We start from the raw sequence: 65,171 nt of genomic DNA on the forward strand, positions 1-65,171 counted from the left end.
TCATACGGAGTCCCTGCTATGAAGTCTTTGTATGGGGAGAGTGCTGCCTTCCCCTCTCTTCTTCGGGCAGAGCCAGAACCTCACTTTCTGACAATATGTGTGAGTTAAGCAGCTCAGGTTTATAAACCAGAGCAGTAGGGATGCATAAATCTGAGGGGGAGAAAAATCCAAACAAGTATTAGGCAACAAGGTGCCTTTTGGTGGTTGTTTGGATTAGGAGAGAATTATTAGCTCTGATCATAAGTATGTTAACTGGGCTGAGCATCGTGTTGCTGTTTGGAAGCCTGGGGAAACCTTGCACAGCAAACATGGTCCAGGCCTGAAACACAAGCACTTGCAGGATTTTTAGATCCTGCTGTGCCATCTATCTAATCTGTGTAGTTACTGCCTGTTGTCTGTACTGGACCAATTTGTTGGACCAGACCTGGAGTAATAGTCATGTCCCTGATGACTGAGTCTGACTGACTGCCACACAGCAAGTTCCCCCTCTGCCGGCAGGGTTCAGGCCAGATTCTCACTGCGTTGTAGACTAACCCGTTACCTAATAAACTGTTAGGCTTACCCGTGGAGCTTCTAGTGAAGGTGGTACGAGGAACTGGTAAATGTTTTGCAGGCGTTCCTGATGCTCGTGTGCAGGCAGCATCCCCGGGTGCAGCGGGCTGAACGAGCAGCTCTGCGGTCTGCTGGACCTCAGCCCTGGAGCAGGTAGAGCAGTAAAGCACTGAGAGAGACCTTAAAGCTCCCTCTAGCGGGCAGCAAGTGTAAGGGCTGTAGACCTGCAGACGGGAGCCTCGAAGAGAGACTGATGTTTAACCCCGCTAGATTCAAAGGGTGTCCAGTTACCTGCATCCCTCTGAAGCTCGGGGCTGGGCTCTGCGGGTAGCTCTGCGTAAAGATACTGGTTTTGGGAAGAGCTGTTTCCTCCACGCCTCCTCATCTGGCTTTTCCCTCTGAAACCCTTGGTGAATGCTTGGACAATCCTGGAAGAAATGAATGTAGTCCCTTGTTACAGGGACTGTTATCTTGCCACTTCATCTTATAGCTGCACCCCTTCAGAACCATGGGAGATGTGAGGTAGTACAGGGCTGGATGGACTTGCTGCTTGGTTTGGTCGTGGTGGTGGTGCAAACAGGGTGATGGGGAAAAAATAGGTTGAGGAAGGAAAAGAAATATAGAGAAAAAGCAGGTTATAAATTTAGGAACTGGATTAAAAGAGCAACCACCAGAGAAAGAAAAGCACTATGACACTGACATGAGGAAAGATTGGGAAAAAGGGAAAAGCTGAAAGCAAAGTGAATTTAACCACAAGTATTTTAAAAATGTCAAGCTGGACCCGTTTGTCCTGGGTCCGTTTCATTTGGTGTCTAGGAAGAAGCTGGGAAACCCAGTAAGATAGGTAAAATTCCTCATTTTGGGCTGGTAAGGGGGAGATAATTGCTGTCTGCTGCTCACATCTGGAAGTCTGGAGAAGCATTATTCAACCTTCATTGCTGCAGGCATATGGCATGGTCTGCAATGGCTCATCAGATGATAGGATCCCCACCACTGTGTCAGGGAGGTTTGTCCTCACCTCTTCTTGTACCTCATCTCTTTGGATACAGTCCTGTCTGGGATGCTCTGAGCATAAATAGCTTTGGATTTTCACATAAGCTCATGTGTGTTGGTTATATCTAGACAAACCACTGTTCAAATATTTATGTATTTGCTAGACCTGGGATCAAAACCTACATCCCTGCTCCCAGAGGTGGGCCCTGACCAATTGGAGTATCCTTTCCACCAGCCCCAGGCCTGTCCTGACAAGCAGGAGCTTTGGATCAGGGCTAGACTTGAAGGTATGAGCACCACCACTGCCGTTGTCACAGCGTTAGCACTGGGGAGGGATTTTGCTGTTGATTAACCAACCATGTGGACGATATTCACATGTACTGGACACTAAGACAACAGCCAGCAGCCTAACAACTTAAAGGGTGAAGGCTTGCAGCATCTTCTAGTTTAAAAGACATAAAGAAACTAGCTAATATACTTCCTGTGACTACACATCCTTCCTCGGTCCATATCCCTCTGTTAATTACTCTAGGGGGAATACCCTTTTCTTTGTGGCCTTATTGAGACCCCAGGCCAGGCTGGGCAGTGAGGTGGCTCCTTGGACTCTAGAGTGGTGGCAATAACTGTATTTAATAGCAGTGTGGTTTGTGTACGGGACAGCACAGCCAGCCCCATGGATCAAGCCGTAGGAGCAGTGTTAGAGCCCACGGCCACCTTCTCCTGCTTAGGAAGTCACAGCCCCACGGAGATCCCTGTTTCCCGCTCTTCTGTGACATACGGCTCCGTGGCTCTTCTATTACAGATAATACGGCTGCCGCCGGCCTGCCCCGCCCCGCGCCGGAGATGGCGTCAGCGCGACGCCGTGCTGCGCCGCTACACGGGGCATCTCGGCACGGCGGGCGGCGCCGCTACACGCAACGTTACGGCGGCCGGCGGGCTTTCCCTGCGCCGTCAGCTGATGGGCGCCGGGTCGGGCCGGCGGCAACATGGCGGCGGAGATCCATTCGAGGCCTCAGAGCAGCCGGCCTGTTCTCCTCAGTAAGGTCGAGGGGCATCAGGACGTGGTGAGCGCCGCGCTCCTCATCCCCAAGGAGGACGGGGTTATCACGGCTAGCGAGGACAGGTGAGTGGGGGCCGCGGTCCGGCCCGCCGGGGCGCCTCACGGGGCGGTGACGGCCCTAACCCCCGCGGGGGTCTGAGGGAGCTAGGCCGGGGCGCTGGTGGCGGGCCGGGCCGGCAGGGCGGGTGCGGCCCCTCCGCGGAGGGTCGGGTCCCGTCCGGTCCTCTTCTCTCACTCGGCGGTACCCACTTCGTGCGGGGCTGGGACCCAGATCCCGCAGCTCCGGAGCCGGGGCTCAGCGGCGGAGCGGTCTCAGCGGGAGGTGGCAGCCGACGGGAGCCGGCTGAGCTAGGAAAACGCAGCATTGGGTATGGGGTGAAATTCACTTTGTAGGCTCTAACTTTGCCAGGAGGCATGCAGCCATGACTCTGCCTGGAGCTGTAAGGAAATGACTGAGGCGGCAGTTCGAGGGAGGAAAATATCTTCACCCGGCTGGGAGCGTTCCCCTGCGGATGGGAAAAAGCTGTTGTACTTCTCTTCCAACCCTGCGAAGTAGATGTAAAAGTGCAACTCGGTTTGTGTGTGTGAAAAGGGTCTGCAGTGGTAATGAGTAGAACCAAAAGTGTGGGGGTATGTTTTTCTCTGCCTTCAGCTGTGTTGGCTCAATCACTTGCAGGCGGGTTTGGAGCTCCCCAAGTTGCTTCAAAACAAGCCCATTCTGGTGGCTCAGCCTGAAGGTCTCAAGCCTGGCTGAAGACGTTGAGAGTGAGTTGGCAGATCTGAGGGGAGAGGTAGTGATGAGCTTCTGAGGACAGTGGTTTCTAGAAAGGAAAGGAAAAGATGTTCAGGTTGTAATCCCCATCTTTGATACTGGCTCATACGGTATGTGAAACATCTGTCACGAAAGCTGGTAATGTCATTAAGTAGTTATTCAGATGAAATAGAAATGGAAATGAGGACGCTTGTAGCACAAGATTGTTGGCTAGGAGAGAGATGAGAGGTCTGCAGTGTAGTGGTGAGAGCTGGAATTTCCGCCATGCTATGTGGAAAGTGACTTTTTAAATATGAAGAGGGGTAGGAAATTCTTCTTTAGAGCTCCTCGCCTGTAACTGTGGCAGGGTTTGAAAGGAGTATGCAGTGACTGGTGCTGATTATCAAGACTTTTGATAAATCAGAATGCTCTAGTCTAGCCTCGCTTTCTGTGGAGAGGTAGTAAGAATGTGCTTTTCACTAGCATGCTAAGAATTGTTTTCAGGTGCCAGCTGAGCTTTTTTAGGAAGCAGGCAGTAAAAGTGGTTGAATTTGGAAGAGGAAGACTTAATAATTAGTTCTTTAAAGTGGCTAACTGGATCCCACTCCCTTTTTTTATTTCCCATGAAGATTAGCACACTTAATGCTTAGATGAGCTATTGGTTATCAGGACGGGAGTAAAAGCGCATTACTAAAAGTCTGAAATACAAATGCTGTAAGTTTGGAGTAGCTGAAGGCAAAGATTTCCTTCTGTTTAAAAGTTATTTGAAAATATTTTTCTGAGGCACTTGGAGTCAGGTGCCTATTCCTAAAAAATACTTTTTTTCAGCTATCACATTGGGTGCTTATCTTAATAGGCTGTTAAAGAAGTGCTCCTAAGTGTGTTTAGTGTTATGGTTGTATCATCAAATTCTAGCATGTGACAGATATCATGGTCTTCTTTCCCAGGCTTCCAGAATGATGGAGCTCTGGGTTCTGGAAGCATTCAGCATCTTGACCCTTTGAGCAGTAATACATACTGCTCCTTGTTGAACCATGACAGTAATTGTACCTTGCTTACAGCAAGCATTTATGCTTGGATGTGTTAGCTGTGTTTTCTGGCTTTGACTGAAGAGTCTTGGGTTAGTCTCTTCCCTTCCTGTGGAAATGACTTTCTGTAGTACATGTTAGATAGCAGGTTTTGGATGGGACTGAGCAACTTCCTTTTCATTCTGCTCTTGCATGAGATTATTCTGGTATCTTAGTCATGTGCAGGATGAAGTTGGCCTTTTGGGTGCAACTGTGGGTTGAATCTTAACCTTGTTTTGATGTGCTTCCTGTTGGGGAGAAGAGTAATTAGCAATTTTTAGGAGTGGGTATCTGAGTTAAGCAGAATTTCATGGTGCAGGTTTGCAGAGGCTTGCCTGTAGCAGACAATGTCAGCCTTCAGACTTAAAGGTCTAATGCTGAAGGTTAGCTGATGCTTAGACTGTGTTGATAAGAGCCAGGGATGCAGCTGCATCATTATCTGGGCAAGTCAGATACAGACTTGTGCAAGGAGAGCTGAGGCTGTTACCCATGTTTCATGTGTATAAATTTCTAAGAGAAGATTTGGACTCGGGGTTAAATTCATGTAGGCTGCCTTACTATGGGAGTTTACTTAGATCTTTAAGCTTTCAGAAACCATTGTACTGTAGTACCTCTAATATGGGATACCTCTAATATGGGATGCCTCCTACAGTACATCAAAGCTTACTCACATGTACTTCACCTACAGTTTAGCATGTTATCAAACTTACTGCTCTTCTGTTTGTTTACTATAAACAGTGTAGGTGTTAATACTGCGTAAGTGATGATGCTGCTAGCAGCAAGCATAGTACAGAGTTGAAGATGTGAAAGTACTGCTGTGTATGCTGAGAGAGTAGTGCAAAAGCATGTTTGATTAAATCTTAATACAGCTAAGGCTGTCAAGTATTTCATAATAGCCAGTCAGAGGAATGTGTTTACAAGTTAAGTAGTGAGGAAAATACTGGTGCACAAACACTTCCCAGCAGTGTTATAGATTATCCTCTCATTATAGGAGTTGTAGTTCTTTCTAGTTTAAATTGTATTTTCTAGAATGAGAAGTAACATTTTTTTTTTGGTGGTGGTGGTGGTTTTGCTTGTTTGTTTTCTGTTTGGTTGGTTGGGGTTTTTTTGAGGGTACAAAAGATGCCATTGTACATTTGCGAATACAAGTAAAAACCTAGCTCTTCTTCTTAAAGTTTTGAAGCTGGAAATGGTAGCAAGAATATAGCTGCAGAAGTTAAATCACTAGTTTTCCAAATCTGATTTTAGGCAGAATACTTGCCATCAGTGAAGTTTTCTCACAATTTACCCAGAAAGGGTAATTCACTCTGTGTCCCTCTGAGTATCTTGTCTGACCCTGGCTCCCAGACAATGTTTGGAATTGTTGCAGTGTGTATCTCAGCCTGGGCAGAGGCTCAGGTACCAGCTGTGAGTTGGATCAGTCTGCTCAAAGCTGGCTTGTGTTTTCTCAGAGCTGATACAAGCCAGTATGGGCTGCACAGATCTGTAATACTGCCAAATCTCTAGACTTGACCTTATCATCCGTGTTCTCAGCAAACAAATACCTAAGGCAAGATTGGTGTTTCCCAGCTGTAGCTGGGGATACTGAGGGATTATAAACTAGTGTATAAGACCCTAAATGCAAGGTGAAGGTATTGTACATGCTGCAGGTTAGTGGGATCTCTAGAATCACTAGTACATCTGCATGCTGGTGTTTTGCTGCTAATACAGCAGCTATTGCATTGGAAGTACTGCTTAAGTTGTGATATTAAGTTTGGTTGTGGTTTTTTTTTCTGTTATGGAACTTAAATATTGGTCAAAACTAATGTTTTTATGAGCAGAAATTAAATAAAACCATCAACTGTGAGTCCTTGAGATTGCATTGCATTGTGATTAAACCAGATTCCTAGTGCTGTTTTGAGAACATGGTCAGTAGCAATGTAAATACTTCTGTTTTATTTTGACTACCAGAAAAATGCAGTCTTCTGTTTTCTTGCTAGGAAAACAATTGTGATTGCTTTCAGGTAGGAAAGCAATGGTTAGTGAAGGTGTTGGGAAGATGCAGTTCTTGGATCAGGGCTAGTGTATCTGTGTAGTACTTGGAACAGTGCTGGATTGTAACAAGTCTGGATTTGCCTGCTAACCTTTCATCGCTTCTTTCTCCCGGGCATACATGCATTTGGATTTTAGAGGGCAGCCTGTGTGGCACAGGCACAAATACTGTTAGAACACTAGAGGGTTTTCTCAGTTTTCAAACATGAAATTTTATCACCAGCACTGTTGGGTGCTTCCTCTGTACAAGAAACAGCTATTGAGGACAATGGAAATCTTTAGGAATTGCTAAGGCCACACTTATTATTGCTTAAAGATGTCTTTTTGTGCCTTTCTTTATATTACTGAAAAAAAAAACCAAACAACTAAAAAAACCCCTTTGAATTACTCTTTTATAAACACATATGCTTTCCAGCTGTTTCAATACTCAGATGCTAGGGAAATTTGTTTTTTTTTTTTTTAAATCTTGTTTTACTTCCTCCTGCCACTCTCCGATATCTGAGCCTGCTGTAATTTTAAAAGTATGTATCTATCTGTCTCTGGGTGCTCCTTAAGGAGTTTCAGCATTTTCACATCCTTACTGAGACTGCTGTCAAACCAACCTGTTTTTCCAGGCCCTTAATAGGGAAAGCTTAAGGAAAAGTAAGTGTGGTAGCCAGCTCTTCTCAGGTACTGAGCGCAAGCCTCTTTGTTAAATACAGATAAAGTTTTGAGAGGAGTGCTGGAGTTTCTAGGATTGATTTATTAGTTCTCATAATTAAAAACAAAACAAAACAAACAAAAAACCAAACCAAACAAACAAAAAAAAAAAAACCCAAAAATAATGGTAGAAGGAGACTGTGGAAGCAGTATTACTGGAGGACTTTTCTAGTCGTTGGACCTAGAACTGGTACAAATTAATTTGTCCTAACAAAAGGAGATGCATCACAACTGGTGTCTGGGAGAGAATTGAGAAGTGGTATTTAGGCACAGGTTATTTGCTGACTACTGTAGAAACGATCTCTTGCAATTTTGCTCAGCCAGAGCTTTGTATAATTATATATAAAGCTGTCTTGACAGCTTATATTTGCAAACATGAGGCTAGTGAAGTCTAAATGTTGCTTAAATCAAAATAAGAAGCTTTCCGAAGTCAATTTTGCTAACTCTTGCAGCTATTTGCTTAGCTCTCAACTTCAGTGAGGGGCTGTGCTACTGATGATCAATGCACAAATTATACTCCCAGGAAATAATTTGCTTAGGAAAACCAAATCCTTCCTTCCTTTATGTTAATTCCTAGTTTAGTATAATCGATCAGAATGCTGAGGGGAGACAAAGTCTACCTCATGAAAGTCAGCAATGCATGGTCTCAATCACTATAACACCTAGTCTTTTTATATAAAAAATAATTGCATGATTTTAGCTAGAAGTGAAAGAGTTGAGTTAGTAAGTTTGGAAACTACTACCTGAGATGTTCTGAAGAGTTTGAATATGATGGAGCTGATTTAAAAAGCAGATTAAAAATCCATTAAAGTGCATAGGTGCTAAACCATGTCACTGTCATTTGCATCATAAAAATGTCTTGGAAGCATTGTTTTTCCTCGTGTTCTCATGTTACCAAAATAATAGCAACTGCTCTCCTGAAGTGTTAACTTTCTTACGATGGGGCAGGGTGCAGATTGTTGTAAAAAGAAAGTGGTAGCTTTTTCTTAATGTAAAATATCTTATGAACTGGAGTGATATGTGTTTGCCACTGACCTGGTGGAACAGTGACTTGATTCAAAAGCTGAAAATCATTGTTTTGAGGCAGTTTGTACTCAGCTGGATAGATTTCAACTTTTAGAAAAGGAAAGTAGTACATTAAGGGTGGCTGTTTGCTTTATTTTTGAGTGGTGTTTTAAAGAAAAGCCATTAAATGGATTATAAAATTAGAATGCTACCTTTGTGTATTCAACCTCAAAAGTGCTAGTCCTGGTGCAGGATACCAGTTCCTTCCTGTGCTCTTTTTGTTAAACTTAGTGGCAGTCCTATATGATGTTTGGCAAATCTGTCCCCTGGTTGGGTTACTTCCTTTTTTTAGCCAAAAGTAAATAGAACAAGTAATCTCAATCAACTCTCTTGGCAGTGTTTCCAGGTACACATATTTACAGATCATTTAGGTTTCTATTTAGGAATGAGGAAGTTGGATTTAAACAGTATTAAGAAGGCAAACAATAATCTGGAGAGGAAATTTCAAGTAGACTTAAAATAACCTTAATACTGTGTACACATGAGCTCTTCTTGATGTAGATTCCCTTCAGATGTGCCTATTGTAGGAATATTTTTAATTGACAGTAACCTTCCACTTCCTTGCTGACTCTCTTATATCCCTCTTCCCAGGATTAGACAGTCATGAGAGTGGTATAATGCTGAATGTTCTCAAGGCCATTTTTCCTTTCCTTCCAAGTCTGATTCTAGAAAACTACAAACCTAAACCAATATTATAAAGAACACTGGCATGCTGTCATATCATCTTGCCAATTTATTTCAATTCTCTTGTGACAGGCTAATCAATCCTGTTCATATTTAGGCCAGAGAAGCAGTGCAGCATAACAGTGCTGCTAATGTTGCTTGTCCTTTGCATTCGTACATGAGAGAGTAGAGGCATGGCTAAGAGGAAATAACACTGAACTAGATATGGTGTCTCCTGTGGATCCATAAGTCAATATTTGGGGCTGGAGATGTCAGTAATGTGCTTGTTTGGAGGATGAGGAGCTTCTCTAATAATAGTCAGTGTCTGGCTTGCTGAAGGATGAGTTGCCCAGAGAAGCTGTAAAAATTTGAAAGTTCAGACTTCCATAATAGAATTATTTCCCCCTTTTTTTTTTTTAATGTAAACATACCAAACACTTCATCTGCTTTAAAACAAGTTGTGGTTTGTTCTGCCAAAGCTGAAAAGTTCCTTCAACTTGAATGTGACTTAAGTCAGCCAGAGCCAAGGAGAAGGAATTAACGGGATACAATACGTAGCAGTTTCTGTAGTGAGATGAAATAGTATTTCCATTCCATACTTACTAAAAGTCCATATATAAATAGTTTTGGAGAAGACTCTTCAGAATCCAAAAGTGGCTATTCTTAGTACTATTATTCTTATGTTAAAGTACTATTGGAGTACTGTTATTCTGTTATCTTTTTCCTCCAACTATTATGTTTGAGTTGCACAAAAGCTGGGAGGATTTGAACTGATATTTAAGTAAACTGGTTAACTGTTTCAGATGCAAGGGATGATGCACTTAGTTAAAACTGTCTTTTCACTGCTCTTTCCCAACAGAACAATACGAGTATGGCTGAAGAGAGACAGTGGACAATACTGGCCCAGTATCTATCACACCATGTCATGTAAGTACAATGCTGGAGATGGTAAGTGGTGACTAAGCATGGCATAGGTTTTGTACCTGTGCTGTATGTGGGAATACCTCCTTCCCATTTCTCCAAGTGTTGGATTTGCTTAATGATCTTGAAATTGGGAACTTTGCAGCAATTCTGGCTCAGACTTTAGTTTGAAACTAGCTGCATAGTGGGTGAGAGCTAAAGCAGCATTCTGTCAGAACCAGATCCTTTACCACATTAATCACTGTGTGGATCTCCAGCTGTAGATGTCTCAAATGATGGCAAATAATTCTTCTGCTGAATGAGTGACCTTTTCAAATGACTAGCTTTAAAGTTCAGGCATAAGAATATTCTGTTCTTTCCAAGGTTGAAAGAACTAATCTTCTTTCTTTGCCCCCCTCTCCCCCTCAACATTTAGATTATTAGGAAAACAATACTGAGCAGCAGCTTCAGTGTTGAGTAAATCTTGAATGTCAGTGTGTTTTTTCGGGTTTGGAACATCAGTCAGCCTGGGTGCTTTGCTGTAACTTCTTTAATGTCTAGTTGCTACCTGGACACATACCACATATGAAAAGAAGGAATACAATGGCAAAACAAAATATCCTAACACAAAAGATAGTCTTTGGAATGACAATTCCTGGAGTAATTTCCATACAAATGTTCAATGAAAACCTAAGAATTGGACTTCATGGTGTTCTATGCTGCCTTAGCTGCAGGCTTAGTAGCCTACCATCTAAGTTAAAAATATGGAGTGTAATCTTTCCTTTTTTTTTTTTTTTCCTAATAGTTGATCTCAATTATAGCAGTTCCTCCATTTATTAGTTTTCTAAAACTATTCAGATTGTATATGTAAACCTACAAAGCTTTATGCAAAACAGTGTGTGCCTGTAGGTAGTTCCAAGGGATGGGCTTGTCCTTATGCAGTATGACCACGGTAATATTCCAGACTGTGCTGTCTTTAGAATTCTACAAACACCTTCAGAGCCTCATTTTCTGAGGGTCGGGGGGGAAGAAAGTATAGGATTAGAACACTGTATCTTTCTAATCCTTGTAATTTGCAAGTTAAATGAAGACATTCTTCAGTGAAATTTTTGTGCAAAATTTCATTAGGAGCCTTTGTTGTCATTACTTTTCACATCTATTTTAGCTCTTAATTTCAAAAAGAGAAGTAGGTCTTTAGAGGCTTTCTGCTAAAAAAGATTGTGTGTAATCTCAAAAACATAAGTCTCCTTGAAGTTGCAGATGTTGAGACATGATTCCATATGAAGTCGACATGCAATTACCTATTTGTTCCTAGCACTTTATCTCTCTCTAGTGATACAGTCCTCAAATGTAAAGAACAGATTATTGTTGTATACAACTTAGGGATCCTCTTGAGATAATTTTAGTGAGCTCAAGTTCTTAAGTGTAACCAGCTGCACATACTGTGGTTGCTAACTGAGCTTTCAAACTGTGCAAAATTTCTCTTGCTCGGTTGCATCCCAGGTCAGGAAATCATGTTTGCATATGCTTCCTAGTGATATATCTGAGCTACTGTAATAGTGTTCCTTCCCTCAGCTTCACTATCTTACCAAGGGACACTATCTATGTAGACTAATTTCCATCATGCTACTTAATTTTAATCAGCTTTTGTCTTGAGTGAAAAAAAAGTCATAAGTCATCTGTATCCTAACACGTCTGTTTCAGTAACTGTTATGTCTTTACTTTTTTGACAGCACCATGTTCAGCCATGACTTACCATCATGACAGCAGAAGAATATTTGTAGGCCAGGATAATGGAGCTATCATGGTAAGTTGCTGTGACTTTTGTTTAGTATGTAGATTAGAATTGCTTAGATTGTGAGCACCAAGTGTTGCTGGCAGCTGATAGTTCATTTCCTTTTCTTTGTTTTTGGAATGTAACTACTACTAAATGGCGGAACTTCTCTACAGTTCACCTGAGATGTACATGGGAGGACTACAGATTAGCAGGGTTCTTCTGGCTAGATATGAGCCAGCTACCCTCAGGAAGTCATTGGACCATATAGTGTAGCAGTGGGCCCAAACAGTTGTACTTCGTCGAGGAATTATTTTGAGGGGTACATTAAGCTGGGCAGAGTGCCATGGTGGTGAACTGGCAGTAGTTGTGAACTGTAGCTACCTTGCATCTGGCCAGAAGTATGGATCTGCTTGTACCTTGCCATGCACATTTCTCTGGATTCTCTTGCTGCAGATCTTTTCTTGATATGGAAATTTCAACACTACCTCTAAAATGACAAGAGGCAGGGCTGGTTTCTTTCTGGGAATTCTTCTGCTTTTTTTATACCATCATTATAATTGCTTTCACTCTCCTGGAGAGCAGATACATATGGCAGAATAGAATGTGGGTCTGTATTCGCCTCTTTCCTTGGCAAAGGAGAGGGATCTTGTGACTCTCAGATGCTTTAATGGTGAAAATAAGATCAAAATCATAATTGTCTTATAAGGAAGTACTCAGGGTACTGCATGAGTGTCATAAATAGTGATTCTGCTGATAAGTAGGTGTGAATTGCCTACACAGAACTACAGAGAATAGCGATTCTAGTGACAACTACTTGAAATTGTAAGCTGAGACTTGTAAAATTTCAGTAATGGATCAAATAAAAAATACTCTCACTTAAGTCTGTCCATTATGAAGTCTCAGATACTTAAATCAGAAATACTACTATGTACAGTTTTGTTTTTTCCTGCTGGGGCCAAATGAGATCTTATGTATTCCTGTATTCTTCCTTCAGCAAACTTGATATTGAAATATGCTTGATGCTGAAAGGATGCTCCCTATTGAAAATCAAGTTCACTAATTACTTCAATTTACAGTTGGTGTGTCAGTGTGCTATGCTTCAGTCTCAGAAACTGCTAGTTTTTACTGAGATATGTATGATATTTGCTATGCAAATTCTGGCCTTTGAGGTTACTGTTCTTTTTTGGGGTATCAGTATTGCTTATGTTACTATGGTATCTTTTCTAATGGTTCCACTTTGCTTTTAGGAATTTCATATTTCAGAAGACTTTAATAAGATGAACTTTGTGAAGACTTATCCAGGTAAACTCTTAACCACTGTTTACACTCAGATTTGCATGAAGAGAAGTAATCTAAAATGCTTTGGAAATAGGACACCATCACAGATTAATCAAGTCCAAATATGCTTTAAGTCTGACTGACCTTCTAGATGTCACTTAGTTGGGATAACTGTCATAAGAAAAATGTTGTGTTATTGAGTAATCCTCTGTCAGGTGAGTCTGAGTTGCAGTCAGTAAGTTCAGTACATCATTAGTCTGTGAGTGTAATGAGCCAGAACCTAGTGAGTTCATCTTTGGCTCTTCAACTGTAGCTCTGTTGCATGAATGTTAGGGTAAGAGCTTTCTAAAGGTGCATATTGGTATTTTCAATTTTCATCCTCACTTTTCATATTCACTGAGCGTCGTTGCTTGCAGGTGAAGAGTCCTTGCCTTCTCTGTCATTTTAGGAGAGCAATAGGGATAAAAAACTAATTTTTCCGGTACATGGGGAATAGGGATTGTTCTTCTAGTATTTATGGAGATGCCAATTTCAGCATTTGTCTGCACATCATTTAAAGAAATACAAAACTCAGTTGCTGGTTAAAATTGGGATATTTATGTGAAAGGCTTGATGGAGACTCTTAAAGACTGCAGATTATGTAACAAAACAAAGCACAGTTTGTGTTATGACTCCCTGACACTGATAGAAGCAATGTCCTTGGTTAGGAGAAAAAGACCTTGTTCTTAAAGCAACAAACCCCCCCCTTTATCCTAAGCAAGATGACTTGACAGCTCAGTCAAGGAAACTGCTTGCATCTTGGGGGCTGGGGGGCTTCTTTTTAATGCTTATAGCTTCTTGCTTAGTGGCAGCTTTCTAAACAGAGTTGGGTGGTATTTGCTTGCTATCACAAGTAGCAGTTTGAATGACATGGACTAGATACACTTTCAGGTGCTTCAAAGCATGAATCTGAGCATAGCTCCCCTGGGGTCAGGAGAAAGAGGCACTTAAAAAAGCAATTAAGGTTTTTAGGTGTGTTACATTACTCCCCAGAAGTCCTGGCCTAACTAGAGGAAGCTGAAGATTTGCCTGCTCCTTAACCAGAGCATCTTGGGTATCTGGGCTGAACTCAGTTTCTGTCTTTGTGGGAGAAAGACTTAAATTAGCTGACTGACATGTTTGGTTCACTTAAGCTATTCAGAAGGCATCTACCAAACAGAACAATGCTAACCTTTTAATCTGGCTTTGAAGCAAGTATAACATAACTGTAAAAGCATCTCCCTGGGGCATTGCTTAGATATCATCTTCAACCTATGTCTCTCTGAATTAGAACATAAGAACACATCACTTTGAGTTTTAGGAAAAATTACCCAGAATCCTTTTTTTTTTCCCACAGCTCATCAGAATCGAGTGTCTGCTATTACTTTTTGCTTGGCATCAGAGTGGGTTATCAGCACCGGTCATGACAAGTGTATCAGCTGGATGTGTACCAGGAGTGGGAGTATGTTGGGAAGGCATTATTTCACCTCTTGGGCTTCATGTCTACAATATCCTTTGAAAAATTATTGTGACCCTGAAACTAGAGAATATTTTGTTCCTTTAGCTCAATTTGTTCCCTCCTTTTCATATAAAAAGCTAGAGTGATGTATCTTACATGTCTGCAAACCTGATCAGATGTTTAATACCTTTATTTCTGTTAGCTGTTGTTAGTTAATAGGAAGGGAATGTTGTAACCTTGAGTTACAGAAATGACAGTATGTACTAGTTCCTAATTTTGAAATGTTTGTCTGTAGCATCTTGTGACAGTGACTTTTAACTATCTGTAGTCTGGCCTGTATACTTCCTAGGCAAGTCGCTTTGCTAGTTTGCATTTGAGTCATTCAAGAGCATAAAATGTCATGAAAATCCTTTGCCTTATTTTTTTGTGTGTTTGCTCATATTAATCTTTTCCATCTTTAAGCTACGGGGTACTTTGAAACTTTATTCATTACTAGTAGCAATTTGTCTGTATGCAGTTTCCTTTCCTGCAGATTGCTTTTAACTGCAACATTTGTAGTTTAAGAACTCCAGTTGTCTATTCAGTTGCAAGTACTTCAAGCCATTCTTTATCCTGCATGAAAGACTTAGAACCCAAGTAGCTTAAAATATAGTTTATATGTCATGAGCATGAGTTTAAAACTCATAAGCAAAACCCATAAGCATGAGTTAAATAAATTCTAAAACTATTTTTAGCATTTGTTAATGGTGGCAGTTTAGATGTGGCTGGGTAGTAACTGGAGGGACTGGTTGGTATATGTAGATTAATGGCAGCAGTGCAGAAGTGGTACGATTCAAAAGCTGAACTACGTCTCTTGAAAAAATAAAGACCTCTCTAGAATTGTTATATACCTGTGTAGTGTGCAGAAACGTAAAGGAAAACTAACTGCTTGGTTGCCAGCAGCAGGTCTAGCCTTTTGAGGTTTCACATCTGTGCAGACCCTGCCATACTGACTGAAGAGCTGACTGACGGGTTTGTGTTGTTGCATTGTTCCTCTTTTTTGCTATCCTTAGAGGTTGTGTCCCACATATTTCATGTACACCTCACCTCAACTGCATGTGGCACAGAGCGGCGTTAATATTGGTGTGTGTGTGTGTGTGTCTGTGTGTGTGTGAAGAGAATAGCTCACAGAACAGTCTGGTGCCTCTGAGTCTCACTATTTAAATTCAGTGGGTTCTGTAGCTAATACTATTGCAAATAATGGAACAGTGTATTATGAAAATGGAGGAAAGAATATGACCTTTTCTATTAAGATAAAAATAAATTTCCACTGAAGACTGTGACATTTGAAAATGCAGTGTAATTTATCCTGCCTTTGGACTTATGTTTGAAGGAACTAGGTTTCTGGTGTGTGTACTAGCTGTTGGCCTCCCTATTAGGGGTTTCCTTAGGAGTTATTAATAATCCTATGTGTAAACTTCTGAAAACCGCAGCAGAGTGCTTATTCTTTACTGGATTAGTGGGGATAATGCTTGCCTGAACTTCCAAGATGAAGAAAGGATCACATGGTCACAGACTTAGTGGATTTGTTGAAAGTGAATTGTTATCTCAAGATTCTGAAGGCTTAAGAGATTTCAGAATCTCATCAGATGGCAAAACTTCTGTTTTTTCACTTATGGTGATGGGCTTTTTTTGGTACATTGACTTTTTAAAGTTTAGTCTTTTCTGTTGTGTAGAGTAGGTTACTTTGCTAGCTGCTGCTTTTGTTTTTGTATGGCTCCAGAAGGACAGGTGAGATTATACACAACTCTTGGGTTATGTGGTATCAGGTGTTTGGGTTTTTCATAGCTCCTGCATATATCCTGAATACCAAAAGTCTTACAAAGATGGCAAATTATCTAGTTCCATATAGCTTGCTGTGCTTTAGTTTCTGGAGACAGTAGTTATATAGTTGCAAAACCTGAATATCAGAAAACTGTTATGATGTATAAGGTAGCCCAGTATGCCACCTTTCTAATAGATCACATGTTAGGGTGTGGTGTTGCTTTTATGTCACTGTTAAGTAACAGAACTCTTTCTGAAATTCATTTCAGTCTTTGATACTGTGCTCAAGGACCTGCATTAGTAAACTTGGAAATGCAGAAAACAGAACAAGAAATTAAATTACATGATCTTACCTTCTCAGTAGCTAGAATATTTGAAGTATACTTCTACTGTAAGGTAAACTAGCTGTAGAGGGTCAATGTCATTGTAACTTGGTTTTCTTATCCTGAGGGCATCAACTAGTATAATGTGCCAGAAAACTTAAGAGTCTATAGGAGCAGATAGTAGCATTGGGTAAGACTGAATGCTACACAGTGTCCAGTGAGGTGCTCAGTGAGTAGCTCTGCACTACAAGAAGTAGCCTGGGGAATTCTGGCATTGCTCGTAGACCATGAGTGCGTTCTGTAAATAGCTCCTAGAAGCGGTCTAAATCTTCTTGTCCTGCCTTAAACAAGGGGATTAATTACGTCACAGCTCTCCAGTGGCTTTCTAAAACTTTTATTCACTTATTTTCCATGCTGTTTTACTTGCACATGTAGGGAAGTATGAGAAGAGAGGAATGAAAAAGTTTTAACTATTATGGTCTCTGTCCTGTTTAGAAGTAGTGTCCCTCCTCACTGGCAGACCATGAGACTGAAAAGTCCTTGATCAGGGTAAGCATTACTTAGCAACAATTAAAACATTGGTGTGTTCTCAGACTGAAGTTGAAAACACAGCACTGCACCAGCTACTAAGAAGAAGAAAAATAACTGTTATAGCTGAACCCAGGACAGGTAGGTATGTAAATATTTATGTGGCACGTTAAAATGTTTGGGTTTTTTTCCAGTTTGTTTAAACTCTGTAGCAGACAACTGTGCTATTTGTTTCAGTTCTGTAAAAATACTCATAAGCTCAAATGTGGCTTCTCCTTGACTGGTGTTCAGATATGATCATGAAACTCGACATGCATTCGTTGGTGATTATTCTGGACAGATCACTCTCCTGAAGCTTGAGCAGAATACATGCTCAGTTATCACAACACTCAAAGGACATGAAGGTAGAGTAACTCTTCCACTTAATTCCACTTGACCCAGATTATAGTACCCCTTTGTAAATTGGGATTATGAAGTTTGATGTCTGCCTTGTAAGGATAAACATTGGGTAAACAAGTAGTGCAGGGTAGTAGTTATCAGAAGCTGTTTAGAGCTGTACATATGACTTTAAGAACAGACACGTTCTTGTGAGGGGAAATCTTAGCCTTGTAAATAATGTAAATACTGATGTATTTACATATTTGCAAGTATGTAAATAGTGATTGGTATTTTTATTATAGATGAAAAATAAACATGCATTCAATTAAACACAACTTATCCACTAGATGGCCACCTTTAAAAACTTTAGTCTCCCTACGATTGAAAAGAAAGGATAAGAATGTAGGGTTTTCTTGGTTGTTTTTTTTTTCCTGGAGACCTTCTAGTACTATAATAATACCTAGCAACTCCCAGTCCATCTTCTAAAAAGCCACTTAATTCTGCTCAATACAGACTTTGCTGTTCTGAACACTCTTTATGAGGCTCTAGTTTAGTTTCCTATGTTTAGCTGGAACTAAGCTATATGCAAGAAATCTAGAGAGCCTTTTACAATCAGAACTGTCTAGTGAAAGGCAGATATCTCATCCCATGTAGCATAGCTAAAGTCCTTATATCAGATGAAGAGCTAAATGGTCTGTAACATGATATGGAGCCACTGTCTGATGCAAATCACAGACAAATGTGCAATTTAATACTATACCGAGAGAAATAAACAAGACTTAATGCCTCTTCCCATGTGGTACTGGCAACTTTCAAATCAGCTGACTAGTTTGCATTTGGGTAGGGGTGAATTATTCAGAATCATGAGTCTGATCCACTGGAAAAGGCTGCTTTGTTTAATAACTCTTAAGTATAGAGTAGACTTTGTTAAAGCCGAGTAGGCTCCTGACTTACAGATGACTGTAAAATTATCATGCTGGGTTTTAATGCAGGAGACAAGTCAAGATTTTCAAATGATAAATACATCTTCTGCTTTCAGACAGAATTTCAGATTACTTCAGTTAAGACCAAAATTTTCTTGATCCTTTACCTCTGTATGCTTTTGCACTAGTCTGTTCAGGTGCAACTCCTCAAGTCTGAAAGCAGTATGTCTTGACATGGCACTGTGTATAGTGTGTATTCTGTCTACTGCTTCCAAGCACCAGCTCCAGCAGTGCTGTCCATGTAGCAAACAACTTTGGCTTATATGTAAGTTTCTAGCTGTATGGAGATCGTGATCCTCAAACCACGAATTGATTTAGTATAAAAGATGATTAAATCTGAGGGGCAGAAACAGGTTTTTCTTTAATAGAAGTAGGTTTAAGAGTAGCTACTTTTTTTCCTCCACAGTATTTGGGTAATACTCCCAAGGCCTGGTAACTCTAAACTTAAATGGCATCTATTTCTTCTTTGCATGCAGCTTCATTTGCCAGACCTCAAGTCTGACTTCATTTTATTTCCTTTCTAGCTCTTGCCTTACTGTGATTTCATAATCAAGCAGTGTCTGCTTTGCAGTTTAAATGTTTTTCGAGCTTGTCCTTCAGTGGGCAGCTACCTTCTATGCTGCAGATGCCCACTGTGCTCTAATACAGCTATTCCAAGATGGATCACTCTGAAAAAGTCTAGTCCTAAAGGGGGCAAGAATAATCTTTTGCTCCAGAGACCTGGAAGGGACTGGTTTGGCCTGTAAACTACCATTCATCATGCTTTCAGACTAACAAGGGTTTTTTTATGGAAAAACAAACAAACAAGCAAAAAACCCAACCAAAAAAACCCCCCACCAACCAAACCAAAAAAACAAACCTGAGCAATGGAAGGATGCTTTAAAAGGAAGGATGTCTGGAAGGGAATAACATGTTCTTGCAACTTCAAAACTATAAGTGGCATGAGTAACAAAATTACTTCTTTAGTCTCCTGCCTACATTACAATATCCATGGGTTTAGTATAAGACTGCTACTGTAAGATGACTGTCTGAATAATGAGCTGCACAGCCAGGTTGGGCCTTCTGAAATCTAGTTTTGTAATATAGTACGTCCTGGCCAGATTTGCTAACAGCAGTGAAACTGTCACTTAGTTTCTTATTCCAACTATTACAACTTTTAAGGTTGTAAATAGTTATGTAATGGAGTTGGTTTAGCTGTGAACACTGCACGCTGTTGCAAAACTGCTGACCAAGCACCTTATTGTGTAGTAGATACTAGTTTCTACTTGGGAAGTCTTAATACTCTTCACCTTCCAAAGATTACGTTAGCCTCCCATCTCTTAAAACCAACTACCTGAATACAAAGGGCAGAAAGACAGTAACTCAAACTTTCTGACTTATTATTTGAATCAAACCTTCTTAGGAATGTTTTGTTTTGTAGTTAAATGCTCTTTGTCTCTCTAGGAAGATTGTATCTTGCTGTTGCATGACATTGTTTGCCTTATGGCTTTCAATCTCTGTTGCTGTAGTAAGGGACTATTTCAGGTTTCACTTTAATGACCCAGAAGAGCATCACTGTGTTGGGGAGTGACTCCCTTAGATCTAACTGCAGAATGTTCTTTCCTAGGAAGTATTACTTCCCTGTGGTGGGATCCAGCTCAACGACTGCTCTTCTCAGGTGCCTCTGATCACAGCATTATCATGTGGGATATTGGTGGAAGGAAGGGTCGAACACTGCTGCTTCAGGGCCATCAGTATGTAATGGGGTCTTATTTTTCCTACATGTTCCATAATGAACACAGAGTCCCAGGAAGAGCAAATAGCACAGCAAAATATATGAATCTTTGTGAATAAGAGAGAAAATAACTTCTTGCAGAACTCTGAGGGGGAAGAAAGATAGTCAGTACAAGGATAGTGTTACTGATAAATCTTTATTTTTACTCATGTGAGATACTTTTAAACCATGGTTTATAAGAATGTAACATAAAAGTAGGTTATAGTAAAAAGGTGAATAAAACTCCTAAATCATCTTGTTTGGACTTTATGTAAAAGTTGCATGCTTCTGTATTGTAAATACTTCACTGAGTTGCCTGTGAAGTTGGAGCTAGAAACTATGTATATGTGTGTTGATGCACCTATGTGGAATAAACCAGTATTTTCCTGTTCCCAGTTATCTTCTCTCAGTGAGGTGATACAGTGATTGGCTAAATCATAGGGGTGGTCTCGACTTCAGAAAAGTATGTTACATCTCCACTATTCTATGGATAAAGTAGTTAGTTGTCTATTTAATCAAGTCTTTATTTTACAGAGACACAACACTAGCTGCCATTTTTTTAATCTAGGGCCTTAATTCCATCTGACTGACAGTTCACCACCGAAGATATATTTTACTTTAGAAATGCAGTGGTAGTAGAGATCTTGTTTATGTTTAAAGATGTATTTGTATAGTGCATTCTCCTCTTGTCTAATTCCATAGATGTCTCCATCCACCTTTGATCAAGACTGATAGCCTTAGCCCTAGAACTCTTGTTTAATCTTGAGGATTTAGTTTTATGGCTAAAGAACTAATTAATAGAGTACTGGTTACAAAAAAGTAACCGACGTCAGTGACTGGAGGACTTTATACTGCTGTTACTGCTGCATCATGTGTCCTGGTGAAGACTTGTAACACTGTTAGTTTCTCTTCAAACATCCCACTTAGCATCAAACTTCATACTGAATGGGAAAGTAAGTTCTTCTGAGTAGCAGAATGGCTTTTTTTAATTCAACTTGGATGTTGCAAAGCAGTCTAATACTGCTGAGATCCTTTGTTTAGCATCTTAGGTTAGACTGTTATTTTGCCATGCCTTTATTTAGGATTAAATTGTCTTATTGGTGAATGCATGCTTTGCTTTGCAGCTACAGACTTACTGTGATTTGTGAGCAAAAGTGGAAGCTCCATCTGCTTCCTAGCTGTATCTTATAACAAATATTTATTATTTTTCCAGTTGTCTCTGTTTTGATAACTGGCTTTCCTTGCCAACACAGAAGAGTATTTGCACGCATGCTCTGAGGCAGTTGACACTCAGCTCACTGTCAATGCTTACTGCCAGCAAATGTTAGTGTGGAACTGTACCTCTGGTATTCTGGTCAAGCCTGTAAAAACACAGTTTTAGGCAATGTCCTAATGCTAGGGCAATGCTCAGGTGGCAGCATCTGTTCACTCATCTTCATAGCTCTACTTAGTAGACTTACGAAAGTGTTTGAAAATAATTTTTGGCTTCCTAGGTAGCTTTAAAAGGATAAATCAGGGTTTGCTGGGAAACTAAGCTTTGTTTAAATTCCTATGGGTAAATAGCGTCTACTTTGTTTGCAGTGACAAGGTGCAGGCTATCTGTTACATACAGCTGACACGACAGCTGGTATCTTGTTCAGCTGATGGGGGAATTGCTGTTTGGAACATGGATATCAGCCGAGAAGAGGTAAGATCATAACCAAGATCAAAGATTTCTTTCTACTTTCTTTTTATTTAATTTTCTTTTTAGCCTCCCCCTCTTTTTCAGAGACTGATGTGGCTTTCCTTAGTCAGTCCTGCAGGCTGGTTTTCTTACATTACCTGAAACTTTAAGGCTGAATCATATCACTAAAAACTTCTGTTCTAGTGTCTGTCTGTGCACTTCAGAATGTAGATATTCAGTCTCCACACAGCATTTTTTTAAAGACCTTAGTACACAGCAACTGAGCCTGGCATGCAGATTCTTTTTGCATCAGTTCATATGCATCATAGAAGCTGAAAATATATATATTACTACTATTTTTGGTTAAACTGTAATTATAGGAGTTAGTTTTGGTTGCTCCCATAAAGCTGTATTTAAGGCTCAGCTCTATTGCTATTCCTTAAATGCAAGTGTCATGGTTAAGAACTATTTTCTTCTTCACCTGAAACACACTGGATGCTGCATGTGAAGCTCCTAACATTTTCAGCATGATCTCTCTTCAAAGCTTCTGTCATACTATGAAACTTTGTAATGGTAAAGAATTGACTTACAATACAACTGGGAAAACAAGATGTGCCTATGTCTCTGCACACAATAATTAAGGGATCTTGTAAATAATAGACAGTTTTAATACAAGTAAAATAATACAGTTAGCTTAAAATAGCCATGATATCTCAGAACTCATTGGAAAAACATAATCAAGCCCAATCCAAAAGCAAAGAAACTAAATGTTTGAAGAATGGTGAACATACTTCCTCTGAAGCACTAACTAGTGAGGACATCTTCAAATATGCGCATGAGACTGGAAGACAGACTTGTTTTTATTAGAAGGAATGATAACTCTGCTGAGTGTTACTATGATTTCAGTCAGTTCCAACTGTATGTGGGTAATAATGTTGGCAGGTTTTTACCTCCTATTTTATGCTGAAATTAAGATGAAAAGATCAAGAAGATATCCTGTTTTTCTGTTAGAGGGAGCCAGAAAGCGTGTTGCCTTCTCAGAAATGCTATTAAGTAAAAACTCCTATTGTAAGTAACTGAAAGAAGCAATATGGAACATCTCACTTGGGGGAAAGGTGACTCATTTCCTCTACTCTGCTCCCCACCCCCCATGCTAGACTTGTTACTACCCCTTACAGTATTTTCCACTAGTGTGGAGGAAGGAAGGGGATGCAATCAAGGTTGAAGATGTAGGAAATGGACATCTGGTATTAATAAATATTCATGGTGAAATGGTGGTGAGTCTGACAATACAATTGTTTTATTACTATCAACAGTGGATTTAAGTGAATTCAGGAGAAAAGCTTTGTTGTTCCAGCTTTCCCCCTGTCGGGGAGTCTCCCTGTAACCCATCAGATGTATAAAGGTGTGTAGAATATACATGTTCTAATTCAAGTCTGTGTACTAAAAGTCTTGTGCCTCTCTTCCTATTCCTTACAAGGGTGCTCAGTTAAAGTATCTGAGTGTTAAAATGCGTGAAAGCCCTTATGGATTTTTATTTGGCCTAGTCCGTTTATGGCAGGAATAATATGTTGGTTGGAGAAGGGATGCTTAATGAAGGTGTGAGCAGGATGGAAAATGCATACGAGTTCTTAATTATTTCAAACTGCCATCCTAGGAAAACAAAATATGTTTACTTCCAGAATTTACTTCTGGACCCTGCCTCTTCGAGAGGATGACTGCATCATATCTTCTACAGTTTGTATTACACTAGCCTTTAAAGATCATCTAGTCAACCAAAGCAGCAGTCTTTGAATGCCTGCAGCAAATTTAGTAACTTAGATGTTTAAATTAGGTTTCTTATTAAGGCACTAACATAACACACTGCTGTAGGCTTAAAAAGTGTGGGAGGTATGTAGGTAACAAATAACTGTAGTCTTGGATTTGAAGTCTTGGCTTTTGTACTAAGCTGCCTATGTACTATACTTTAGGCAATCTGTTGTTGTAATGTCCAGAGCTGAGACAGGGCATCTTTCCAAATAAAACTTTGTGTTCTTAAAACAGACTTCTTTGGCTGTTGTATGAGGAAAAATAATTCTGATTCCTTTTACCTCTTGCTCTTTTGTAGGCTCCTCAATGGCTAGAAAGTGATTCCTGCCAGAAATGTGAACAACCTTTCTTCTGGAATATAAAGCAAATGTGGGACACAAAGACATTAGGGTTGAGACAGGTGAGATTGCTGTTTTGAGTGCTCAGCTGTATTTCAGCACTTAAGCAAAATGCAAACAGAAAACTACTAAAGCTGTTAGATCTTTTAAACTATTGGTATTTTTTGCTGCTTTGAAGTGGGGGTTTATTGAGAGGTCACAGCTTATAGGCAGTGCTAAGAAATTTCCAGATTCTGTGGACAGTATTACATCAAACTTCCATCATGGAGCAAAGCAGGCTGTGTTGACAGCACTTTGTTGGATTTCTGTGAATATCTGTATGCACTGGAACTGTGGACAGCTAATCCTCAAGTGTTGTGTAAAGCAGTGCACAATGCCCCATAACTGAGCAAATTGCATCCTAACATTGTAAGGTACTAAGTTCAGTGAAGCAGTAATGGCCCTGTTCTTACAGTCTAGAACTATAGTCTTACAGTCTATGTAAAAGTTTTGCAGATAGCTTTCTTTTTGGAAGTACTGGACAGGCACCAAGGGACTTACCTGTTTCACACTTCCTTAGACTATTATTTTCTTGATTGCTTGTTCAACCCTTTTGTTTTTCCACTGCTCCAAGAAGGAGCTTGCAAAAAGAGGAGAGGATGGTCAGGGACAGTATGGAGGTAAACCCATTAGTGGCCAAGAAGATTGTACAGAACTCCAGAGTCCTTGGTCTTTGACCTAATAGGAGACTTCCAAACAGGTTGTAAACCAGAAGCTGTGTTGGTTTTGTTCAGTGAGTGCTTGGTAAGCGACACAATAATAGTGATTTGTTTGTTTTCTTCTTCCTCCATGAAGCATCATTGCAGAAAATGTGGGCAAGCAGTGTGTGGGAAGTGCAGTAGCAAACGATCAAGTTACCCAATCATGGGATTTGAGTTCCAGGTCCGTGTCTGTGATTCCTGTTTTGAGTCAATCAAGGATGAAGAGTGAGTATTAAAGAATAATAAACTAAAGTAATACTGCTGAGGTATAGAAATGCTTGTGCTTGCTCCCTATCCACACACAATGCTACACTGTGTGACTGTTGACTCTCTGCTGCTAGGCCACCTTTTTCTTGGGCACTCAAAGCACTACAATAGCCGAGATCCCTCAGCTGGCACTGCAGACTAATTTGGATTAAATGTGGTATTACAACTTTCCTATCTACTCTATTTCTTATTTTCCATGAGCCCAGATCTAGAGCTGAAACATTTGTCTCAAGATTTGTTTAGCTAAACGCTATTGATGGCACATGGATTAGTTCATGTATACTTACTGAAAACTGCTTCTATGGGGATATTCTTCACAGCCCAACATTATTTTTCCCATGCAAGCAAATTCAGTTAAACATTGTTTGCTGTCTCATGAAATCGTTTTTAGTGATGGAGAAACCCTGTTTTTATCTTGATAAGAACAGCACTTCACTGTCTTGTCTCCTTGAACACATGGTGTGCTAAAGGACCAACATAACCAGATGCCAATTTTGGGGGTGTTTGACTTTTTTTGTTATGGTGGTGGTTGTTGGGCTGGGAGCTGGTTTTGTGGTTGACTTACTATAGCCAGAGGAAAAATGTAGCTGAGCTTGACTTAATAACCAAGAGTAGAATTATTTACTAATGTGTAGTACCACTCCTGCCCTGGTATTGTTAAGAGGTTGCAGAAGACTAGGAAATGTCACACCTGTGTAACTACACGAGCAATGCCATAGCATGACTTACTAATTTAATTCTGTCCCTTTTAACATGGCACTGCAGTTCTCAGGACTGATTTGTTAGTCCTTGAGCAACTTTATTTTCTTCTAAGTTTATTTTGCACTGCTATAACAATGCCATCAAGCTTCATCTGACAGCTTGCTTTCATTTGAATTGTTCTCATGCAGCCGTACTTCCTTGGCAACCTTTCATGAAGGAAAACACAACATTTCACACATGTCTATGGACATCTCCAGAGGGCTAATGGTGACTTGTGGAAGTGACCGGATTGTGAAGGTATTTGTGTACCTCTTTCTTGCATTTATTAGAGATACTTAATAGAGGGCTAATGTTTGTATATGCTTTTTTCTTTCTGACAACTGTTGCTACATAGTTAAAACAAGAGCAGCAAGAATCCTATTTGTTGCAGGCTGTTCTTCCTGCAGCTGAGTGACAAAGTCACCTAAAGTGACTCCACTTCAGGGAGTTTAGCTGTCAGAGCTGAAGTGTCCTCTGCACAAACAAAGCAGCAGGAGAATGGGCCAGCAGCCTTAAAGGCACAGATGGGATGAAGCAGGCTTCCTTAACTGAGCTCCCTGGCTTCTTGGACCATTGCAACTAAAAGCCCTGGTTATGAGACAAGGACATGGAAATCAGGCTGAATGTAGAATCTTGATGTGCTTCAGGTATACATCCACCATGCATGTCAGAACTGAGACTGTTCTAGTCTACGCTGGTTTTGTGTAAGCCTGTTTGTAACAAGCTGCATAGCACTTTTTAAAACACACCTACAGAGAACTGCTGCAAAGCTCTCTGGAGCCCAAAGTTTGACTTTAGGTTTGTAAGGCTGGTGTAACTCTGGCATTTTTCTCAAGTGTTTGTTACTTTGTCTCCAGGGAGGTATCTGTTTGCTTTTGTGCCTCTTACAGAAGTACCTCTTGGGTCTTACAATAATGCTATGTAATTCTCTACAATATTTTCTTCCAGATCTGGGACATGACGCCAGTAGTTGGTTGCAGCCTTGCAACTGGCTTCTCTTCACGCTGATCTCATACATGACAGGTTTATGCACCTTATATACAGCAATATGCACCGAACGGATGGAATTCTTCTTACAATTATTACCGCAAACACTGGCCGCTTGATTCTTCTCCTGCTGCTGTTCCAGGATGGACAGTGACCTTTGTAGAGCACAGCTTTTCTGTTGGGCTCACCAGGAATCTCCTTGGTGCGGAAGTGCAGTTTTGCAACCTCTTGGACTAACTTAAAATGGCTACTGGCAATATGACCCCTTGATGAAAGGACCTGTTGTTTCTCAGTTTACATATATAATGTTAACAGTGTGCTATCTCTGCTGATAAATCTTGTACAGATACCTTATAGCTAAACCATTATCTGAGTAAAACCAGTGTAGTAAATGCAATTTGTGCAAATAGTAAAATAACTTATTCTCTCTTCCAAAAAGTAGCTCTGTAGAAATACGTTTGAGCAGTCACTGTCCAAACTGCCTCAAAAAGGTATGATGGTTATTCCTATGGAAGGAGAAAAAACTTCAAAGTGGCACATAACTTCTTTCAGATGAGATAGTTGGAGAACCTTTGATCACACAAGATTTCCTTTATTGGCTTTCTTGTAGTGTTTGTCTTCAAGTTCATTTACTAGTGAAATCACTTTTGTGGGTCAGCTGTTTTATTTAGGTAGCTGGTGAGGCTTTGAACAATTCTAGGCTCTTTAGGTAGTGTTTTAGCATAGCTAATAAACTTCTCTCATTCTTATGAAAACATGCAGCCCAGCTACTCTACTCTAAAGACAGGCTGTAGCTATGAGCCATATAATTTGACAACTCTATAATGGTGTTAGAATGGGAAGTCAAGCAAATCTGCCTTGTCAGATACAGTGGCTAAGAAAATATGGCCAGCTAAATTTAGAGACTTTTTTCCCATGGAAAGGCTGATGTTTCTTTAATGGTAGGGAACCTGTCTCTGCTGAAGTGTGGCATAAATTCAGATGCTACCTTGATGTTGCTCAAAATGGATAAATACAGAGCAATAATTACTGAGGTACAGAACAACTGTTTTTTTTCCCCTGCACTTAAGTGTGTTGATCCCAAAATACTGTTGAGTGTTTCCTGTTTGAAAGCAGAGAAGTATAAAGAAGAACTGGGAGGGTTTTGTGACTGCAGTTGGCACATACAGGAAATAAGTATTGAGATATTGTCAATAAATTGATGTGTCAGCCATGTGAATTTCCTACATTTGAACACTGCAAGAATTTACTTTGAAGCTTCTGAAACTGAGTCACAGTGTTAAGCTTGGAGCTGTTTAGATTTCTCTGAAGACAGAAGCATATGTGTGAGGACAAAAATTGTGGGTAGGTCAGCTGGCCTGGAATATGTGGTGTTGCACAGCTGTCAAAGGTAATAGGCTCTTTCTGGCAGAGGGCTTAAAGGTTAGATTGTCGTTATTTACAGTAACAATCAAGTGGTGCTATGAGTGTTGGTGAATTCAAGTCCTAGGTGTGTAACTTGACACTAATAACCTGCACCGGACCATGCTGTAGGCTGAAATTGATGAAGATCATGGTATTGTTAATATGTCATGATTCACTTACATTTTAAGCCAAAAAGCTGATAGTCTTCAAAGGGCATTAAAATCTAGAATGTGTTACCATTATTTTGAATCTGGCTTTGTCTGCTTTTCGATGGGCCTTCACTGGAAGTTTGGCAAAGAGTCTTTTTAATTTGCTAGGCTTATTGGGCCACCAAAGAATAAATAAATCCCTCTTTTGTGGGCATCCCAAAACTTTCCCTCAGTTTGGGATTGGAAACTTGTCATGCTGATTTGACTCATGCCTTGCTACATGCTTAGTGGTTTTTGTGAAGGCTTATTTCTAAGCTATTGAAAGAAAATCAGCTTATACTGGAAAAAAAGTCACAGCTTTCTGCACTGAAGGCCTTCACCCTTGTAAATTAGCAAGGAGGCTGGGTGAATAAGGTTTGATAATGCTCTGCATTCACTTTCAGACTTTTTCATATCTGACTCTGGAAGAAAATAGAAGCCTTCCTCACAGTGTGTAAGACAGAACATGAATTACATTGCTAGAACTGTTTAAGAACTGTTCTTAAGATTTAAGGTAAGGAAGATCTAGGATCAAGAGTTGAGCTGGGAGTTTGTAGATGTGGGAGGAATAGCATATTTTTCAAACTAGATGTTCTGAAACTTACACCAATGATACTGAGGTGTAACTCCTTTGCAGCTAGCACTCCTGAGCTTCGGCATTTTTAGTTACTATTAGTCAACGTGCCCCCTGCTTAGCCTGCAGCTCCCCTCTTCCCTGTGAATACTTCCTCTACTTCTTTGCATTACAGTTTTGCCTCTAGATAATATATTCTCTACTACATATTGTTAAACCTAAGGAATCTATTTTCTATAATTGATATACTTAAAGATAGCATCAGTTTAGATATAACAAGACAATTATGGCTGCTAAATCATTAGTCATTTAAGTATACTCTTGGTGTTGAATGAGTAATGCTTACAAACCACTAAAGAGATAGTGTTTTGTTTATAAGCAACTATTTTGAAGGGACACATATGCTCTCATGAATCTGAACATCAGCCGTAGTGTGCAATTACTGAGAAGGCTTGATCTGAAGCATTTCTAATCTTGCTTGTATAACCTCCTTCACTGTGGCAGGGAAGGGGAGCAAAGGGTACTAATATGTGCTAATTCTTTACTAGTTGTATTTCTGTACCCTGCATAGTTAAGACATGCTAGATAAACCTGTCCCTTGCTCCTTCTTGTCTGTTTTTTAAACTTTGATTACATGTATAATAAAATATTTCTTGATATTCATTTAGTCTATTTGGATGATCCATCTTTTCTTCCATTCTGTGAATGCACAATCCCCATTGTATGCTCTGACTCCTCCTTTACATAGCCTATGTCCGAGTTCTAGGTTGGAGGGAAAGCTTGTCATGTGTGTTGTATTTGGAGCTGAATGAGCTGCAGCAGTGGGGTTAAAGGCCCAGGATGAACCAGTGAGCTGACAGACAAACAGCTGCTGTGTGGTCCCAGATAGGGATATATAACCCTATCTTGTATCCTACTTGCCAACCCATATAGACCCCTTCTCTTGTTCATCTGGTTCCTCTTCAGAGGTCTGCAAAGGTTCTTATAACATCGAGTATCAGAGGATCAGCCCCTTCCCTGAGATCCTTTGGACCTGAGGTATTACAGAAATACTAATTTATACTGGATGGGATAATCAGACTCCATAATATAATATATACAGATGATATGAACTGCAGCCACAGGAGATACTTACACTTGTCTCATGATCCTTTCTCACAGAGCAAGAATGGGAACAAGCTGGAAAGCATCCTTATCCCTCAGTTACACACCGCCTTAACAGGTTCAAATACAGCACTGTCTGGCTTTGTAACACTTGGAATGTCTGCATGTTGGCCAGTTAATGTAGTGTAGCTCACTGCTTCCTTGGGAATTCAGGAGCAATAGAAGGAATCTGAAAGGATTTCACAAACTTCTTCCATGTCTGAAGGCTGGCTGAGTAGCCTGCATGCTATATAATACTGTAATTTTACCATTTTTAACAAGACACATTTCATTTTGATCAGCTTACACTCCTCAGCTTTTCTAAGGCTGACTGAAGTCAGTGAAGCTGTTACTGATGTGTAGTCAGAAAAGCCTATTTAGATGTCTGTGTACACCATCTTCCAGAATGTTTCAAATAAGGTATATGAACTCTAGATTTAGTTAAATTTGAAGATGTTTCGGAACTCCAGTGTCCTTGTAGTGAAAGTACTAAAATATGTGTGTTGGGTTTCTAAATGAGAATGCATAGTTGATCACTTCTCGCATTCCTTATGTTGCAGACTTAGGTTTCAGATAGCTGTGTGGCAGGTCTTAGCAATGAAGGGTTTTTGGTGTGGTGTTGACTTTTTGTCATGACCAGGCATCTTTCAGTGAGTTGTAACATCACATTTGAAGTCTTTCTGTGCTTCTCTAGTGGGTATAAAGCAAGCATTCTCAGCAATCTCTTCAGGGACTGCTACCAAACAATCCCACAGTTTTTTGCCCCTTTGGAGGAAGTAAGGGCATGGTCTCTAGGCAGCTATGTGTGGTCTACTAAATTCTTTTAATATGTACAAGCTAATAGTTGAACAGATTCAAAGATAGCGTTACTGGTTTTATCACTTTGCAGTGGAAGAAAGTATCAAAATGTCAGTAATAAAATCTATACAATTTATTTTCCATAAAATTAAATATTTTACCAAATCGTAAACTGAAATATATGGAGTAATTAGAAACTTTGCTTTCTGTTGTATAGCTTAAGCCTTTTTCACCCCAACATACAGGCAGCTCAGACTTGCTGTTACTAATGGCCCTTCAACTCACTTGTATTACCCAAAGTCACTTACCGGTTTTACTATGTAATCTGTTCTCACACAGGGAAGTTTAACCATATTCTTTGACTTACTCTCAATGTGTTACACTAACTTAGGTGGGATTGTCTTCAGAATATTTGGTATCTTCATTTGCAGATTGTCTTTTGTCACAAAGATATGAATTGCCTTATATCTAACTGTTCTAACTAAATTCTTAAGTCCTGTCAATTTTGTTTACAAAGACCCTGGTACACTATGAATCATGCTTTCTGTGAGGCACCCAGAGGTTTAGTTATCTCTTAGCATTTATCCAGTTCAACCTAAGATAAATTTATGTGGAAATACAGGTTGACTGTAGGAATCCCCATCTGTATTTCTAAGTGGTGGACACCAGAGTTCTTAATCTTGGTGATTGGTAGGGAAGGACTGGGGATCAAAAGGACTGTTGATAGTACTTAGAGGTTTTGGAGAATGTCAGGATCATCTTTGTAGGGGTAAAGAAACATTGCACGTGTCTAAATGGTGTCTGTGGGGCACTCACTTTAAAACTTCATCTCATAGGCATCTAAAGGAGGGAAACAAGACTATAAATTGTGTTCATGACAGTCCATTTATGGAGAAGAAATGCTAGGAGTATAAGCATGGTCACAAGCAATGAGGGATGTTTCAGTCCTCGTACTCCAAAACAGCAGTTCTCTTGTTTTATGGTGTGAATATACCAACTGAGCACTCTGCTGTTTCACAAGCATAGTCTGAATATACTTAGATTTTACAGCTGGGATGGAAAGAGGAAAAGCATGAAAGAAACTAAGGGAAGGTGTAGAGGGCAACTAACTGAATGGCAGTGTGGTTAAAGTATGCTGAGCCTTTATTTAAAGGGGTTCTAAGGAAGGATGCTGGATTGAATAGTTGATAATCCAATTGAACACAAGAGGGCTACAGTAACACATTTTCTCTTGACAGAGAATTCTGGATGGGGCTTTATTAATGTCTGTCTACCTTTTGGTCTGCTCTTAGTTTTATGCAGCTGGGAAATTAAATAAAATGCTACCCTTTACTTTTATACACTTATCAGTTCAGTACAGGCTATAGGGGCTTGTGACTGCTATTTTTAACACTTTTCTAGTACTTTAAACCTCTGGGATTACTTCCTGAGCATGCTGTTGCTGCTGATAAGGTACCAAAATCTGTGGCACAGATAGATAATTAGCTATGTTCTCCAGTGATATGAATGCTTTTTCTGCACTTAAATTACGGAGAATCCAGATTGTGTGAGCAAATAAGGAAAAGGGAACATTTGTAAAGCAAGGGAAAATTGTCTGGAAAAGTACAAACTCCTGCCTGGTAACCAAGAACAAGTGTTAGATTGCTTCTCTATTGATCTGAACTGCAATTAAAAGCTACCTCCTGCAGCTGAATTTAGATTGGGCTTTTAAAGTTTTCTCTTTCCCCTACAGATCTAATATCAAGTGGAAAAAAACCTGCACAGCAGGTCTCCTGTAGAGTCACCAAGTGGAGTATGCATCAACCTGAACTCCTGGTTCCACACAGGGCTGCTTAACTACAGTAGTCTATGGCCCTAGGTGCCTGGCAACAGTTCAGTCTAGGTGCTGAGAAAAGACACTGAGACATGTGTTGCTAGAATCAGTGTAAATGGCCAGTGAACTGCTTCCTTTACTGTGGTAGTCAGTAAAAAGGCTTCTTTCTGCAGTAAAAAGGTCTTTTTCAGAAGGGATTTTTGGCAGTTTTTTTAAGGAGGTGAGAAGTTCTCTCCCTGCTGTTCTTTAGACAGTGGCTTGTGTCTCTTAATTGGAGCTGTCAGGGTTTGTTTGTTTTCCTGGAAACATACATGAATATAACTTCTCAGTCAATTGCAGATCATTAGTAAATGTACAGCTTTACTTACATGCTCCAGTATTAGCTTCTGCAGTCCATAAAGCTTTCAGAGATTAGGAGGGCCTAAGACAAAAGGCTGTTGCAGTTTTAGGCATCTGGCATTTTAACAATTACTTCCTTTCAAGTAAATCATGTCCAGACTCAGTGAAACCTACACCTTGGAGACAGAGAAGATCTTACAGCAGCTTTAGGCACACAAGACTCGCTGTAACTCTTGGGAACATTTTATACTTCTGAATGCAACAGGCTGCTAGAAGAATGGAGTATAAGCAAAGAGGATGCAGTGCATAGTAGCACAAAAAAGCTGCTTGCCTCATTTGAAAACCTTTTCACAGGGCCCTCATGAAAGGAGTATGAGCATTTTCCTCCAGGCAGGGACAGAAGCCATATGAGAAGGGTCTTAAAGCCTTTTTGCACCCCTTTTGACTTTAGATATATAAATTTGCCTTTCTTAGCAAGCTTTTGTGTTCAGATTAACTGGGTCTAAGGGAAGGACCCAACATTTTTCTGGCATAAAATCACTCCACCAGTTCACCTGGTACACCAACTGTGTGCCATAGCTACCTTCCCCTGCTCCCATTGCTGTATGACACTGATAACCATCAGTAGTTCCTACCTGGGGAGTTTGAACTATCTTCTTTATCATAACATTATGCAGGCACTCAGCGCTAGTGATGGAGAGACAGGGAGGGGAGGATTCCATCTCCTTACTGCTTCTAGTTGGCCAGTGATTAAGTATAGCCTGGCTTTCCATGCTGGAAAGCATCTAATTTAGGCATGCTCCTGTATCTGCAGCCTTGTTCCTGTAGGGCAGCAAACTTCTGTCTGCTAACCTGCAAGATTTGCCATAGTGAGTTGACATCGGCCACTGTTGCTAATGTGCACAGTATGCATGATGTGTTTGCTGCTGCTGCTTTTTTTTTCTGATGTACTTGCTAAAAAAAAGAAGCAGCAGGCTATTTTTCTTAGGTTCATGGGCCTAATTACTTAGCATAGAAAAGTAAAGTTACAGGTTGTTAAGCAAAAAGAAGTTACTGGCCATCACCAAGGTAAATTACATAAGTAAGACATAGGCTGAACAGAGCTGTTTTCATGGAACTTAGGGTTTGGGTTTTTTTTTGGGGGGGGAAGGGGTGATGAGGATATTCATCCCTTAATTTTGGAGATGAAAGTGTTGATGCCCCACATGTGTAGTACAATTGCACTATGCTGCCTACATTCTTGCATGTTAGGCAAATCCGGTTCCAAGCATTCACAGAGACGTGGCTTCCCCAGTCATGCAGTGGTATCTGTAGACTCTCCCCATTTACTAACAGTGAGGAACATCTGGGGCTTAAGTGCAAAGCCAGCTCTCTGTTCTGCGTAGGCCACGATGGGCAGAGCAGGGGGCTGCGAAAGACAGGAGCATGGCTGTGGTTCTGTGGAAGCTAGATGTTTACTAGACAGGCACTGTGGCACTTGGTGTGGCCTGTTTACTGGTTCAGCTATTTTTCAGAGAATCTAGGGGAAGGTTTTGGTCTACTTTAACAGATGCTGATAGCAGTAAGCATGTATTTAACAGGTTTCCTGAAGGCAAGATAGTGCCCAGGAAAAAACAAGGAGGCCAGTGCTGTCTGGCAGCATGGTGCAGTGTATGCTGCACCATCTTGATGTGGTCTGTAGATAGTGCTGCTTTATGGGCCCAGGATATGTACTCAGGAAGTGATAGGCCAGAGAGAAATGAGCAGATGAAGTATGGATGAGATGTGTAGGCAGCTGGGACTTGTACTTCTTGTGTTGTGCACTTAGCAGCTGGCACATGTCTTGTGCTGCTTGGTGGGATAGGGCTGGAATTTACAGAGAACAGAACTGAGCAAGCACTGTGAACTGCTAGCATGTCTATCTAGACCAAATTCTTCACCATGAGGGTAGTAAGGCACTGGCACAGGTTGCCCAGAGAAGTGGCTGCCCCATCACTGACAGTGTCCAAGCCCAGGTTGGAGGGGGTTTGTGCAGCCTGTTCTAGTGGAAGGTTGGAACTAGATGATCTCTGAGATTCCTTCCAACCCAAACCATTATGTGACTCTATAAATTAAAGCTTATGGAGGGCAGAGAGGAATAGGGTCATGCATGCTTAGGGAAGTGTGTAAGTTACCTTCACACTGTTAAAGGAGCACACCCTGCACATGTTCTCTGCTCCTGTAAACAAGCATTTCTAACTGGGAGTGGATTTCAGCCCAGCTGCCCTCTCAACTGTGCACAAACAATTGCTTTTGACCAAGGGACCGTTTCCACTTTGCTGAGGCCAGAAGCTGAAGAGGGGTTCTGCTGGTGCCAACCATTGGCACCACAGTTTCCCCTGGAGTCCCTGAGCTCCTTTGGATTTCCCTTTCTTGCTGATGGCTCAGGGGCATCACGCAAGAGCAGGGCATCAATTTGCCCAGAGCAAATGGGAACCATATCCTATATCCAGACACATCGCGCTTGGGCCTAGACGCATGCTATGCACTGCAGAATACATCTTCCTTAGACTACAAACATGGGACTTAAACATCCTAAGTCTTTTCATGTTCTGCTCATGTGATGGTTTGCATCTGGATCAGACTCCCAGTAAGAGCTTGGGAAGACTTAGGCATGGATTTAGAGCTTTTGATTCACATGCTGAGTCTGTGGATGTTGTGCATTTTTTGGCAAGATCTGCTTATCAGCAAATCCCCGCCAGAGGTTACAGGGGTTTGCTGATCTACCGGCAGAGCTGCTCCTGTTTTGCTCTCTCCTCCAGCTCTGTCAAAAGACACAGGTTAGCAAAGCCCAGCCATTTAAGATATTTTAACTATGAGAGTTTCATTTTGATAGAGATGGGCTGCAGAGCAATCACGTTGGTTGCTCTATCACAGTGTCTTTAGTATATGAATGCTTGGAATGGGAGCAACTAGAGCCGATGGAGGACATGAACTGCGGTTTTTGTTTCACAGTGGCGAGAAAGGCACCTTTAGAGCGGTTAACACCAGCACAGGGTTTGGGTCATCAGCACCCTTGCTTCCCACAGCGACCGGCCTGTGAGGAGCTGTCCCGGGGACAGCCCGACGCCGCCCCGGCCCCTCTCTCCCACCCGACGGCGGTGCCCGCGGGCAGTCCCTGCCGGGCGGCGGGGGGAGGTACCCGCGGAGTGCCCTATCGCGGCATTGTGGGAAGGCGCGATGCGGCCGCGGCCTCACCTGGCGCGGGGCGGGGAGGGAGGGAGGAGGGCAGGAGGGAGGCGGCCGGCAGCCAGCCCGGCCGGGCCGGCTCCGAGCCCGCCGCCGCCACGCCATGGTAAGTGGGCCGGGGCTGCCCCTGCCCCGCCGGTGCCGCGGCCGGGCCGGCGGCGCAGCCCCCTCGACGGGCGTGTTCTCTGTGCTTCCTCGGCGGGGCGGGCTGGAAGCAGGGCGGAGGGCAGCTGCCCCCGAGCCCCTCAGACCCGCGGGGACCGGGTTGCTCCGGCCGGAGCCGAGACCCGCCGCGTGTCCGACTGGAGACCCTCGGCGGGGCCCCCTGGACGTTGCTTTCCCGAGAGCCGAAAGCAAACAGAAATGTTTGCGCGCTGCCCGAGAAAGCAAAGTCCCCGCGGAGGTGGGTTCGAACGTGGAGCCGCTCTGCCACCCGGGTGCCCCGTCCAGGTGTACCTGCGGAGCGGGCAGGTCCCGGAATGCTGCGGCAGCGGCTCTGTTGTGTTTGGGAGAAGGAAACTTGGGTTTTGTTCAATAATCATTACACTGGAATAATCCGAGTTGGCTTTAAGTAGACGTAAAAGGTGTTCTTTAGAAGGTGCATTGCCGGCCTGCTTTCGAGGGCTGTGCCGGCTGCTCCGAGGAGCAGAAATACCATTTCCAAGCAGGCTTGAACAAGGTTAGCACCTGTTTTGAGGAAATTGAAGTTATATTCTTTTTGCCTTGTGACCGTTGGGGTGAGCTGGGGTCATGCTGACAGCCTTTCATAGCCAACCAGGAAAACAAGGCTGTTACAGAGAGAGGCTTTATAAAGTCTTCCTGTAACTTGAGGAGCTGAGGTTCAAGTCGGCTCCAGCGCCTGGAGAAGGATCGAATGTGGTTTCATAGCGATCTCTGTCTGCTGGCTGGCTCTGGGGTCAAAGCGGAGCAGTGCTGGGCAGTGGGGTTTCTTGTAACGGGAGCATTGGGAAGAGCTTTTCCCCACGTGTATTCCCTGGTGCCGGGTAACTGGAAAGCTTGGGCGGCAGCCTTGCCTCTAGCTCAACTGCCTGGTCTCATGGGGATCCTAGGAATTTAGTTCTGCTTTTCCATCAATTAATGCATCCGTGAGAGAGCATATGGGTCTGGTTCTCTTCCTTGTATGTTCTCTGTTGGCAGCCAGTGTACGTGTGCAACCCAGCTCCCTGGTGGGCCTGAGGTGGCAGCAGCAGTTTGTTTCAGTTTGGAAGGGGGCAGCAGCCCTTCAGGTTGAAGGGCTGGCAAGCAGGATTTTGGGAAGAAGGCCCTTTGGCTCTCCAGTGCTGTACTTGGTGGTGGTTTGCTAGGATCAGTAAAGGTTGCTGTGGTTATTCTCTTTTGTTAAGCGTACTGACCGATATCCTCAGAATAATGGCTGGATTTTCCCCAAGGAGGACTGCAGGCTCTCAAGCAGTGAGATAGTCAGCGATGCCTCTTAATTGAGAAAGCATCTTGCTGCTTGATAATTTGGACTTGGGGCAGGTTCTGCAAGTGTGCCTGGAGCTGCTGTCATGTACAGTTTGTCTGTTGTGTGCATCTGAAACACCAGTTACTGGCAGAAGGTAAGCCTCTCAACTCCTTCATTGGAGGTCAAGTTTCGTTGTTTCTCTCTATCCTCAAAGGCAGAACTAAGTTGTTTCTTTTCAGTGGTTTAGCCAGAATGCTAAATATGTGTTAGTTTAGTGTGTTTAGAAAGGTGTACCTGTCATTATGTTTGCAAATATGTATGCACAGTAATGAATTTACAGATGGCAACAGTCTCCACACACCCTAAGTCCCTGTGTAGATATAAGCTTTCTGGTTACACCCCGAGACAGCCCTACATAGCCACTTCCCTCAGGTAAAGCTTATGTAAACAACTGGAGCTCCTATTTTGCTCGTGAAGGTCAGTAAATATGGGAGCTGATTTCAGGGAAGCTGATCTCAGAACTCTCCCTGATGCATGCACTTCGCAAATGCCAGTTTTCAAAGCACTCACGGCGGTCCCAGGGGAGCGCTGCTTACAATACTGCTGCTTATGGACAATTTGGAGACTGTCTGCTGTATTGATTGTTATAATTTTATAAGGTGAGTGTGCATTCTTACAACTAATAATTATCTTTTTTGTCCTTTTCTGAGGTCATAGAACAAACCCTTGCTGGTGTTACTCCATTAACTAGTGCTGCCAGCCTTACCCCCTTCTATTGTAGAACCAGTGCTGATGAAAGGCTGCTTTTGTCAGGCCACTCTTTTGCTTAAAATTCTTCTGTCTGTCAGCCAGTCTCCATGAAGGGCTTGTTACACTGGGCTATGTGTCAAGAAATAAAGGTTACTGGGTTACAAACCAAGAATAAGCCTTATTCAGGCTCACGAATGAAGAACTTTCAACAGGTCATTTAAACTCTCCGTAGATCAGTTCCTCCAGTTTGGAATGACGTAATTGTGTTTGCCACCTTTTTTCTATATTTTGAAGTCTGAGTGGAAGGTACTTGTGCAAATGGTATGGTGTCTTAGCAGGAAGGTTGTTTCAATTGTTTTCTCTGTTGCAGATTTCCAAGGAAGTTTCAGGAACGAGCCTGTTTAGCAAATCTAACTTCACATCCTACTGAGAAAGTCAGCTTTTCTGCCTGGCTGCTATTTTTGTAGCATGCTTAAACAAAGACTTTATAGTAAAGAGACTAAATTCTGCTCCCTGACATGTATGGGTGCAGTAGAGAAACATGTCCTGAAGAGTTGCTGTCTCAGCAGAGTTGAAGAGCAGGGGGAGAACACAGAGGAGAAAATGATTAGTTTCTCCAAGAATACCTGTTACTGTAGTTTCTCGTGCCTGTAAGTGTTGTGACACCTTGATCCCTCTGCCACCTCGGTGTTATCAGCATTACTTTCATGACAGTCTATGGCTCTGCTTGCATAGCTTTGAGTGCAGGACTGGTGTCTGCATAGTAAAGGGCCTCCTTCCCTCCATTCTGTGTTGCTCATCAGCACAATGAGAAAAATTAGTACTTGTGGGCATGATCTGAAATCCTGGACAAAGATCAAAAGAATCCCATGGAGCACAGGGGCTCTAAAAATGGATTTGGCCTGACTAGAAAAGGAGTTGGCAAGCACTGTTTCCGTTTAGCAAGGCATTTGATACCAGTCACTGATGTAGAAGTGGAAATATGATTGAAGCTGCTGACATCTGGCAATGGACATTCAGCTACCCTGAATGTTGACCTCACCAACAGTCTCAATGACCTTAATTGTTAATACAGACACAGGTCTGCAAAAGGTGTTTTCAGTGCTGCGCAGAATTTACTGTCCACAGTTTGAAGAATGACTGTTTTTTTCCACTCTGTGATACAGCTGTGTATTGACCTAGCAAAGACGAACTTTGCTTCTAGGCATTCACTTCTGAAAGACAAGAAGGGCAGCAGATTAGAATAGATGAGGGAAGGAGGAAAAAAATTGCAAATAAATGATTCTTGTTGTTTGAGGCAGTGTTTTACATTGGGGGAAAAAAGTCCATGTGGTATTTCTGTGTTAGTTTGTCTTGCGGTGAGTTGTTAGTGTGAGTAGATAATGATAATGGAATGGATCCTGAGTAGATAGACTTTTAAGCTTGGAAAGAGATGACTACAGGGGAAGAGACAGAAATGCATGAAGTCAGAAATGCCAGAAAGAATGGTTGGTACAGGAAGTATCAGGCTACATCCTGTTAAATTTTTAGGCACTAAACAAAACAAAAGGGTGCTGTAGGTGTCCTAATAGTTAAGGAGGTTCATAGAGGATGGGTCCACAAGTGCATTGTCTGGATCCAGTTTCTGGCCATGAATCCTTAAACCTGTGATTCCTGGAGACAGGACTACCAGAATGATTTTACACTTGCTATGTTACACATGTTCCCTTCTGAAAGCTCCTCAGCTCAGAGTACTGCTCAGAGGGTGATCCATAGTTCGATATTCAGTTACTCTGTCATTCAGTTGGGCTTTTGAATAGCATTTTATCGGATTTGTCAGGAAAAATGTTTTCTAGGGTTCTTTATCTCTGACTGTTGATGTGGTCCTCTTCCAGTTTTATATGTTCTCTCTCAAGTACTCACTCGTTACAGGCTGTTACTGTTACACTAGAGAGCACTCTGGAGTGGCTGGCTCTGCAGTAATTGTGATGCGCACTTCACTGTCCCAGGATAATAAGCTCATTTCCGGAGAGCAAAAGAAATGCTATGATGGATCATCTGCTGATTCTTTGCTTAGGTGATCTCTTAATTTATTTTCACTTGCAAATAAGGAAATTGTAGGCATGTCTCAGAGCCAGGAGTTATTACTAGGACGTGGAGTGCCTGGAGGGCTTTGGAGAAAGCCATGGTATGTGGTGGTAAGCAAATGCAGGAAAAGGGCCAGAGTCTTAATGGACAGCTGTGGCTATGAGGAGACAGAAATAACGCTGCCAAGTCTGTGGACCATGTAAAATACTTGCTGCTTTCCTGTATCTTTCATCATTTCAGAGTGCCATACTTTATAAACCATCCCATAGACCTTCTGCCTTCTGAAAGCATCAGTTATGTGCAAGAGCAGCAAAGGGACAAAATGATGAAGGTAGTGAGGAAACAGATGGTTCAGGGAGGACAGGTAGAGCTGCTCCTCCCTGAAGTACAAGATTTATGCTTTGGCAGTACATCAAGCATTTATGTGAGCCAGTTGTAGTGTTTCCAGGGATGCCTACATTAAAACCATGCTGCTCCTGTAATAGGAATTCTTTCTGTATCACATACACTAAGCTACTAATTACCGTCTCTGCCCATTCATTTCCCTACTGTCCTATTCCTACAGGCTGTCATCTGCATTTGCTTGGCTGCTTTGGGTGTATGCTTTCTTGAGCAGCCCTTTGCATTTTTGCAGATGTTGCAGTTTAGAGTTGCAAGAGCCAGTCATGTACAAATAGTATTTCATTTGTGAGTAGGAATATAGCATGGAGAGTCACTGGGGTAGGATGGGAAAGTAAACCTTACATTTGTGTGTTTGAAGGCAAGCTTGACATGCCTTTCTGGCCAGGCATGTCTTTCTGGCCTAGTATGTCCTGGGTTTATGTTTCCTGATACCGTAGGTATAACCCCAGCTATGCTATGCACCAGTCTCTTTTTCTTCTCTGACTGGCTGAATTTGTGTAGGATGTCCATCTGCTATCCTCTGTTCAAATAAGAAGAGAACACAGGGCATTAAAATCCCTCTTCACCAGCCAGTAAATGCCTGTCCTTGCTGCCTGACATTGGAGCTTGAAGGTATTTTTGCTCAGACACTTGAGTTCTCCATGGCCCATTAACCAATGCAGGAGCTCCTGTATGGTCATCACCCTCTGCTTAGTCTCCTGAGGTGTGTGATAGACACAAACCACCAAGGAATGAGAAATTGAATGATTTTTTGTTTTAAGAAAATGGAAAAATTTACTGTGTTGTGAACTGTATAAATATGCTATGTCTCGGAATGCTGTATGCTGGAAGGAGAACATGTGAAGTGTTGGGTGAATGTCTGTCAGCTCTGAGCTCTAGAAAAGCCATGGGGTAGTGAGACATGGGAACAGGTTTCCCAGAGAAGCTGTGGCTGCCCCATCATCCATGGCAGTGTTCAAGCCAAGCTGGACAGGGCTTGTAACAGCCTGCTCTAGTGCAAGGTGCCCCTGCCTGTGGCAGGGGGATTGGAACCAGATGAGCTTCAAGGTCCCTTCCAACCCAACCCATTCTATGAAACTTGCAGCTCAACAGCCACCAGGCTCAGGAGATGGGAAAGGTGCAGTATCTCAGGTATTTCCTTTCCAAGTCTCATGAAAAGAGCTGGATAAATGAATGGCAGAATTATTTTCTGCTCCACTTTTTCATCCAAGAGGCTGAATTTTGGGCCAGCATAAAGCATTTTGTGAGATAATGGGCTTTGGCCTTCTGTAAACAATGGTTGCTTCTTTTCTGCTTAGATTATTAGATCCATGATGTTTTTTTTTTTACCTTAATGAAAAAATGACATTTCAAAAGGGAAAATGGATAATTTCTCTATTGAAAATGACTAAATGAAATGCTTCAGTGTTTCTAAAAAACTACTCTGTGTTCTTCAGAGTCATTTACAAATGTGATCCTAACTCACGTGAATCTCTGGTCCTTCTGGAGCTCAGGTTTTCTGTGAGCATCTTTGCTGGCTACTGGAGGGATGAGTGTGAGGCTGCTGCAGACCTGCAGCATTCCTGTTGCACCAGGCACGGGCATCCCCAGGCTGAAGCACTATCTGTCAGCTGGCTGAGGTACCTGGAAACTCCTCACCTTCTGATGTATCTACCCTGTCCCAGTGCAAGACTTTTTAACTTTGCTCCTTGGAAGCTCAGAGGCAAGGGAAGGGCACTGCAGGACCTTCACAGAGCAGGGCTTTGCTGATGAGATAAACTGGAAATGAAACTGAAAGAGGCCGCACCTTGAGTCAGAGTCCATTGGGCTAGATTTTAGCTCTGTTTCTTCATCAGGTGTTCAAGGAACAGACCTGGAAAATGGCTTCTTGTGACTAAAATACACTGGGGCTATAGTGAATGAGGGGCAGCTCTCTGCAGGTTGTTCAGCCTCTCCCCTGGGCTCCTCCTGCTTATAGTAACCTAGCAAAGATTTCCACTGCCTCCCAAAAATGTGTAAACAAATAAAAACAACTCTGAGAGCCCAACCCAGGAGACAGAAGGGAGTGATCACCCAGTTAATAATTGTACTGAGTGTCTTCAAATTGTGCTGCTTTCTGCAAGGTCAGCCAGCTAGCATCCCTGCAACTGTCTGTCCCTGGAGCTGAGATTGTGAAGGTGTGAGTGCCATCTCTGGTTCACACAGCTATGGTGTGGTCACTGGCCTCCTCTTAAATTGCAGAGTTGGAGGCAGGTTTTATGCAAACCCTGTGCCTGGGTCTGTTCTTGCTTATTGGCTAGGAACAAGAGAAATTCCACATGCAAGAATAAAAAAGCAGTGATTTATGACAACTGGGATAATTATCCTCTGTAAAACCAGGATGTCATTGCCTGTATCTACATCTTAGGAAATATCTTGCAAAGCTATGCTGTCTCTCCTCTCTGGAGAGGTGCTGGAAACTAGGTTTTGCTGTTGATGGGACGTCCAGCAGCCTGAGAAGAGAAGGCACAAGCATGCCTGTACTGTAAGGAGGATGTTGTTGAAGGAATGCTGCCTGTTTATGAGAAATGAGCCAAGGGTGGGAGGAGTAGACCTGCTGGAGGCAGCGATAAACAGGAGCAGAGCTGGAGGGAGCTTGTGGTGTACTTACAGCTTCCTTGAGCTTTGTTTTCTGATCCTCAGGTAGCAGTCAGAAGTGAGGACCTTCAAGATGGTTTTGGCCCAACTATACTGTTTTGATTATAGTTTTATTTAACTCAAGTGAGGTTGTTGTTTGGATCAATACTGTAAATATTCTCTAAATATTGGTATACTGGTCAATTTAAAATTTTAAGCAATAAGAAAAAGGTGATTTCTGTATCATGAAAAGCATTAAATCAGTGTGTAACTGTAGTCATGTGTGCCTGTAATGATCTGGCACAGCTTTTATTGCATGGACTTTGGATGTATTGTTTAGGGGAAATTGTTCAGAAATTTTCCTAATGAAGGTAAAGCGAGAAAGAATTCTGTGCCAGTTAGGCAGCAATATGCTACTATAGTATTTTTATGTTGCTGTTTTTTCACTTACTTTCTTTTTTTTATCTGCTTATGTTATGCTGACTAAATAAATGTTTTAAAGCAGAGATTCTACAGTATTTAGCAAACATTTGTCAGCTTCTGCACTGCTGTGAATAAAAGGTTTTAGTAGCAGAGTAAACAAGTAAAGAAGTAGCCTGGTTTGGATTTTACATAATTACTTTTAAACCCTCAGGTGTGTGTGTGAAAGGTCAGTAGCCAGATGGGGACTTGGTGCAGCAGCAGAATACTGAAGTACCTATACTTCAGTGTGCTCTTATTCTCTCTCTTCCTTATGTGGCTGGATTGTTAATGCAGTAGCTGTCCATTGACTGTATTTTACTAATCCCAAGTGCCTGGCATTCCAACTGTCTGTGTGTTCACAGTGTAGTTATTTATTTTTTCAGGGAAAAATTAAAATAGTTATTTCCCCCTCCCCCAAAAAAATTTAAGAAACCCTAAACAAATAAAAAACTAAAAGGAATTTTTTATTCTCTGAATGTTTCAGGGGAAAAAAACCCCCGCAAATTGCAAATGTCTGGAATACTTTGGATGCTCATACTTTTTCAAAGAATCAGTTTAATGAAAGTAATATTTGTTCATTTTCAGATGTGATGTGAAAATTAAAACTAATAAAAAATTTCTGGACAGAAATATGTTGGGAAATATTTGTTCATATTGGAGGAAAGAATGAAAAATAATTAACAGAATATGAACTCAGGCTGAAACAGTGCCAGACGGTCAAGCAGACTTCAAGATGACTCTCTTGACTCTCTAAGGTAACACAGAACTTGATGATTAAAAGGTTGCTTCCTCTCCACCAGGTATGGCCAGTCAGTCTGGTTTTCCCCAGGCCCCTGTCAGCAGCTGTTGCCATGTCAGCAGCCAAAGGTGTGGCTTTATTCATCCCACTTTCCTTTTTATGTGGTCTATGTGTTTTTATTAGCATGTCATGTTACCTGTTGCCCTACTGGCAGCAGCAGGCTTAAACTGGAAGTTTCTAAAGAAAATCTCGAAGAGTTTCCAAGTTCTACCAAGCTGTCTGTTTTGGAATAGTTATTCCTAATTTGCAGATCTTGGTTAACTTGTGAGTTTCAGGAATCTTTCTGTTTTATAAAGGTGGCTTTGTTTGGGGGGGGGGCTCTTAACTGGATTTGGAAAGGTTACACCTGAGTCAGAGTCTAAGCCCAGTGTTGCTGAACTGAAAGAGCTACCTAGCCAAATCAGTCCTTGCCCAAACCAAGCACCCAGGGAAGAGAAGGATGTTTGCTTTTAGATCTTCCAGCTGCCATCTCCTCTTCTGCCTTTCCTCCCCTTAGGCTCCTTGGAGACTTCCTATTTTCCTGTCCTCTCCCACAAAAAGGCCTGGAGCACCCAGATGCCACAGAACAGGTTTGAAACCAGTCAGTAAATGCAGGTTGAAGTATGGAGGAGGAAAAGCATTTCTAGCACAAGTTCTCAAAGTGGGGTGATTTAGAGCCTCGCTGCATTCACCCCTGGAGTTCACCTTGCAGGAATAAACCTGCCATCTTTTACAGGTTTATGTCACTGGACAGTAAACTAGAGAAACTGGGAGTCAGGGAAGCTGCTTTGTTTTACTGTGTAGTTGTCTTTATTTGATATCCCTACAGGTGGTTCTGTATGTAACAGAATATAGTCTGGAACCCTTTAGACAGTTGTACTAAAAATATTGCAGTACAGATTACTTTTAAGTTTTAAAACATCTGTAAAAGCAACAAATGGTCTGAGTCTGAAAACAGTGAACCAACTGTGAAGTGTTTGATCAGTTTGAGTGCGAAATGACTGAATACTGGGTAAGGCTGCGCTGAAGGAGACCTCCAGTCTTGGCAGGTTGCAGTCCAGGAGACAAACTTGGGTGAGCTGCTTATTGGATCATGACAGCTCATTAGAGAGGTCTCCCAAGGAAGGTGGGGAAAAAATATCACAGTGTATTAGTTTTGCGTATTTCTCTTACATTTGCTGTTTGTGCACATGTAAACCTTCTCTATTTTGCATTTTCAATGTGTGTTAGTTTACTGTTCAGCCTGGAGAAGAGAAGGCTGAGTGGAGACCTCATAGCAGCCTTCCAGTATCTGAAGGGGGCCTACAGGGATGCTGGGGAGGGACTATTCATTAGGGACTGTAGTGATAGGACAAGGGGTAATGGGTTGAAACTTAAACAGCAGAGGTTTAGACTGGATCTAAGGAAGAAATTCTTTACTGTGAGGGTAGTGAGGCACTGGAATGGGTTGCCCAGGGAGGTAGTGAATGCTCCATCCCTGGCAGTGTTCAAGGCCAGGTTGGATGAAGCCTTGGGTGATGTGATTTAGTGTGAGGTGTCCCTGCCCATGGCAGGGGGGTTGGAACTAGATGATCTTGAAGTCCTTTCCAACCCTAACTATTCTATGATTCTATGATTTCATGTCCAAGTCTACCTTTGGATGTTTCATAGCTCGGAAACTGAAGGTATTGTTTGTTATCCTGGCACGGTTTTGTTTATCTGTATAAAGCAGAAGGCTCCATAACTTTACAACCTGTTGTATACTTTACAGCTGTAATTGATTCAGAGCTCAGGTTTAGAAATCTGGTTTACATGCTTGGTTTTAAAAAATCCCTATTTTTCCAGCTAGAAAATAGTGGCCTACAAATACAAAATGCAGTCATTTAGGCTACTTGCAGAAGTTTATGAAGATCAGTTTACACAGTGCTGTGGGTGGTTGGGTCTGATTTAGTAAAACAAGCTAATAAAATCATACTCAGCTCCTAGACCAAAGCTTGTCTCCACAGACTACATGTGAAGACAGCTGATGCTTTTCATAGGAGCTGCACTTCTCATCCCGACCCACTCAGGCTTGGACCTAAAAATTCCCTCTGGCATCCGCCATGGGTCTGGTGATTGTTAGTCACAGCCAGCACCCTAGAATGGTAGGAAAGGACACCAAGCATCCTGCTTCAAAGGTATTTTGCTTAAGGCAAGTAATTTGCCTGTGTTTGCCTCTGGCATTAGAATTTTTAAAGATAAGTAAAATGTTTTGGGATAATCACCTCTATTTGTATTTTGGCTGCTGAAAACCAATCCAAAATTCCTTAGTCAACATCCATCTTGTCATTAGCAATATAGGAAAGCAAGTATGTTTACACAGTCAAGGAGCGAGGAACAGATGAGCTGCTAGATTTGTGTTTGTGCAGCACTTCAGTGTTTCCAGGATTATTGATGCATCAGAATTTTTCCTGTGAACTGTAATGAACAGAGCTGTGAGAGTGAGGATTGTGTTGTATCATATCAGTGTGGCTGAACTGAATGGAACAACATATGTAGCAACTGGATGCTTACCACTCACAGGAATTAAGCCATTTAACCTCTTGAGAAGGTAATATTCTTTACTTTCTATAGAGTTCCCCAGATTGAATGGACTTTAGAAATCAGAAAAAGGAAGAAAAGTCAAAAGAGGGAAAATGAACCCACAATATTTTATAAGTATCTGTAATTTTCTAATATGTTGTTTTGTTACAGGAGCTCTCAACTGGGCAGTAATACTTACCCAGGCTTGAGGGTACACTATTTTGCTTCAGACTGTAAAATTAGAAATGAGCTATACTACAGGCTTTTATCTGTTTTCTAGCTGTATATATTTCAATAATAGTAAAATTGCCTTATGAGTTATGCAGTTACATCCTGCATATGAAACAGTGTGGGAAGTGGGATCCAAAAGATGGGTTTTTTTTAAGCTTGTATATGAATCTTGATGTGTTTAAGAGCATTAGTGGATATTTTCTGGTTGCAAGGAGTGTTGTCTCTGCCCATGAAGGTGGTGGCGAAACATCAACTGCAACTTCGTAAGAAACAGTGAAGTTTTCAAAGGAGTTTCAAAAGGAAAGCATTTTCATTTCCTATGAATGAAGCATAACACCCTGAAGTAAGCTAATCAGCAGAAAATGGTGGTCATATTCACAGTGATCCCCTGGCTTTTGGGTATTTAACCTTTTAGAGGCATAAGGTTGTTCTCCTGGAGATACATACACTACTTGCAGGCACTCAGATTTAACATCTTTTGGGTCCAACGGCTGAACCTAAGCTAGAACACTCTTTCATCTTTCCTATAGAAGCACTGCAGGCAAATATGTTTCTTCCTGAGCATGTCTCAAACAGCACGATCTTCTTGTGCTGAACATGCTGTCAGCTTTTGAGAGAGACTCATTGACTAATTCCCTGCATTTTCAATTGAATCTGATCATCCTCTCCTATCTGATTCACCATATTTTTTAGGAATTTGTTTATCAAATAGCTGTTACCTGTTCCTGCCTGATTGCTTTTAAATGGACACCTGCTGAGCTGCTCCTCTTATCTGCAGAACCTACGCTGCTTTTCGAAATGCACTTATCTTTACAAAGGCTTTGGAGCTAATGTGCTGTGCAGCAAGAAAATAACTCTTCCATTCATCCCGCTTGTCTTAGTGGACAAGTGTATGTACAGTAAGTACTGTCCCTTCATCTGCTGGGATAGGGTATCTGACAGCTGGATCATTACCATGTCAAAACCCAGCTGGTTATATGAACAGAGAAAGGCAAGAACATGATGCTTTGATCTTCACACTGTAATCAAGCTACATGTACTGCCAGCATCATAATTGTTGCTATTTAGCAAGCTCATCTGGAGAGTATTACAGGATTCAAAACAAAATCCTTGTAATTTTATCAAGCACATTAGACTAATGATGGCAAGAGCCGTATTTCCAGCAGCAGATCCTGCCACAGGCACATGAATAAAACAGTCCACTTTTCCCCAGAATGATCCACCTTTGAAGTCTTTCTCAATATAGTCACAATTCTTATCTCTGGAATACTCAATAACTCTGAGACTTAATAGCTAGAGAATTGTTCTGAATTATTAATTAAAACTTTATTTAAAATCCAGTAGCTTTTTTACTTACCCTTCTTTCTTTCTTTTACAAAGAAGCTTCTCTGATGTATTTCTCTGCTTGGACTTCACCAGAGCCTAGAATGATTCTTCCTTTACAGAAGTCTGCATTATGATCTTAATAGTAATTGTGAACATTAACTTTGATCCTTGCTGGAGAGATGGAGTGACAGGGAAATACAAGTACAGGAATAAGATGGAATAGAAAACAAGAGGGAGAAGAGAGTAGGGTGTATATTGAAAAGCTATAGGGAAAGATAAGGCTAGATTAATGGGGATGTGGCAAGGGACCTGCCAGCTCTTCTGTTGGGCATTTGCAAGGTTTGTGAGTGAGGAAAGCATGTATCTTATGCTTCTTTTGATCCCCCCAGCATCAGGGGTAGTCTTGTCTCTGCATGGGCAACTGGCAGTGTGCCTGTTGTCATGCACATGGTTGTTACTGCAATTGGACATCCTTCAAGTTCATGGCCTCTCCAAACATTGCTACTGGTGAAAAAATTATGGGGATGCCTATCCAGAGCAGGGCAGTTCACAGTGTCTGCAGCCATTGGAAACAAACATCTCTATCCCTGCTAGGCTGTGGGTTTTTTTTCCATTCAACGGAAGGTGTCCCGTTGAGATGGACGTCATGATGTCATCCTCAAAGATTTCCTGCATTCTTAAAGCCATTTTCATGCTGTGGGTAGATGATTTATCATACTGCTTAAAGACTTAGTATGGTCAGTTAATTTCATCTGCTAATAAAAGTATTTGTATTGTGGTAATTTCTTCAGTAAAACTAGTCAAGCTATCTTTCCAAAGTAGTGGGTTTCTTCTGCTTCTTATAAGCCTCTTCTATGAATGTGCTGCTTTGTCTGTGACCTGAAATAGTAGAATACCAGAATTGTAAGTGATTATGATTACTATCTTAAGTATTCATATTTCTAGTCTTGTGCCACACTGCATCCTTGACCTCCCTAGCACTGTGGGATATAAGTCTTTATTCCCTTCACTAAGGTATCTAATCTTGCTGGTGGAGGGGTGGGGACCCTCTTTCTCACTACTGCAAAGTGGTGATGCTCCTCATGTTCCCCAAGGAAGTGGCAGAATAGGAAGCAAAGCAGGTATTTGCACAAGGTAAGGGAGGACGGGTGGGAGAGAATCCAAAGGGGATGCTATGGGGAGAGGTCCCACAGGGAGGGGAGAGCTGCCAGGGTAAGAAACAGGAGAGGGATATCTGCTCCTCTGCCCAGCCTCCTGCAGACCACACTGATGGCACATCCAAACGTCACTCCAGGGCTGGAGATGCCTTCACTGAGATCTCACAGATTTCAGTGTCAGGCAGTGGAATGTTCTTCTCTGGCCATGGCCCCAGCGTTAACCGTGTTGCTTTGTTTACTCTAGATACACTTTATACTGCTGTTCAGTCGGCAGGGGAAGTTAAGGCTTCAGAAATGGTACACGACGCTACCTGATAAAGAGAAGAAAAAGATCATTCGAGAAATTGTTCAGATTATTTTGTCTCGCAATCAAAAAACAAGTAGTTTTGTTGACTGGAAAGACCTCAAGCTTGTTTACAAAAGGTGTGAGTAATTTTATGAGAGCATATAATTACTATTCATATAAATAACACGTGCTAAAACAGGGAAAATAAAGGCTCACTTTAAGAAAAACAGCATACAAAACACTAAGTGCTAAGCTAATAGGAGCCTGCCATCAGCTATGTAACTGTGTGTAACAGCACAGTGTCCCTGGATAAATTGGCAGTGTAAATTGTGGGTGCAGACTACTTACACAATCTGTCAAAAGAGAAAAAGGGGAATAACTTAATATTGGTGATTGAAATTTTGTTAGGAAGCTTTAGGCTTCACTGCTCCCAAGCCTGCTGAGACATGTGCTGTGCTTTTTCAGACTCTTTGGGTGGTTGCAGGAACTGTTCTGAGGCAATTTCAACATTGTGTCATATTTTGTCTTTGAATATTTCTTGCTCTGGAAGGTGTTAATTCCCATTTCCTTTTCCAAACATATCACTGGTCCCCAGCTACAGGATGCTAAGTGTTCACTGACTTAATTCATGTAAAGTTGTATCAAACAACAGTAGCCTTAAGGTATGGCACACTACAAATTAAGCAGCATCTCCCATTTAGCAAAAATTAGAGCTCCCTGCTGTGATGGATGTAAGCATCTGACTAGATGATGTGACAGATTGAGCCTCCAGCCACAGTACCAGAGAATTGGTGTGGATCACTGCTCCCATCTTGGGTTGATTTAAACAGAAAGTTTTGCTGACAGTTAGTCATGAAGATTGGTTTAAGCAGTTTCATACGTTATGTAAAATACTGTCAGTCATTTGATGGCCAGTAGCCTTCCACCTTTATTTTTGCTTTCATTTTTTTAATGAAGACCAGTAACACATTCTGCAGTTTAATTAACTGTGGTGCTGATGCAGCAGGTGAGTAGCACTGATTTACTGTTAGGTTTATTAAGACCAGTGTTGGAGGCATCCCATTTTGCCAAGAGTGGAGTTTGTTTTTCTAACTAAATTAATAATTCCTTTAAATTATCTTTTTAAGTGTTCTCTGGGACACCACAAGAATAAAAGTGTGTTATTTTAGAGACCAGATGGACATTAACTGTCATTTATGTAACTTAGAACAGAGCACTGAAGATCCAGCTGTTCACTCTCACATTTTTGCCTTTGTTTCCTTAGGTATGCTAGTTTGTACTTCTGTTGTGCAATAGAAGACCAGGACAATGAACTCCTGACACTAGAGGTCGTTCACCGATACGTAGAGCTTCTGGACAGATACTTTGGAAATGTAGGTTTCACTTTCCTTATGAACTGCATTCCTGACAGTCTGATAAACAAACAGTTGTCTGAAGCTGTTTTAGTTTGTGTTTCTATCTGCACTATTTGCCCTGTAGTCTCTTTCAATCCAGAGTGAACTCATTAGTAGAATATTTCATGAAATAGTGCTAAAACTATCAGAAGGTTGTTTTTCCGACACTACCACCACCTTCCCTAGTTAATCTTCATGCTTTGTAAGCTTTTCTTGGAATAGAATTTGAGGGGAGACTTCAGGAAAATTATTTCAGTCCTGTGTGACAGTGCTTTAGTTCTCTTTCCTGACATCTTCAGGTATGCTGGTTTTCTTTGTTTCATAATATTGTGTAACAGTGAAGGATATAAGGAAGAAAAAGTGGGTGCTTTTCTTAAAGAAAAATCTGAAGAAGGTTAAATAAGTGTTTAAAGACTGCAAGAGACACATCTTTTCTATGAATATTGAAATAGTTCCCACTACCTTAATTCGTCTCTTATTTAAATCACTGTGCCATGAGTTACGTTTGTACCACCTCAAAACAAGGAAGCAGTTGGTGATGCAAGGTCACTAGGACAGGGAATCAGTCTTGTTCTGTGAAACTGCATGTACATATGTAACCGATATTACAAGTGCTATATGAGACCTACTGTAAGGTTAGTAGGCTAGGAAGTCAGCTTTGTTCTCTGAAAACCTGTATGAATGTAGTGTATTATATAAAATATAAGCAGAATATCTTTGCTGTAAGTCTAGGCTATTTGTATGAAGAGAATTATGGGTAGAAGCTGCGATATTACATAACAAGCAGTATTCTTCATCCTCCTAACTGCTACAAGAGTGTATGTGTTGAACAAGACTGATCATCTTAACAACTTTTGGCCCAGTAGTGCTTCTAATGCTGCAAAAGTGATTTAAATGTGGGGTGTTCTTTTGTTCTGGCAGGTGTGTGAGCTGGATATTATTTTTAATTTTGAGAAGGCTTATTTTATTCTTGATGAGTTTATAATTGGTGGAGAAGTACAAGAAACTTCAAAGAGGTCTGCAGTGAAAGCCATAGAAGACTCTGACATGTTGCAGGAGGTAAGGCTGAGGAACACAAAAGACAAATACCTCATCTTCTTACATCTTCCATATTTGACAGGAGCTGAAAATATGGCTAATCACCTCTGAGAATTACCTAAACGTGGCTTGTGTTCAGTTTCAATAGGTACAACAATGCAGTTAAGATAGCAGTTACATAAGCTTTCAGTTCAACCTTCTTGTATCTTGTGAAGTCACCAGGAGGCTCTTTATATACTGCTATTGCTCTCTGGCAGTTTAACTGCTAAGGTTTCTTGGATATTATATTAAGGAACTGTTTAAGACATATCTAGGATATTTATATAATATAAGAACATAATCTACAGTTATATTGTATGTATACATATGTATATCTAAATACAGAAAAATATGTTTCATTAATATATTGGAAACAGATGACCTACTATTAACATTTAAAGTTGGAAAGAGTAAGTGCTGGCAAACTCCACTTTCATTCATAAACACCTGTGTAGATTTTCTGCAGGACACAGGTATACATAAGCTTTATTCAGACCCCTGCAGGATTTTCTTGTAATACACCGCTGAGCCAGCAATGGCAAAAGCACTTGAATGTGTGATGGGTTTACTTCATTTCTTCCTAGGTAGTGAAGGATCTATCATCATACTGAAAGAAGCAACATGCTGGTAGAACTAGCTAGGGACACACTATGTGAGTCAAAGAATTTTTCACAGTCGTCTGGCATTTGCATATGAAACTAAGCCAGCTAAGTAGAAAGGCCTATACATGATGAGTTTAGCCTGTGGTATGTCATGATTTGAAGATCAGATTCTAAAATGCGGTAAAATGTTTTTAAAGCAGAATTATTTCCACATTTTAATTCATCTGATCTAATTCCATGCAAAACTACACTGTCTGTAAAGAGGAGAAAAGGTTTGATTTGAGAGGTTACTGTACTGACTCTTCTTTTTTTTCTTTCCCTAGACGGTGGAAGAGTACATGAACAAGCCTGCATTTTAATGTTACAACTACCTGGAGAAAGAACTGCTGTATGCACCTGTAAACTGTACTTCCTAAAATTGCTTCCCAATGTGCCAGAGCCTCAGAGAAATACCAAAAGCAATAACTAAAGGGGTTTGTTTGTATAATTGTGAAGATGAAGGTCAGCTAATGTAGCACAGGGTTCAACAATTCTGTACTTGCCTTACTCTACGTATGAGTTTCTCAGAATTGTTATTACCCTTGATGTAGTTTCTCTTTGCTGGACTAAACACTTGTTTTGTACCATGCCTGGTTTTGTCATCGTAAGATGTTACTTTGATGGTACTTTGACAAAATGTTTTTACTAGTTTTAGTCCACTGCTGACCATATGACTCTACTTTTGTACAAATGTCCATTATTTTGAATGTAATGATGATTCTGCTCTAATAATATTTTTTTTTCCAAAGCCAAATTGTTGTGGGCCTTGATTTCACAATTGTGTTTTGAAAAGTATAAACCATCTAGTTTAGGAAGAAATGTGCTTCTCTTTGGACCAAGCCCCTTTCTTTCACTATCTTCCTTTTATTTTCTGCTGTAGTCTGCTAATAGACTGCTCCAACTGCTACTAGCATGCACTCCACACCTCTAATGTGGAAGACTGTTTTGACTCTAGGTGGGCTTCTCCCAGGTTTAATGAATGATTTTTGCTGCTGCATTCAGATGGCCTCTTTCTGTCTTTCTCCTCATTTTCCTGTCCCCTTCCTAGGTTCCCTAAACCTGAACAAAGGCTGTGACCTTTGGAAGTGTGCAGCTTGAGAGGAGGAGATATCCAGAATAGAAGAAATTAGTCTTTGGGATTCACTGACTGCATAGGTTTGCATTTCCATTAAACATAGATTTTCTTTGATTTCTGGGATGTACTGTTGATATTTTCCTTCAGGGATTTTTCTGATCTTTAAATGTCCTTCATTCTTACTCTGGCTCTTTCATTGCTCCTTCCTTCCCAGCCTGTCTGTATCTTCCTGTAGAGAGCTTTGGGTTTTTTTTTTGGAGGGTGGGAGCACTTTGACACAACATGACAACTTTGTTGTCAACCTGCTTTTCTGCCTGTTATCTAGTCTGTTAGTAAAACTGTTACAAGCTGGTTCATGGCATCATGATGCTTTTATTATATTACTTTATCCATCTGTTTTCTCTGTATTGATGTCAAAGGCATACTTTCAGCATCAAAAAAAATGGTGAAACTGCTGTGAAGGGCTTTCAATAGCTCTGAAGACCTTCAATTTAATAATAAATTAATGAAATTGTATGAATTGTATATTATTTTCCCATGGCTTGAAATTAAGTTTTTTTTTCAAGTAGCATTTAATTGATTAAGGATCCACTTTAGAACATGCAGAGACTCTTTCCGCTCTTTGCTTTTATAAGTGTCTTTTATTCAGTGAAGTCATCAGTAGTTTCATTTGCTTTTACTCCTTCTTTTTGGAACCACGCTGTGATTTTCTGACTCTTACAATTCTTGCTTGAATTCTGGAGTATATGAAAATAGGAGTCCCAAAAAGAAGATTTCTTGGTATGAATAAAGATATCTTAAGCTTTTTTCTTCAGTCATTTGAAGAAGAGCTGTAGGACTTCTTTCTCTCTCATTTTAAATGAAGAATTCCTTATGGGAAAAAAAAATACATTAGCTAGGGGTACTTATGCCAGCCATGTCAATATAGCATCTAAAATACATAGCATTGCCAAACTGATGTATCCAATGTCAACTTGAGAAGTGTGATGGGACTAGTATAGCTTCCTTGCCCTTATGCAAAAGGTCATTGGAATATGCTGCATCTGTTGTGCCAACCACTTTTATGCGACAAAGTTGGATGGAAGTACGTGTTAGGTACTTTAAAGAACTGCTTGATTATATTTGTGGTCTAAAAAACATCTACGGATTCCTGTTGCTTTTGCCTACAGATGGCCTACACAAAGTAGGTAGGTAGGTGTTACTTAATGTGACTTTCACGAGTGTCAGTGTGTATGTATAGTATACCTATAATATAGAACAGATTGGTTTGAAACAGAAAACTTTTATTTATGCTTCTTACAACCTTCAGTGAGAAGGGGGTCTCTCACCTAAGTGGAGTTACAATGGCATCCAGTTCAACCCAACTCTTCTCCAAAGGGACAAAGACCAGATGAAACCCAGTTATTGTCAGGTTGCCTTTAGGTCACTGTGTCAAAATGCCTGTGCCTCCATCTTTGCGGAATTCCATCACCATCAACAGGACTCTGCATAGAGTAGTGCACTGATGAGTATAAGTCATCAAAAGACTTATGTCTCTATTGATATCTTAGTTCTTTGATTTTTCTTAAAGCTGGTGATACATATACCTTTGTATATATTTACAAATATCTCAGAAGCTTTGCACATTTCAGTTGTGCTTTCTGTTGATGTTTTTCTTTCCAACTTGCCTGACTCTTCTAGGGAATGTTCAATGTAAAGTTTTGTGAGACTACTTTATGAAATTATTATCAAGAAAGTTTTAGAAAGCAGGTTCCTTAATGGTTTTCCCAGTCTCACTAACCTCTTCTGTAGTTATCTAAATTCTCACCGTGTGGATGAGCTTCAAGCACATACATCCTAGTTTGCAAAACTGCATTTACTAAGATAATCATTAATCATAGTCGTGTTGCTAACCTAGGTTCCCTTCCTTGCTTTAGCCAGCTGAATTTAACAAAAAACTGCTTGGTTTTCTTATTAGCATCTCTGCCTGAAGGATTCTTACTGTGATGTTGCTGCTTACGTATATTGTGACAGGGCTGGTTCTCTGTCATGCAACTGTTTGCAGCTGGTGAGTTTTGACATCTTTGAGTGTATCATGACAATTAAAAAGCGAGAGACAGACACTGACTGGGATAAAAATAAGTGTAATAATGTGAAAAGGAATAGAACTATGACAAATTATTATGAGTGAGAGACAGTAGTGACAGCATCTCAGAAGATGCATGAATTCTTAACATTTGTTTCTTTTTTCATGATGCATTTATGACTGTGGTGTCAACTCTTATGAATAACTATAGGAAAATAGACATTTAGGTTACCTCCTATAAGCCTTTGTTTAACAAAAAGCCATTGGAAGCGAATCTTCAACACCTCCTTCTAGCTGCTCCTACATAAAGCCTGTGTTTTATAAAGTTCTGTGCTTTCAGAAACCCAGATGGGAAACTTAGTGTAAACTATAGGTATGGTTTAGGTATGGTTCTGTGTCAGAATGTAATGCTGAAATAATGTTGCACTTATGAGAGGATGAATTACTTTTTTTCCCCCTATTATTTTACAGTCCTTTCAATAGATAACACCTTTTTTATCCTATGCTTAACACTGTGTGTGTGTTGGAGTAATACAGCATGCAGTAACAGTACATTAGGGGTCAGGAGGGGCTGGTTTTATAAGGAAGGTTCAGAGGAGTTTAACAGTGTGAGAATTTCAAAGATACCCAGAGATGTTCAATCAACAAAATAACAAGGCTCAGTACAGTTCACAGAGAAAAACGTCTCTGTGCCTCTCCCTGACATTCTGCTGCACTGAAAATGTGTTGGAAAACATTTCTGTTAACACAGCTCCTCTGTGAGAAGAAACGTTCATCTCGCCCTGCATAAAATAACTAAATCCAAGGGTCTCAGTTCTGCAGTTAAACCCTATGGTGAGATTTTCACTAACTTTATTTGATGCTTCCATGAGCGTGGAGTCTGCATCATCATCTTACATCATTGTATTTTTGCTGTAGATGGCTGCCAAGAACTTGTGAGCTCGGACCAGGTAAAAGCATCCTTCTGGGGAATTTGACGACATTCCCACTAAATGCGATAGCGTGCATGTTTCTTAGGGAGATCCATAGTGCAGGTAAGATATAGCTGTTGATTTAAACGTCTATTAGTATTTTTCAGGGATTTCATGAAGCAAGCGGGTCTAGGTTGAAGTACAGTAGTGAAAGCTTAGTGCTTACGGCAGAAATAACTGCTGCAAGAGACTTAATGCTTGCTGTCATGGAAACCTGTAGCCTTGGAACATGACTAATGAGACCCAGGCTAAGGGAAAGGAAGAAGCTATTCTTGAAATTACTGTTCAGCGAACCATAAGGAAGACCAATAATATACATTATCATAAAGTACAGTTGTTTCAAGTTCTATTGTCTAGTCCACTTAACCTTGTCCTTTTATTTACTTATTTTACAGCTCTTGTTACCACATGTTTTCATACAAAGAATGTTACAAGACAGTTCAAAGTTAATCCTTTGCCCATCTGGAAATAAATAGCATCTTATTTGCATTCCACTTTCCCAGAACACTACAAAATTTGGCTGACTTTTGTGGAAAGGACACACTGGGACACACTGGAACCAAACTTGTGGTTGGTCTGGAGAGCCCCAGTAAGCTGAAGAATAGTTAACAGTTTAGCTGGGATTTTTGCCTTTGGTTGTAGTTTTATGTTTTAAAGACACAGCCCACATGCATGAGGTAGGGAACATTTCTAGTATATATCTATATGGAAAAATCCAATTACCCCTGTGTTTTAGCGCAGTAAGACTCTTGCTTTCCTAAGCTGAAAAGAAACTTGGTTGGGGGAACATATAGAAGGTACCTTAAAGTTTACTTTACCCTCCTGCCATCTCCTTTTAAAACTCCCACTGAGAATTCTCTTTTTTGAAGCTTCCTGCTCCAAACCCAGCATGTATCATTGCACACCACATTCTGCAATGGAGAATAGAGTGCTGATGGGTTTTTCCTGCAAAGGTGAGCTTTCTCTGTCTCTTGTAAAAAACAATGCTGAATGTAGAATCCCTAGTGACACAGGGTGACAAATTCATTACATCCACTCTCTGTGGATCTCAGTTGCTCTCTGGATCAGGATCTTGCATGAATAAATTGCCAGCAGCTGTGTGAGTCTCCCTGCTGTGTGGTGATCACAATTCAGGGTCCTTCTGGAATCTAACAGTGAGGAGTCAGCCTTAGCTGAGCCAAGCCAACAATGACACGTCACAGAAGAGTATCATCTTCACAGAAGTTTCAGGTGAAATAATATGTTCTATTTTATGTCTTGAGAGGGCTTGGGGCATGGTCCTAGGTGAGTATTACGCTGGGTTACACTTCTGAAAGAACAATCTGACAATGTGGTAAGAAAGGAGTATTCTGGGGAAAAGAGCAAAGAGCAGTCTGACAGCTGCAGTTGGGGTGAATGAGGGTTTTTTCTGGTGTCTGTTGTCAGTGACAAGGTGGTCCTTGTTCTCAGAGGGAAAACTGGGTTGGGTAATCAGTTCTTGTTTGGCAAGGACTGACACAGTGTTGTGTTGGCAATGATAGGAATGTTCTGGCAAAAAAAGTACTGCAGAGGGCAATGAAATACCATAAATTATTTTTAAATACGGTAATAAAACATTGATTCATTTGGGCTTCATTAATAAGAGGAAACAACAACATTTAACATGACAATTCTGAGTGATGATGAAAATAATTAGTATATCAAAAATGTTGTGTCATAATCTATACTCTTGCATTTATGTTTGAGCCTGGCATAACAGTGGAAGGACTAGAACAGCAAGAAATCCTGTGCATCCTTCGGTCCCAGGCAGGATCTGAGTGATGTTTTTCTAACTTCTTTAAATCAGCCTGTGGTGGAGACCCCAAAATGTTCTTGGACAGTCTGCCTTGACAGTTTCTCTCAGCTGAAATTCTTTTCCTGATGCTAGCTCCTTTGACTGTGACACAAGCCTAGTACTACTTGTGATATCAAGCATAGACCTAGAAATACCTTGATTACATTTTTCTTTGCAGCAGCCTTATAAGGGGTTCTCTGTTTTGCTGTCTAACTCCCAGGTAGTGCTTAGGGAGTAATGAAGTACAAGGACAGCTGTGCCTTCAGTATAAGGGGGGTATTGGTTGGTTTTATCCTTTATTCTGTTGTGTAAACCGTGTTCTGTTGTGGTTCATTGGTAGTTGATCAGAAAATTTAAATAGCAGATAAATTGATGAAAACCAGAAGCACAACAATTTTATTTTTCTCCTGTTTTCTTACATTCTGTAACTGTTCGTAACAACTGTGCATGAGACCTGGATTCAGGAAGTACTTTGGGATGTCCTTTATTGCAAGCATGCAAGAAAGCTCAGACTGCTTTAACAGGGCTACCTATGTTTTTTGAGGTTTAAATTGCTCCCCTTGCCTTGCTTGCTCAGCACTGGGAAAACAGCTATTTCTGTTTAGGTGTAGAAAAGGGGAGTTCTCTTTGCTGTTGCATGCTTTAATATAAAGTTAATGGGAAATAAAGTTTGCTTTAATTTGAACAGGTGATGAATGTTGTGGGAAGTTCGTGCACATCATTTTCCATCCAGAAAGCAGCAATTTGCTTTCCAGGTGGAAATCTTGCCTCTGTCAGACAGGGCTCTTCTGAGGGGAGGGGAAACTTAAAAGATGGGTATGTTTTGAAGCCAAGGCAAACAGGGAAGGGAGGCATTACAAAAGGGATGACTTGAGCCTTGCCTGGCTTCTCTGCTGGGGTGCTGGGTCAGCAGGGCTGCACAGTCAGTGATGTGCTTCAGCTGTGCTGAAGTGGGCACAGCTGGACACAGCTGTACCTGCAGCAGGGGCCAGGGCTCAGCCTGATGCCTGCGGAGGGGAAGGAGAGGTTCTGTGCTCACATTACTGTGCCTTTTCTGACCTCACAACGCAGCACAGGTTGGGTTGCTGCCTGGCAGGCTGGGGCAGAAGTTGCCTGTCCTTTGTGCTTGTCCTTTGTCCCTGTGTCCATTCTACACTGCAGGGTCCCACAGAGCATCCTTCTGAGGAGAGCTAGGAAGTGGAAAAGCCTTTGGTCTAACTTGCATTTGCGGGGGCAGTGAGAGCTGGGCTGGAGTTCAGACCTGGTTCAATGCAACATGGCTGTGCTCCACCCAGGACTCAGCCTCGAAAAAACCTGTCAACTGAAAACGCTTTTACTCCAGATGGTTAGTGTTTCACTGCATGGGAAGGGCCTAGAGCACACACAGGCAGCGATGTCTCAGGCTGCGTGGTGGTCGGTTTAGTCCATTCAGCATGTAAGTGTCCGAACAGTGTCCCAAGCCTCTGTGCTGGCTTCCAGAAGAAATTGGAGATTAAATCCTTTGGGACATCGTTTGTTGTTGGTTGACTTGTCCTGCCATACACTAACAAACAAAGCAGCCTGGGTATTCTGTGCTAATAAGGTTTCCTAAATATTATAGCCACATTGAAGCATACAGTTCTTTCCTAAAGAATGGGAAAAAATCTGAGACCCTAAATATTTGGAGATTACTCCAGTAAAAGGAAAAAAAAACAAACAGAAAAGCAAAGGACAGCCTCTGATTTCCTTCTATTCCTTAATGAGATACATGGACCTTATTTGCTTGTAAGAAGGTACTGATGGCAAATATGTGGTTGTTGAGAGTATTTTTGGTCATTGTTTTAAACTTCTACCTTTCTGCAGCTGCAGAAGGCTGTGTATGTGAGGCCAAGCAGTAATAGTGCGACACACGTAAACAGGAGCGAAAGTGCTCCCTTTCTGCTCCAAGGTGATGCTGGCCAGGAGAAGGAGGGAGGTCCTCCAGGGTTGTGGCATCATGCACAGGTCGGGGCAGCAAGACATTTAGTCAGGGATGGCTGCCAAGAGCGTTAGAGAGGTCCTCAGTGCCAGCTAGTGGCAGGAGTGAGAGCAGCCTCTCCTGACTCCAGCTCTTCCATTAACTCCCCTTCATTTCACACCTTTTCCTCTCTCTACTCGCTTTTAACTGGCTTTCTCCAGAGGGAATGAAAGGGTTTTTATAACCAGGGAAGACAGAGCCGTGGAGCCCAGCGGCTGTGTTCTGCTCAGTCCTCAGCTCCTTCTGCCAGCACTTCTGCAACCTTTCCCTTCCTTGTTTCTGTTTCTGCCAAGAGTGCAAAGTCTGTTAGAAACCTTGTTTGAGGAATGATCACGTTTCTGGTATGGTAGTCCTCATTTCTCCTTCTTAAGTAATTACAGTGCCCAGTTTAGCTCAGATGAATTCTGCAATACAGTGATGTATTGCATTAGGGTAATGCAATACAGTAATGTAGTGCATTACTACCACTAGGTAAGATGGTAGCTACGTGCTTTTTCAAACTGAAATGTTATTTAGGATCTAAACTTGAGATTATGAGGCATGTGCAAAATTCAAGTCTGTTGGTACTGCATTGCTAAGTGATTCTAGAAAGATAAGCACAAAGTGTATTTTCACTCCCATTTTAGAGTGCTCTGTTGTCCAAAGCTAACTCAGATACCCAGGGACCATTTTTGCTGTGAACTTTCCATCTGCCGCATATCTGAGAAAACAACTTCTGATTTGGTGTGCTGATAGACAGGGACCCCACTGAAAATCAAGCAGTCAAGCAGAGTCAAAGCTGAGAATACTGAGAGAGCCAAAAGGTCAGACAGTGAACTAATTTCAGCAAAATTACATCAAGATTATGTTGATTTATAAAATCTATTTTTATCTTAAAAGGATGTCAGGCAGAGGCTTGTGTGTTACACTGTTTTTTCTACACCTTTTCTGTCACATGTATTTGATCAGTCATTTCAGTCATCCTTGGGCTTTCATAGGTTATCTGTGGCCTGAACAAGTACCAGGGGAAGCAGTGCAGGTGGGAGTGCAGCCGTAAGCAAGCAGCATTTTCCATCTCTGGCACAAAGCCCATGTGTGTGGCTGTGCCCCACGTTGCCATGCTCTCTTTCCAAACCTCCACTTTACTCCTTAATTGACTGCCTTTGCTGAAGAGATTGAGCTAACAGCAGTATTTCTGCTTCCAGCACGGTGCCGGGGGAAGTCAGTCGCAGGCTGTAAGCGATGCTGCCCTCCAGGCAGCCGGGAACATGGAGCTAAATATATCTCCTGTCCCCTGCTGTGGCCCTTTGCAGCTCAAGAACAAGTGGCTGCAGCCTGGGATGTGCTGCTGCAGGAGCTGGGCTCCGAGGAGGCCGAGGCTTGGCTTTGCAGCCTAAAGGTAGCAGAGAAAGTGAAACATCACAGATGCCAGTAATTAATCCCATGTAAGAGAGGAACTCAAATTACTCGGCTTGTTCTCCTCTCCATTGCTTTGCACAGTTTCTGGGTAAAATGCTGTAATCCATGCAACAGAAGGACTTGCCGTCTGGACTAAAACTATGAATTTTAGCTACACAGAAACAGCCCCTTTCTAGATTATTTCTTCTGCTTCTGTCTTTCATGGCACGGGGCCCACGTTCCTGACAAAGTCAGGGAATCATGGCTGCCTTCACATGTTTTTTTCTGTGTCTGCACATTTCAGCTTAACCTTATCAAGGCACAAAGGCATGGGAAGGGGCTTGAATTTGGCAGCACTGGACTTGATGCTGCTTCTCTGCATGTCTGTTTGGGCACCCTTATCTGGTGTTACTGGGAAGTATTGCTTGAGCAGTTTCAAGGGCTGCTTAACAACTACTTTGTGTTGTGTAAACATCTTGTGAAAGTACTCCCACCATGCTCTGAGAGCTATGATGTGTGCTCACTGCCCTGCCAAGCTCCACTGAGTGGGGCAGCGCTCCTGTGAGATGCAGACGGGCTTCCCAAAAGGCCTAATGCCGGGTGTTTGGTTTGATTTTGAGTCGGTGTCTAATAATCCAACTTGCCTGAGGAGGTACCTGGTTTTATGTTTCCAGTATTCACCAGAAAAGTTTACCCTTTGAAGGAGCTGTCAGTGCAATGTGCATGGTGTAACTCCTGAGGCAGAGATGACCCCTGACCAAAACCCATGTGTTTGGGAGGAAGTTCAGGCTGTTATGTTGATACCTTTTTTTATCTTTTTAATGAAACCTCCTTCCTGCCATTTCAGAGGAGAGGAGGGTTTGACGTCATGTGCTGATGAGTCACTGCTTTTAACAGGCCAGCAAGCGAGGATTGAGAGTGCTGTCTGGAGCAGCTGCTCTGTTAATCATTCACAAAAAGCCCAGAGAAGGCTCAAGGGGAATGTTGTGAATAATTAAATTTCTGTTTTCATTATGGAGACACAGTTGACTTACCTGGATCTGCTAGGATCCTGGTATTGGGAAGGGAGGGAGCAGGACAATGATCTCACAGATTTATTGTTACCACTGTAAATAGCTTTTGGATAGTCATCAGTGTCAGTCAAGCATATACGTGATTTAACAGTTTCATGCAAAGCTTATGTAATATAGCTCTGACCATCAGCTACATCTCACTTGCTGCAACTAACTTCAACCATTGGGTATGTTTTCTAGAGGAGAGTTCTTTGGGAAGCAAATGCCCTTGATAGGTCAAGACATGGATTTTACTGGAAGGCTGGAGATCTGGCGTATCTCGTAGCCTGAAGTCATAGAATCGTAGAATAGTTAGGGCTGGAAAGGACCTTAAGATCATATAGTTCCAACCCCCCTGCCATAGGCAGGGGTGCCTCATCCTAGGCCATGTTGCCCAAAGCTGTGTCCAACCTCGCCTTGAACACTGCCAGGGATGGAGCATTTATCACTTCTTTGGGCAACCTGTTCCAGTCTTATATTCTTAAAGGAAGCAGATTTGCCCAGGTTTGTTCACTGATGGTTCTCCTGCTCATAAACAGCTTCTGGGGATGACTTCATCATTTTGAGATAGTGTTAAATCAGTATCTTGGCAGGATAAATTGCACTCGTTGTGGTGAGCTTCGAACATCAGTTGCCAATACACAATGACCAGAGAGTTAATCAAATTCTTCTTTGCATGAGTAGGACTGTTATTTCAGACAAGGTCTAAACTGGATAAATTCCTGCATGGTGAATTATTCACTGCTCAAATCTTCCTTTTGTCAGTTAAGTGTCCTAGACAAGAGCTGCTGCCTTTTACCCAGTGGTAGAATAAGATGGGCAGTTTTATTCCCAGAGCAATCCCACCCCCTAAGCGGTGAGTTGAAGCTGCCTTAGAACAGAAGCATGCCACTCGGCTTTGACAAAATGTCAGATTCAGCTTTACCTACACAGCTGTAGTGCTGGGACCATTAGGGGAGTGGGACGGCCTGCAAACCTTTAATTACCTATACCATGTGAGTAGGAAGTTGTTATTCTGGCTGACAGAGGAATAATGAGGAAAAAACCCACATTATGAAAACATTTGGATCTGAAGAATCTTTCTGTCTTTGGGCATTGTTTTCATGGATTTATGATACCCCACTGATGTGTGGGCAGAACCCAATTAGTTGCAGACATTGAAAGAGTAAACTTTTAAATAATTTGTTGAGAATGGAATATATTTTTCTTCCTTTAGCACTAGTGGCCAATTTACTGCATATTTATCTTCTTTAACTGATTAGTAGAAAAGCTTAACTGATCATATCAACTTCTCCATGCACACATTAGCCCCAGATTGTAAAGCTTCTTACCACAGTAAAATTCACTTATTCAATGGGCTGTGCTATTCTTGACAGATGGAAATAAATATTGGTAGATGAGACCAGATAATATCACTGTGGAAGAAAAAGTTGCCCTAGAAATGCAGTAACTGATGATTTGCCATTTCTGTAATGAGACAATTTCCAGATCCCATTTCTCAGTCTGCACCTGTGATGGTCAGTCTGGACCATTTCAGAAGAGTTGGCCTCGCTCCCTGAGCAGGTACATGGCTTCTGGTGGGGCAGGAGAGAGGGAT

The 65,171-nt window shown here is 41.4% G+C and overlaps 2 protein-coding genes across 3 annotated transcripts; both read left to right on the forward strand.

Annotated features, from left to right (window-relative positions):
• The first annotated feature begins 2,429 nt into the window (after nt 1-2,429).
• WDFY1 (WD repeat and FYVE domain containing 1) lies at nt 2,430-28,272 on the forward strand. The gene is made up of 12 exons (XM_034064145.1): nt 2,430-2,668; nt 9,741-9,808; nt 11,515-11,588; nt 12,806-12,860; nt 14,212-14,362; nt 17,259-17,371; nt 19,935-20,061; nt 21,663-21,768; nt 23,852-23,953; nt 24,726-24,856; nt 25,789-25,897; nt 26,588-28,272. The coding sequence occupies exons 1-12, from the start codon at nt 2,532-2,534 to the stop codon at nt 26,645-26,647; spliced, it is 1,233 nt and encodes a 410-aa protein (XP_033920036.1). The 5' UTR covers nt 2,430-2,531; the 3' UTR covers nt 26,648-28,272.
• A 7,856-nt stretch (nt 28,273-36,128) lies between these two features.
• On the forward strand, nt 36,129-54,651 carry AP1S3 (adaptor related protein complex 1 subunit sigma 3). Of its 2 annotated transcripts, XM_034063993.1 has the most exons (6): nt 36,129-36,198; nt 50,072-50,250; nt 51,378-51,486; nt 52,429-52,566; nt 53,510-53,574; nt 54,274-54,651. In XM_034063993.1, the coding sequence occupies exons 1-5, from the start codon at nt 36,196-36,198 to the stop codon at nt 53,543-53,545; spliced, it is 465 nt and encodes a 154-aa protein (XP_033919884.1). In that variant the 5' UTR covers nt 36,129-36,195; the 3' UTR covers nt 53,546-53,574; nt 54,274-54,651. The 2 variants fall into 2 exon arrangements, with proteins under 2 accessions (XP_033919884.1, XP_033919883.1); XM_034063992.1 differs by lacking the exon at nt 54,274-54,651 and having other exon boundaries at nt 53,510-53,984.
• The last annotated feature ends 10,520 nt before the right edge of the window (nt 54,652-65,171 follow it).

Source organism: Melopsittacus undulatus, chromosome 6 (genome assembly GCF_012275295.1).
Source record: "Melopsittacus undulatus isolate bMelUnd1 chromosome 6, bMelUnd1.mat.Z, whole genome shotgun sequence".
Lineage (NCBI taxonomy): Eukaryota > Metazoa > Chordata > Aves > Psittaciformes > Psittaculidae > Melopsittacus > Melopsittacus undulatus.

Excerpts from the sequence above, each read along its gene's own strand:
- WDFY1 (XM_034064145.1), top strand. The coding sequence starts at position 2,532 with ATGGCGGCGGAGATCCATTCGAGGCCTCAGAGCAGCCGGCCTGTTCTC. Across the intron at positions 20,062-21,662 it reads CTGCTGCTTCAGGGCCATCA|TGACAAGGTGCAGGCTATCT; the intron begins GTATGTAATGGG and ends CTTTGTTTGCAG. Across the intron at positions 24,857-25,788 it reads GAGTCAATCAAGGATGAAGA|CCGTACTTCCTTGGCAACCT; the intron begins GTGAGTATTAAA and ends GTTCTCATGCAG.
- AP1S3 (XM_034063993.1), top strand. Across the intron at positions 50,251-51,377 it reads CTCAAGCTTGTTTACAAAAG|GTATGCTAGTTTGTACTTCT; the intron begins GTGTGAGTAATT and ends TTGTTTCCTTAG. Across the intron at positions 52,567-53,509 it reads ACTCTGACATGTTGCAGGAG|ACGGTGGAAGAGTACATGAA; the intron begins GTAAGGCTGAGG and ends TTCTTTCCCTAG.